Genomic DNA, 68,636 nt, shown 5'->3' on the forward strand with positions numbered 1-68,636 from the left:
GCACAGAGCTCCTGCCTAACGCCAGACCCCTCCTTTTTACTGGGGAAAGGAACCTTCCCTCCACGAGCCACAGCCCCCAGAGGGATCCAGCAGCTCTGGCTGATGAGCAGGAGGGGCAGGGGGAGCTCTCCATTAGCAAAGCCATCCAGGTGCCAACAGCAATTCATCACAAGCACTCAAAAACAAAGCAGGCAGGCGCTGCTGTCGCTGGCACCAGCGAGGGGGATAAAACAGCTCTTCCCTGGCAGGGTCAACCTGTGGAGAGGTCGAACCATGCCCAGACACGGCTCCCTCAGCTGGGCATCCCCCCCTTCCCTGCCATCGGGTCCTAGGTTTGGTTTTTGGGGTGGGCTGGGGCGCAAACAGGGAATTTCTCATCAGAGACCCTCTGTCCCCCTGTCCCCAGCAGTGGCGTCCCCTGGGACCCTGGAGGACAGCTCTGGCATCAAGTGTCACTTGAAAGCACTCCCTCTCCTTCAGAGCGGGCACAGCCACCCCGGCTGGACACAGCCACGGGGACGGCTGTCCCTGTCACCATCCCTGTCCTTGTCACCGTCCCTGTCCTTGTCACCGTCCCTGTCCCCATCCCTGTCCCCGTCCCCTCCCGACCCGCGGGCCGCTGACACCGCGCCTGTGTTCGCAGCAGTCCCAAACTCCTCCGGGCTGTTTCCAGTGCGGAAACGCCACCCCATCCTTTTCCATGGGCGAGGGGAACTCTTGACCCCTGGGTCTCTGCGGGGCTGCCCCGGGGCTGCAGACACAGCACTCCTGAGCCACCCTGGGACTCGGTCCAGCCCCGGCAGCCAGAGACGCCCCTGGCCACTCTCTTATGGCTTTTGGCCATTGTTTCTGTAGCACCTCCAAGGACAGGTCAAGGGGCAGGACCCCCGCGCTCCATCGTGTCACCACCTGCTCCTCCCGTGCACCCCGATGCAATCAGCCGCAGCAGCAGCAGCGAGGAGCAATCCCCCTGCAAACCTCCCCGCGCTCCCTGCAGGGATCTGGCAGCCCCAGCAGAACGCCAGGACCTTCTCTGCAGAGCTGCCCCCAAGCCCTGGCAGGTTTACACAGATCCCAGATCAAAGCCCGGGAGCTCCGTGAGCCCGGTGCCACGGGCTGCAGGCAGCAATCGCACACGTGTGGGATGGAGCTGCTCCCCGGCAGGGCGGGGACCGGGCCCTCCGCGGCTTCGGGAGACTCCCCGGCGGGGAAACCCTCTGCACCCCATCGGCCCCATCGGGGAACGTCACCTCCCTTTCCACGACCACAATTTAACAAACGCGTACACCCCGCAGCTTCCCTTGCAGGCTCCTGACGTTTTACCCATCCTACCAGCAAAGCAAAACTGCTTCCAGCTCCTACCCCAGCCGGCCCTGCTGCAGGACTGGTGGGGGGAGCAGCGTCCCGCACGGAGCCGGGGGGATGCGGCCGCTCGGCTGCGACGGGATGCGCGATTCCCTTCGCCTGGCACGGGCATCCGCGGTGCCCTCCGCGCTGTGCTGCGGGCAGGGGATGCGCGACCTGTCCCGTCCCATCCATCCCATCCCGTCCCATCCATCCCGTCCCGTCCCATCCATCCCGTCCCGTCCCCTTACCGCTGAGCCGGTCCATGGTGCGGAGCCGCGGCACCGCGGCCGCCCCGGGAGCTGCGGGCGGGCGAGTGCCGGGGCAGCGGCCGCCCGGCGGGGCCGGCTCTCGCTGGGGGCGGCCAATCCCTTCCCCCGCCCCTCCCTCCCTCCCTCGCTCGGAGCACTGCAGCGCCGAGCACCGGCCCGGCCCGGCACGGCACGGCACCGGGGACAGCCCGCGGGGACAGCCCTGGGCTGGGGCTGGGGTCCCCTGCCAGCCTGCGTCCCCATCGGCACGCAGAGACCCCCGTGGCAAGGGTGCGGGGCTTGAGTGAGCCCCTCCACCACGACACGAGGTTGGGCGACTTCGGTTTCGGGGGAAAATCCCGAATTCCCACAGCCCGCAGCAAGGACAGCTCCTCCCGAGCCCGCACTCCTCGTTCCCCCTCCCCAAAATCCCCTCTCTGTCCTCCCGAGCCCGCACTCCTCGTTTCCCCCTCCCCAAAATCCCCTCCCTGTCCTCCCGAGCCCGCACTCCTCGTTTCCCCCTCCCCAAAATCCCCTCCCTGTCCTCCCGAGCCCGCACTCCTCGTTCCCCCTCCCCAAAATCCCCTCTCTGTCCTCCCGAGCCCGCACTCCTCGTTTCCCCCTCCCCAAAATCCCCTCCCTGTCCTCCCGAGCCCGCACTCCTCGTTTCCCCCTCCCCAAAATCCCCTCCCTGTCCTCCCGAGCCCACACTCCTCGTTTCCCCCTCCCCAAAATCCCCTCTCTGTCCTCCCGAGCCCACACTCCTCGTTTCCCCCTCCCCAAAATCCCCTTCCCGTCTGCTCCCCCTGTGCCCAGCGTGTCCCTGACCAGCACAGACCTCCTGGCAGAGCTGTGGGACGTGTGGCAGTGCCCCAGGTGTGGCAGCAAGGACAGAGGCTGTGGCACTGCCAGGACAGTCTGGGCTGAATCTCAGCCCCGTGGGGACAGCAGTGTGATGAGCTTTCACACGTACCCACCCAATTATTATCACTTGGGAAAGCAATAATTAAAATATCAGCTGCAAATTAGCAGCTGGCACGGAGAAATTCCCCTTTTTGGGGCAATTTCAGCCCAGGGAACTCACCCCTCTCATCCCCCCACGCCCAGCTGGGAACCAGCTCCTGCAGGGGTGGTGTTTGATGGTCTCTCCATTCTGGATCGAGCCCCAATGTTCTTCCACAATTTGGGATCACCTTTGGGTCTGTGGTTGGGGCAGGAATCTCAATCCAGGGCTGCCAACACTACCAGGCTGCTTTGGGAATTGCAGAGCAGCCAGGGACAGCTTCCAGGGCAGCTGGTGACACCTGGGGTGTCCCTGCACCCCACCAGGGCAGTGGCACACCAGCAGGGGCCCTTGGAGTGTCTGCTGCCCCAGAGAGGTTGCCCCGGCTCTGAGAGAAAAAACCCCAAGCCCTGCCTCAGTTTCCCCACCTTTGCCATGCAGGTCCTTGTGTTACTGCCCATAAAATACTTTGGAAATGAAAAGATCCTGCTGTTGTGTTATCACTGTTATTCATAACATCCCCCAGGCTGCCTCTCTGGAGCTGCTGCTGGAGAGGGACGATTCCTACAGCCACAAACAGCTGAGTTTGATTTAGAGAGCCCTTTTCTGTATGAGTGAAATAATTACAAATAAACTCTGCTCGTTTAGTGCTGTGCTGGAGCAGATGAGCAGATCCCAGGGCGATGTTGTCACCTCCACCTCAATCCCCAGCCCTGTCCTGGCTGGCACAGAGCTCCAGGGCTGGGGCTGCTGCTGGGAAAACTCCTGCCCTGAACTCTGGCAAACCCCGCAGGGGGAACCTGCTGATGGATTTTTGGGCAACAAACTGGGCAGTTTTGGATGGCAGGGAGGGAACTGAATCTGCTCCATGGGGACACCAGGACAGGAGGGTTTCACAGTGGAGGTAAAACCTGTGCTGTCCCTTCACAGCTGACCCAGCTCCTGCAGGTACCCCACAGGTCCCTGGCCTGGTTTTGGGACAGTTCAACCCTGCTCTATGCCTGAAAATCCTGCAGGATGAGCAAACGGGAAAGCAGAGCACCACAGACAGCAGGGAAGATGTTTGTGTGGAAACAAACTTATTGGTTTTATGAAAAAAAAAAAAAAAGTTATCCCATAGAGTTTGGGACACAAACAGGTAGAGTTTGCCTTCATTCCCAGAGGGATTCATCAGGGAGTCAGGCAGCTGTGATGGGGAACTCAGGAAAACCCAGCAGAGGTTCAGCAGGTGGTGGCACCTGCATTTCCCACTCCTCTCCTCTGGCCTTCCCCCAGCTCCCAGCTGGAATCTCCTGGAATACTCAGCCCTGGACAAACCTGAAGAGCAGCAGGAAACTGCAGAAGGCAGGAGGTGGCTTTGGCTGTTCCACTTAAGAAGGGCTGGGCTATTCTTGGGAGGATAAACTGGCTCTGGAGCAACCCAAGCTTGCAGGGAAAGCCACCAGCCCAGGAGGGATTGGGACTGATGTCCCCACCACTTCCATCCCCTGCCCCAAGCTCTGCATTTCAGATCCTGAAGTGCCCCCAGTCCTGGCCATGTCAAGGCAGGGATGGATTTAAGGAGCCTGGAGTGAAATCCCATTTTCCTGCCATTGTGCCCAGGGCCTTTTCCACCCCAGCTGGAATGTTCCTCTAAACTGCAATTGTAAAGAAGATTAGTGAGGGGGTATCAGCCTCTTCTTCCAAATATCAAGTGGAACAAGCACAAGTGGAAATGGCTTCAAGTTGTGCCAAGGGAGGGTGAGATTGGAAATTAGGAAAACTTTCTTCTCTGAAGGATTGTCCAGCACTGTCACAGGCTGCCCAGGGCAGTGGTGGAGTCACCATCCCTGAAGGAATTTGAAAGACATGCAGATGTGGCACTTGGGGACGTGGTTTAGTGGTGGTCTGGGCAGTGCTGGGTTAACGGTTGGACTCAATGGCCACAAAGGTCTCTTCCAACTTAAACATGAGCCCATGATCCTGGAAAAATATTCATTTGTGCACGTTGAGGCCAGCTGTGACTTCTTCTTCAACTAATTTTTGAAATTAGCTATTCCTGCAAATAGAGGAACACCCCAGCTGAGCAGAAGGGGATGGGACACCCCAGTGCAGCCCCCATCCCAAATCCTGCTCTCTGCCAGCCCCAAGCACCGTGGCTGCAGCAGGAAAATCTCCCCTGGTGTCCCTGAGGGGCAGCAGTGACAGACACCAAGCGTGGGCTGAACTCAGGGATCGACACAGAAATCAGGCTGGAAATGAAACACAGAGCACCAAACGATCTGCAAGACTCCAATTCACTCTCAGGGGGGCAGGGAGGGCCCCTGTGGCCCGTACAGCCCCGAGAATCATACAGAGCTGCCATATAGAGATCTCTCTATGTATATATTTATAGGTATGTATATATTTATAGTGCACTGCGCTTAGAACAGCCGGGCCTGCTTCTTCAGCTCGTTCCTCTTCCACAGCGCCAGGCGGTCGAACTCGGCCATGGTCATGCCGAAGATCTGGTAGAATTCCTCCTGGGACAGGTGTCTCTGGGGAGAAACGGGAGGCTGGGCACCTTCCAGGGGGTCTGAGGGCACCCCCTGCCCGCAGGGACAACGGGGTGACACGAGCCCCAGCACTGCTCCCTCAGAAAGGGGAGCACCTGCCTCCCTCCTGCCCCTGCGCAGGGAGCAGCCGTGGCAGCGCCCTGCCACTCGTGTGCCCCACGGCCACCGCGTGCCAGGGCTGTGCCCTGATTGTCCCCAGTGAAAAAGGCTCTTCTCACCTCCAACCGAGTCCTGTCCACGTCTTTGGGCAGCTGGTTCCTCCCCCTGGTCTTCACCAGGAGCAGCTCGTAGGGGTAAATCTGCACGGGGACAGGGACAGGGACACTGGGGCGGCCACAAGGCACGCGGGGCACACTTGGCACTCCTGCTGTATTTAGCAGGGTTTGGGTGGCACAGCTGGGACAAGGAGAGGTGGGGACTGCTCTGGGGGTGACCCCGATCCTCCGTGGAGATTCAGCTGCTCACTCTGCAGAGCAGGGATGAGCCAGGCACGAGCGTGAGCAGGACAGCACCAGCACAACCCCCTGCTCTGCTCCTCACCCAGGGGACACATCTGCCCAGCAGCCCTGGCAGAGGGAGGGACACAGCCCTGGCGTGGGGCCGGCAGGTCCAGGATGGAGGAGAGGAGAGGCAGAGGGCAAAGCTTCCCCCAAAGAGCCCGGGGGCACACGGATGCTCCCTGGCACTGCCAGCTCCGGCGGGTGGCTCCTCGCAGCAGGAGGCTCTTACCTTGTACTCTGTGGGACAGCAGAAGGGACATGTCACCATCACTGTCACCTCAGGAGCTGCCACCACCCCCCCGAGGCCTGGGGACCCTGCCTGTATCCCCCATCCGCCTGCAGTTCCCTTCAGAGTGGCCTGTGGGGGCTGGCAGCCCCACAGCATGTCCCCACAGCGTGTCATCACAGCCCCACAGCATGTCCCCTCAGCATTGTCCCCATAGCATGTCCCCTACATCCCCACAGTGTGTCCCCACAACCCCACAGTGTGTCCCCACAGCGTGTCCCCACAGCGTGTCCCCACAGCGTGTCATCACAGCCCCACAGCATATCCCCTCAGCATTGTCCCCACAGTGTGTCCCCTACATCCCCACAGTGTGTCCCCACAACCCCACAGTGTGTCCCCACAGCCACACAGCGTGTCTCCACAGCCTCACAGCGTCTCCACAGCCCCACAACGAGTCCCCACAGCCCCACAGCATGTCCCCTCAGCGTGTCCCCACAGCGTGTCCCCACAGCATTGTCCCCACAGAATTTTCCCCACAGCATTGTCCCTACAGTGTGTCCCCACAGCCCCACAGCATGTCCCCACAGCATTGTCCCCACAGTGTGTCCCCTACAGCCCCACAGCATGTCCCCACAGCGTGTCCCCACAGCATGTCCCCACAGCATTGCCCCCAGAGTGTGTCCCCACAGCATGTCCCCTACATCCCCACAGCCCCACAGCATGTCCCCTCAGCATGTCCCCACAGTGTGTCCCCTCAGCATTGTCCCCACAGCCCCACAGCATTGTCCCCACAGCGTGTCCCCACAGCATTGTACCCACAGCGTGTCCCCACAGCATTGTCCCCACAGCATTGCCCCCAGAGTGTGTCCCCACAGCATGTCCCCTACATCCCCACAGCCCCACAGCATGTCCCCTCAGCATGTCCCCACAGTGTGTCCCCTCAGCATTGTCCCCACAGCCCCACAGCACTGTCCCCACAGCATTTCCCCAGCATGTCCCCACAGCCTGTCCCCAGCGTGTCCCCAGCCTGTCCCCGGGTGCCCGCAGGTGCCACCCTCACCTCGCATGCCCCAGTTGACGGCGTTGGTGCTGTCGTAGTGGAAGAGCTCGGCGCTGGGAGGCTGCGGAGGGACGGGGGCACTCAGAGAGGGCTGTCCCCTCCTCCAGACACCCAGGGTGGCACCTCTGTGTCCCCAGGGGGGGACACCGCCGTCCCCACCCGCCAGCAGGGAAAGCCAGGCACGAGGGGTGAAGTGACAAGAGCAGCTCACACGGAAGCAGGAGCAGAACTCCTGATCCCAAACAACCCCCAGGAGATAAAGCAAAACTCTTCTGCTGGAAAGCAGCACCAGCGTCCCTCTGGAAATTGCCAGGACAGGGCACTTTGGAACCCAATAAATAATGATTATTAATGCTAATAATCATTTTGGGATTGGCACAGGGCAGCAGTGACAGCAGGGATGCAGAGGAGGGGGAAACAGGACGTCCCATGATGGAAAGGGAGCACTGGGGGCTTGGAGGAATGCTTGGGAGATTGGGGAACACCTGGAAGAAGGAGGAATGCTTGGGAGATTGAGGAATTCCTGGGAGAAGAGAATTGGGAATGCCTGGGAGATTGGGGAGCTCCTGGGAAATTGGGGAACTCCCGGAAGATTGGGGAACACCTGGGAAATTGGGGAACGCTTGGGAGGTTGGGGAACTCCTGGAAGATTGGGGAACTCTGGGAGATTGGGGAATGCCTGGGAGGTTGGGGAACGCCTGGCAGCAGCAGGAGGCACTCACCCTGTGCAGCCCATTCCTCCTGTAGGCAGGAAGGGAGGCCGACTTAGAAATGAGGGGATCTGCAAAGAAGCCACCGAGGGCCGTCAGGGAAAAAGCAGGAATGAGCCTCACACCCCGGGACAGCCCCCACGGGGCCACCCTCTGCCTCTGTGCTCCCAGCTCTGTCTCCTCCCAGCTCCAGCCCATTTCCAGCCTGCTGACATTCCTCTCCCCAAAATCCCTTTCCCGTGGCCGCCCTCCCACCTCACCCTACAGAGCAGCACCTCCTCCTCTCCCGGTTCCCCAGCTCATCCTCTCTGCCCTGCTCCAGCTCTATCCTAACCCAGCCTTTCCAGGGCTCCTTCTTGGCTTTTCCCTGCTCCCCTCCCTGCTGCCAGCACCTCCTCCAGCTCTGCCCCCAGGCTGGGGCACTCAGCTCAGCACTCACCGCTGTCAGCCAGGTAATGGGTTCGGGGAGCTGCAAGGAGAGCAGAGGGAGCTGAGCACCCCATGCCACACACAACTGCCCCTCCCCATCCTCCTTGGGGCTTCCAGGACCCCAGGGGGCTCCCTGAGGATCCCCAGCCCCACAGATCCTCCTTGGGGCTTCCAGGACCCCACGGGGCTCCCTGAGCATCCCCAGCCCCACGGATCTTCCTTGGGACTTCCAGGACCCCAGGGGGCTCCCTGAGCATCCCCAGCCCCACGGATCTTCCTTGGGGCTTCCAGGACCCCACAGGGCTCCCTGAGCATCCCCAGGCAGCTCCGTCAGGGTGAGGAAGCAGAGCATGGAATGGGCGGTGCCATCTGTGCTGCCAGGCTCTGAAGTGCCCCCCCAAAGCCCCAGGGCAGGGCTGGGTGTCCCGGAGGCTCTGTGAGAAGAGCAGGGCAAGCAAGGCAGCCCTGGGGTGGCCAGGAGGTCCCAGAGGTGCCAGCCCAAAGCAGGTGACAGCAGCTGGGCATGGCTGTGCTGCCAGGTCCCCGGGGTGTCCTGCAGCCATTCCAGCTGCCCAGACACCAGTGGGCAATGCCCACAGCTGGCCCACAGGGCACGGATGGAGTCCTCCAGAGAGGAAAAGCCCCTCCCAAGCCCAGCTCCATGCCCAGCACCTCTCATCAGCCCTTTCCTCCTCCCATTCCTCCCTCTCCGCCCCGCAGACTTCCCGAGGGGCTGGGGCTGTGCCGGGTGGGACAGAAGGACAGAGGGACAGGGGGACAGCCTTACAGCCATTGAGGGAGCCCTCGTAGCCCGCTGTGTGCAGGGCCTCCCTGCTGCTGGCCGAGCTGCGAGGGGGTGTCCAGGGGTCTGCGTAGGAGTTGGAGCGAGCCTTCATCTCCTCCCTCAGGATCAGCCTCCCGATGCCACTCTGGATCTGGCAGGGGGGGAAAACCACCTGGCACTCTTCCTGGCCCTGCCCAGCCCTCTCTGGCACACCACAGAAGGGCACAGCATCCCCTGGCACGGGCTGGGCAGCTCCTGAGGCTGAGGTGCTGGGGTGGGGGTGCCTCGGCAGGGGGATGCTGTCCCCCTCCTTCAGAGCCCCTGCCGGGGCTGGCCGGGAGGGGACAGATGGCCGAGGGCAGCAGAGATGGTGGTGGCACCTTCTCGGGTGGCAGAGCTGGGCTGAGCCTTGTCCCCAGAGCCAAGTTTGGTGCTGGCTGTGCCCAGCAGGGCTGGCACTCACCTTGTGCATGCCCCGGTCGTACCCATCCTCCTCGCCACCTGACGAGAACCTCCGGGCCCGGGGAGCTGCAGGGACACACGTCAGGGGTCAGATGGGGACAAAAGTGGGGACAGGCAGGGGGGAGGCAGTCCCCAGCTGCGTGGGGACAGCTGGCTCCCAGACACTGCTTGGGTTTTGGGGTCACCTTGGCAGCTATCTCGGCCCAACCCCGCTTTTGTGTCCAGAGCCAAGTGAAAGCAGGGTTTCCTCCCAGAAAACCTGGAGCAGGAATGGCTTTCCCTTTCTCCCAGGCCAGGGGGAATTTGTTACCTTTGGGAGAGCCTTGGAAGGACCAGTATTCCGACTCGGAGTGGTAGTAGGGGTCTGGGGAGTAGGCAGGGCTGTACTTGGATGACTGCGCGATGTCCTCGCTGGTTTTGCTTTTCGTGGCTGCAGAGGGGTTGTCTGCAAAAGGAGCGGGCAGAGCCAAGGTGAGGCTCTGCAGAGATCCACCCCAAAGCAAGGCACAGCCTCTTCCCTCCCCAGGACTGCCAGGGATCTGTGGCTGGGCCAGCACGCAGCAGAGCTGGCAATAATCATTTTTGCACCTCCTCGAGGGTGCTGCGGCAGGCGGTGGGGACAGTGACGAGCAGGGATGTCACTGATGTGGCTGGGAAGGGACCCAAACGGCTGAGAGCCCACAGCACCACAAGTGCTGGCTCCTGCAGCGTGCCCATCCCAGTGCCACCAGTGCCACCTGTGCTGTGCTGTCCCCAGGAGGTGAGGCAGGGGATGGAGGAAGGCTCAGAGCCAGCAGGGACGGCGCTCTCTGGGTTCTGCCAGGGAAAGGTGGCAGCAGAGGGGTTCTGGCAGGGCTTGGTCCTCGTGGCGGGGACACACAGGGTGCTCAGGCTGGGGACAGAGCCTCGGCAGCACACGGGGGAGCCCAGGGGAGAGTTCTGCTGCACCAGAGGCCAGGAGAGTGACAGGGGAAGGAGCACCAGGGACAGGAGGTGGCAGAGCCATCCCACACCTCCGGCAGGCCCAGGGGACCCAGCAGGTACTTACAGCAGCAGGAGCAGCAGCGGGCGGTGGGAATTGGGCAGGAGGGAGGGGAGAGCCGGGAAAAAGAGAGAGGAGACACAGTTACTGCTCAGGGGGAGCTGCTGTTCCTCCGGGAGCGGGGCAAGTGGGGACAGAGCAAGCCAGCCCCACTGAGAGCCACCAAGCACTGAGGGCCACCAAGCACTGAGCCACCAGGCACTGAGGTCACCAAACACCCTCCCCAACCTGCAACACCCCCAGGCCTGTTTCATGCTGGATCGGCCACCCAGGATGGGCTGTGATTTTTCCTCCAGGGGGAGGAAAAATTCACATTTTTGCATGTGAAACTGCAAATTGCTTTTTTCATCCTATTTCTGAGGCTGCTCTGACTCCCTTATCCCACCAAATCCTTGCTTCCCCTCCCACGGCCACCCCTGGTGCCACTGCCAGTCTTTGCTCCATCCTTCACAACAGGGACGTGGCCCAAAGTCACAGCTGTCCCCCAGGTGTCCCCCTCCCTGCTGCCCCGAGCAGGAGCATCCCAGCCAAGCCCAGCAGCCACACCCTGATGCCTGCCCCACCTCCCACCCAGCCCCTGAGCACAGGGTGCCCTCCCTGGGTGCCAGGGACACCCAGAGCGTACCGTGCCGCTTGTAGATGGGCGGCTTCCTGTAGATGTTACTCTCGCCAGCAGCTGGTGGGAGGAGAGAGAAGAAAAGGGAGGAAGAAGAGGGAGAGGGAGGTGAGTGCGGGCGGGCTGAGAGCGCCCAGGACACGGGTCCTGCCGGAGCCACCACGCCCCGCTTCCATCACCGAGGCAGCTCCGCGCCCTGGGGTGCCCGGGGAGGGCAGCGCGGTGCCGGCGTGGCAGGACATGCAGCGGGCACCCAGCGACAGCATGCAGCACGGCTGGCAGCGGGCACAGCTGCAGCCACCGGGCACAGCTGCAGCACGGCTGGCAGCGGGCACAGCTGCAGCACGGCTGGCAGCGGACACAGCTGCAGCCACCGGGCACAGCTGCAGCACGGCTGGCACCGGGCACAGCTGCAGCACGGCTGGCAGCGGGCACAGCGACGCACCCGCGGCGCCTTCTCGGGGCGCCGGCACCGGCGAGAACCCCCGGCGAGCTCCCTGGGGCGAGCCAGCATCAGCCAAAGCCTCTTTGGGCAGCAGAGAGAGAAAAGAGCGAGTCGGGAGGGAAAGCGAGCTGGAGAGGGACGGGGCCATCCATAAACACCGAGCGGCAGCGGGAGGGATGGGATGGGCAGGGGTGGGATGGGAGCTGGGGGAGCCTCTGGGTGTCCTCAGGGCATCAGCGATGCCTTGGGGAGGGTGCCAGGCTTTTGGGGAGATGCCACCAGCCGAGTTGGGCTCTGCCAACAGCTGGTGCGGGGTTCTGCCCCCGCCGAGGGCTGATGGGCACCTCTGCCTGCTTCCCAACCCGCTGTCCCTTCCTGCCCGCTCCGTCCCCGTCCCCGTGGGCTCTGCGTGGCCGGGAGCGGGTGCTGGTGGCCCTTACCTGGTGGCCCCCTGCAATCCCTGCAGAAGGGGAGCAGGCATCTGGCAAGCCCGGGAGAGTCTGGGGGGAGGGAGCGGCGGGCCCTAGGGGGAGTATAAAATAATCATCTGTAGCGGAGGGGTGTGGAAACGCCTCTGGCAGACGCGCTCCGGCCGCTGCTCCGGGGGAAGGGGTGCCAGGCTCTCAGCAGGGCGCTCATCCTGGCGCGGGGAGTGCGGGGAGGGCAGGGAGGAGGAAGATGAGGGATGCTGCAGGGATCGAGCACGCTCCGGGCGGCTCTGGGAAGGACCTCCGGGTGGTGACGGGGAGGGGAAGAAGGAGGAGGGCTCAAGCCGTGGGTCCTGTTTATGGATGGCCTCTCCCAGGGGTAGGTCCCGCTGCCAGCTGGCTCTGGGCAGGCGGCGGAGCTATGCATGCGACACAGCGGGGACGGCACATGCGGGCATGCCACGGACACGGCGCTCCCCGGGCGGCAGCGGGGCGCCCCGGAGCCTACCTGGGATGTGGAAATGCTTGGGCGCTTGGTATGAGGTTGGAGTGGAGGACCTCACATCTAACTGGCTATAGTAGGGCGAGCTGCGCCCGCTCTCGGTGCCTACGCGGGGCCGAGCAGAAGCAGCCGTGAGTGACCCAGAGGGAAGAACAAGAGGCAGAAGAAAATGGGGGTTAAATGCAGCGGTGTTAGAGCAGCGGGGCCACCCGTGTGCCAGGGGGGTGACGGGGACGTGCTGCGGGGATGGAGCGGGGGACATTTCCCGCATCCCCCGGTGCGGGGTTAAATGCAGCGGTGATGGAGCGGGGGACATTTCCCGCATCCCCCGGTGCGGGGTTAAATGCAGCGGTGATGGAGCGGGGGACATTTCCCGCATCCCCCGGTGATGCCAGCAGAGCCGAGCGTGCTGCAGAGGCCGTGAGGAGCAGAGTGCAGCGGGGGCTCCGAGCATCCCAACCCTTCCTCCGCAGCGCCAGGGCTCGGCACACACAGCCCAGGCACGCTCTGCTCCCCGCCGTGCCCGGGGTGCGTGCACACGCGTGTGCAAGGAGCTCCCACTCCCCTGCATATCCCTCCTGTGAGAATTTGGTTTTCCTGTTCTTTTTTTTTTTTTTTTGGCTCTTTTAGAAGGTCTAAGACTTTGGTAGGGGGTTAGGAATTTTTTTTGGATGGAGAGACACTGCCTCTGATCTCTGTCCATAGAAAAGAGTTTTCAATCTTACAGGATGAATTACAAGCTCTGACTATTTGACATAAATAATAATTAAGTGTGGCACGGGTGCAAAAGGAAAATTTTAAAATTCTAAAGTAAAAGTCCAAAGAGAACAAAATAGAAAAAATTAAGTCTGTCTTATCCTTTTTCTCCTTCTTCATACCCTCCATATTTCACTGTAGTATTAACATTTCCCTATTACTTAGCTAAAGAGACACTGTTCAACATAAATAATAAATATTAACACATTATTATAAATATAGCACAGGGAGTTTCTGGTATTTAATGTTTGTAACATCCCACTGAAGGACAGAGCCCCACACGCTGCCCTGCAAGACAAACCTATAGCAGGGCAGCAGAACATGTTGTAAATAAGCAAAAATAAACAACCTTTCTACAAACAAACTTTCTACAATCTCAAAATCATCAATACCACAATTCCAACACCCTGCCAGAGGCACCAACCCAAATTCCCCTTGGCCTCTCTGCTGCTCACAGGAGTGTGCAGAGCCAGGGGATGCGCAGAGCTGGGCACTGCTCCCACCATGGGCCACCCCCACCACATCAATCCCAGAGCTATTTTTGGGATCCTCTCTCCACCCGGCAGCCGAGTTTGCAGCCCAAATGCTCACCTGAGCGGTAGAAATGGTGGGGGGACCTGGGGATGGTGGGGGACATGCCCTGGCGGCTGTAGGTGGGCGAGTCGATGTAGCCAGGGCTGGAGGCTCTCCTCTGCCGCGTGTCAAAGCTCTCGTAGATGTCCTGGGGTGGGGAAGGTGTGGAGAGCGGGGTTAGAGCTGCCAGGAGGTGCCCCACGGGCGGGGGTCCCTGTCTGGGGGTGCTCAGTGTGACCCTGGGCAGTGGCGGTGTCCTCTGAGGCTGGCGGGGTCCCAGCCTGCCCTGCCTCCCCCTGCCCAGCAGGGTTTGGGACCAGAGTCCTGCCAGAGCTTTTGTGCCTGGAGTTGTCCCCTTCCCTCCAACCTGCTGCCAGTTACTGGTGTCACAGTGAGCTCATGGGCACTCTGTGCCCCCTTCCCCATTCCCTGTGACTCTGATCAGATCACCCTGGACCCTCCTTCCTGCCCCAACGGGAGAGCCAGGGAAGCCCACCCTGTCCAAAGTCTGTACAGACCCCTGACAATTCCTGTTCATTCTCTTTTGTCCCGCTCTCCCCTTGGACACCACAGAATAAAGAGAGCTGAACCAACACATCTGGGGTAAGAGCCTCTTTTGGAGATCTTTGCCATCTCCTGATATTCCTCCCCTCACAGCCTCAGACCTCTGGGCCAGCCTGATATTCAGGGGCTGTGTGAGGGGGGGACATCAACTGGTGGCTCTCTTTGCGGGGCAGAAGCTGCGCCCTGGGGCCGTTCTGCCAGGGAGGCTGTCACCCTGCTCTGTGGAGCCTGAAGGACAGGACAGTCCCCCTCCCCATCTCCCACACCCTGGGACAGCCACCAGCCCAGGGGACATCCCGAGGCAGCAGCAGGTGACAGCCCCCAGTGCCCACAGGGACGTTACCTGTGAGTACGGGGAGAGGGTCCCCAGGGACTGGAGGCAGCAGGAGGCAAAGTGAGGAGGAAAAGAGAGACACAGAGAGAGACAGCACACGGTTAAGAGGAGCAGTGACAGGCTGGGGTCCCACAGAGCTCGTTTGTGCTGCACTGGGGCCACACCAGACTGAACTGGGGCAGGGCTGGGCAGGGAGCCCTGGCCAGGAGGAATCAGCAGCTCTCAGAGAGCTCCGTGCAGAGGAGGAGGCACAGGGGCCATGGCCACGCTGCCAGCACCACCCTGGGTGGGCTGCAGGACCCCAGGCTTGTGGCAGAACCTTGGACGATGGGGGGATGTGAGAGGTGCTGCTGGCAAACCCTCCTCCAGCAGCGCTCCAGGGGTCCCTCCCGTGGGAGCTGCTCACACCCTGTCCTCCCTGAGCTCCCTGAGCTCCCCCAGCAGGGCTGGCAGGACACTCCTGTGCCTGAGCATGGCCTCCTCCCAGCCTGCAGGAATGCAGGGCCAGCCCTTCCTGGGCTGCAGGGCCAGCACCGCTCCAGAGCTGCTCCAGAGCTCCTCCAGGGCTGCTCCAGAGCTGCTCCAGAGGTGCTGAGCAGGACCGTGTGCCCAGGCCAGGCTCAGGGCTGTCGGGGTGGGTTCCCTGCCCATCACTCCTCTCCCCCAGCCCTGTCTGTCCCTGCACGAGCCCTGGGCTCACTGGGATCTCTCTGCCTCTAGAGCAGCATCACCTTTGCCTCCATCACAGAAGCTCCCCACGCCTCTGGGCAGGCCCTGCCCCGCTGCTGCCCCCCTCACTGCTGCCACTGGCACGGAGCAGCCCCCCAGGCGTGCCCAGGTGGGGCAGGGCTCCTGCAGCCTCAGTACCTCCCCATAGCTATATCTCTCCAGCGTCTCATCCGACGTGTATCTGTGATAGGGCTCGTAGGAAATGAGGTCAGGGCGCTGCACTTCATAGATGGCTTTAATCTTGGGAAGAGCTGCCAGGTCTTTGTAATTAAGGATCTCATTATCCACTTTAGCCTGGGGAGAGGGAGAGACAGAGACAGAGAGATGGAAAGGAAAAGGAGGAGGAGAGAAGGGAAGGGAGGCTGGAGCACACAGAGTGGAGCAGCACGGGGCAGGCAGAGCCCACGGCCACCCCAGCAGCAGGGACAGGTAAGGGAGAGGAGCGAGAGGCAGCGTGGCAGGGCAGCGAGCTGGGAGGGCAGGGCTGTGCCCCCCGAGTGCTCCTGAGCTGTGCCACGGCACCGGTGGCACGGCGTGCTGCTGGGACAAGGGGATCTGTGTGTGCTGTCCCCAAATTCCGGGCTTGTCCCGCTGAGGAGCAGCTCTGGCGGGGCAGGCTGCACTTACGCAGATGACACGGTTTGGGGAGCCGATGCTGGAGCCAGGCGGGGAGATGGAGGTTTCTGACGTCCTTCTGTGCTGTGGAGGCACAAAGGGGGAGGGCAGGTGAGAGCAGGGCCAGGAGGGGCCCCTGGGCAGGCAGATTGCTGCTTTGGGGCTGGATTTGGCTGTCACAGTCTCGGCATCATCCTCTGGGCGGCCTCAGGAAGCCGCCCCAGGCGTGGGCACTGCCAGAGCAGTTCAGTTCTGTCACAGTGAGCTCATGGGCACACTGTGCCCCTTCCCCGGGACCCTGTGACACCGATGGACCCTCCTTCCTGCCCCAACGGGAGAGCCAGGGAAGCCCACCCTGCCCAAAGTCTGTGCAGACCCCTGACATTTCCTGTTCTGCTCTTTGGCCCCGCTCTCCCCATGGACACCACAGAATAAAGAGAGCTGCACCAACATATCTGGGGTAAGAGCCTCTTTTGGAGATCTTTGCCATCTCCTGATATTCCTCCCCTCACAGCCTCAGACCTCTGGGCCAGCCTGATATTTAGGGGGCTGTACAAGGGGGGACATCACAGTTCCACCAGGGGCTCAAAGACAGTGGCACCTGGGACGTGCCACCTCGCCCCGCTGCCTACCTTCAGCTTCTTTTCTGCTCTGGCTGCCTGCTTGCAGATGGGGTGCCACACTTCAGAGCCTGCAGGGCAGCAGAAAGGGACAGTGCTCAGCCCCACGCACGGCCAGCCCTGCCAGGGCTCAGCCAGGTCCCCCTGCCGTGCCCTGCCACCTCCAGCAGTGCCAGGGGAACGTGCGGCGCAGCGGGGACCGAGTGTCTGTGACAAGGAACGGAACGGGGCAGGGCCCAAACCTCAGCTGGGACAGCAAACTCGGGGGGATTTGGGGTGGCCCAAGCAGTTGCTGCTGGTTAAAGCGGGGTGACAGCAGCCTGGGGCACCACAGCACCTCCATCCTCTGGGCTGGAGGGGGCAGGGCTGGGGCTTTGCCCAGGTGTGGGGCAGAGGAAAAGGTCCCAGCCCAGGGCAGGGCTCATGGAGAGCAGCGAGAGGGGATCCCGGGCACTGCTGCACAAAGGGACCCTGCCAAGTGCCAGCCCCCAAGCCCCCACGGCCCTACCTGTCAGGTACATCTCCTCTCCCTCCGTGAACATCTGGTGGCAGCGCACACATCTGGCACAGGTGGGGTGGTAGTGCTTCCCTCCTGCCTGCACGGGCGAGCAGAGGAGCCCCTGAGCCAGGTGGGACACGGGGACCTGCCCCTGTGCCCTGTCCCCTGTCCCTGAGTGACCCTGCCCATGTCCCTGAGTGACCCTGTCCCTGTCCCCTGTCCCTGAGTGACCCTGCCCATGTCCCTGAGTGACCCTACCCCTGTCCCTATCCCTGTCCCTGTCCCTCAGTGACCCTGTCCCTGTCCCTGAGTGACCCTGCCCCTGTCCCTGTCCCTGTCCCCGAGTGACCCTGCCAGCCCTCGCTGCTCCTGCTGGCAGTGACGAGGTGACCAAGCTCTCTGGGGTGGCCTCGGAGCCCTCCACCTCCCCTGGAGATCACCGGGGGATGCTTCATCCCCGTTTGCACCCTGCGAGCCAGAGCAGGACCCTCCTGCTCTCCCCAAAACCTTCAACACAGCAGAGCCAGGGGGTCCCGGAGCAGCAGGGACAGTGGCCCTGCAAAGGTGGCACTCTGGGAGCGGCCAGGAGACTCTGCAGCCAGGCTTTGCACCAGCTCTTCCCCCACACATTTGGAGAAAAACAGCAAATTTGGCCGCCGGTGTCACAGCAGGGAAGCAGCAAAGGGAGAAGGACCCCAAAGACCTCCGTGGCCATCGCTGCCAGCTCCTGTCCCTAAAGGATCTTCCCTGCATCCCTGGGGAATCCCTGCATCCCTGGGAATTCCTGCATCCCTGGGAATTCCTGCATCCCTGGGGAATCCCTGCATCCCTGGGAATCCCTGCATCCCTGGGAATCCCTGCATCCCTGGGAACCCCTGTATACTGGGGAATCCCTGCATCCCTGGGAATCCCTGCATCCCTGGGAATTCCTGCATCCCTGGGGAATCCCTGCATCCCTGGGAATTCCTGCATCCCTGGGGAATTCCTGTATCCATGGGGAATTCCTGCATCCCTGGGGAATCCCTGTATCCATGGGATGTGCTCAGGGATGTGCCCAGGGGAGGGCTGGGGGCACCCAGAGCCCAGCATGGCAGCAGCTGCTTGGGGCTGGTCCCAGCACCCCCAGAAAGGTCCCAGCACCCCCAGAGAGGTCCCAGCACCCCCACACAGGTCCCAGCACCCCTAGACAGTCCCAGCACCCCCACACAGGTCCCAGCACCCCCAGACAGTCCCAGCACCCCCAGAAATGTCCCAGCACCTCCACACAGGTCCCAGCACCCCCACATAGGTCCCAGCACCCCCACATAGGTCCCAGCACCCCCACACAGGTCCCAGCATCCCCAGACAGGTCCCAGCACCCCCATACAGTCCCAGCACCCCCACACAGGTCCCAGCACCCCCACACAGGTCCCAGCACCCCCACACAGGTCCCCCACGGCCACCGTGCCTCGGTGGTGTCCCCAGCCCCAAGGGCTGCTGCAGCTTCCCCCTCTCCCAGCCCCTGGAGGTGCTCAGGCCGTGACGGAGCCGCTGCAGGACGGAGGCTGGCACCGTGGCACCCCCGCCCTGGCACGGCCCTGGCACGGAGCCCGGCACTCACCTCCAGCACACGGCCGCTGATGTAGCGGGCGCAGGTCTCGCACTTGATGCCGAACTGAGCGTGGTAGTCGGACTCGCAGTAGGGGATGCCATCCCTTGGGAGGGCACGGAGCGGGTGAGCGCCCGCCGAGCCCCCCGCACGCCCCAGCCCCGCGCTTGGCACTCACTTGCTGATGTACTCGCCCGTGAGGATGACCCCGCACGTCTGGCACTTGAAGCAGCTGACGTGCCACTGCTTCTCCAGCGCCAGCAGCGACTGGCCCTGCTTGATCTCCTCCTTGCAGCCGGCGCAGTCTGCGGGGGACGGGAGGGGATGTGGGCACGGCAGGGACACCCATGGGTGCTGCTGGGCCACCCCGGCTGGCTGCCAGCCCTGGCACTGCCCTCACAGCCAGAGGAAAGCCCTGCCCCGGAGGATGGGGCTGATACGAACCCCCTGCTCCTCAGGCAGCTTCGTGGGGATCATCTCGTTTTGGAAATCTGTCACCTCTGCTTGTCCCCAGCACGGGGAAGCTGCGACCGCTGAGGTTCTGCTGGCACCCAGCCACACCCTGAGCTGGGCTCCCCTCGGGGTGACAGCCAGGCCAGCTGGACAGCAGGGAGCCCTGCATCCCGGGGAATCCCTGAATTCCTGGGAATCCCTGCATCCCTGGGAGTCCCTGAATTCCTGGGGAATCCCTGCATCCCTGGGGAACTCCTGCATCCCGAGGAATCCCTGAATTCCTGGGGAATCCCTGCATCCCTGGGGAACTCCTGCATCCCTGGGGAATCCCTGCATCCCTGGGAATTCCTGCATCCCTGGGGAACTCCTGCATCCCTCCCTGTGCCACGGGGGCATCCCGAGAGAGCGGCTGGGCACTGGAATTTCTGCCCGGGGAGGGACTGGGGCCGCATCCCTGGCTGGGTTTGGAAAAGCCTGGACGTGGCACCAGCGCCAGGCTGTAGCTGACGAGGAGCTGCTGGCTCCCAGGTTGGACTCCATGAGCTCCAAGGTCCTTCCCAGCCCGGCTGGCTCCGGGATGGGCTGGGAGGGCCCCGCTGGGCTGGCAGGTGCCCAGGGCTGGGCAGTGCCCACAGAGGAAGGGCTGCGCTGGCCAGCCCCGCTCGCCCCTCTCGGCCTCCCTTCCTCCCCTGGCTCCAGGGCTGGGCAGGAAGCACACGGGGACCCCTGACCTTGGCTTGGGGACCCCTGACCTTGGCTTGGGGACCCCTGACCTTGGCTTCTCCTCGTCCTCTCCTCCCCCGGGGCTGCCTCAGGGGGTTTTCTTTAACCCCATCCCCACCACGGGGGAAGCAGGAGCAGCCAGCCCATCCCTGCCAAATCCCTGCCTGGAAGATTTCTGAGTCCTGGGAAAAAAAAGCAGTTGTGTTTTTTTTTTTCTGTTCTCTCATTCCGGTGCTGCTGGTTTGGGGTTTTGCAGGGCTGGGGTGGCAGGGAGAGGCTCGGCATCCTTCCCTAGGGAATGTGCCAGCAGCTGCCCTGCCACCCTGCTGGTGGCAGTGCCAGGGCCACCGGGGCAGGGCAGGGACAGGCTCCGTGTGCCCGCAGTGCCGTGAACAAGGCGTGGTGTCCTCAGGTAACCCCGCTGCAGCGCCGGGAAGGGGATGGGGAGGGAGAGAGGAAGGCAGGAGGGAGGCAGAGCCCGGCCCTGGGCAGCTCCGGGGGGAAATGGGGCAATTCCTGTCCTTTGGCTCAGTCCAACCCTGCCACGTCCCCTCTGTCAAGGGCTGGAGGCAGCTCGGGGGGCTCACAGGGGTCTGTCAGCACCAAGCCCACCACCAGCACGGTGACTGGGTGGCAAGGACCACGGTGACACCCAGTCCTGGCCCTGGCTGCGGGACTCTGTGTCTGGCACTGACTCCCACGGCAGGAAGGGAAGGTCCTCCCAACCTGGGGTCAAAAGTGAGGCCAAACCCGCCCTAAAGAGCTTGTCCATGCCTCCAGCTGACTTTTTGGGGTTCCCTGGGCTCACCAGGGCAAGGGGCTGAGCAGAACAAACCTTTCAAGGAACGCCAGTGCTGCGGAAGCCCCAGGAGCACTCCCAGGGCAGCCAGCTGGACACAAGGCAACCGACTGGGGGCAACCCCAGCTCCAGAACCTCCCCACGAGCCCAGACAGCGCCTGCCAGGGCGGTGGCACCTGCCCAGCTCACCCACAGAGTTTCCAAAACCAGCTGCAAGGCTGGGTGGAGCTGCAGGACAGCCCCGTCCTTCCTCCCACCCCTCGGTGACACCGGGGGCTCTGCAGGGCTGCACGGTGACCCCACAGCCTGTCCTGTGCCCCTCTCTGCGTGTCCACCACGGCTCAGCGGCCAACTTACGGCTGGGCCCGTGGATCTTGATGGGCTTGGCGCTGAGCAGGGCGTGCGAGCAGTTTTGGCAGACGCAGTCCTTCCCGCTGAACGTGACCTTGTCTCCGATGGGGAACGGCTTCCTGCGGCCAGGGACAGGCGGGGAGGGCTCAGCAGGGCCCCGGGAGCTCCACAAAGCCTTCTCCAAGGGGCCACCAGCCCGTGGTGACATCCAGCACTCACCTGCAGGTGCTGCAGACAAAGCACTTGGGGTGGTAGGTCCTGCCCAGGGCGGAGATGACCTCGCCGGTGATGAAGTCCCCACAGCTGTCACAGCGGGTCCCGTAGAGCTGCTGGTAGTCGTGGGTGCAGATGTACTCCTGGTTCTTGAAGAAAAAACCCGACTGGGCCAGGTCACAGCCGCACACTGCGGGGAGAGGAGACGCGGCCATGGCGGCAGCCCCGAGCCACCTCCTGTCCTGTGGGAGTCCAGAGCATCCTCTGGCTGCCCTGGGACCCTGGCTGGGGTCAGGAACCCCCTGGACAGAGCCCCCAGAGACACTGGATGTGATCTCTGCCCATGGAAAAGAGTTTTCAATCTTACAGGATCAATTACCAGCTCTGAGTGTTTGATATCAGTAATAATTAAGTGTGGCATGGGTGCAAAAGTAAAATTTTAGGATTCCAGATTAGGGGTCCAAAGGGGACAAGCTGGAGGAAATTGGGTGTGCCTTGTCCTTTTTCTCCTTCTTCATGCCCTCCATGTCTCACTGTGGTGTTGGCATTTTTCTGTTGGTTCAGGCTGGGGACACACTGTCCAACGTAGGTGACAGATATTGGCACGTTCTTGTAAATGCAGCCCAGGGAGTTTCTGGTATTTAATGTTTGTCACATCCCACTGAGGGCAGAGCCCCACACGCTGCCCTGCAGGACAGAGCTGGGCAGGGCAGCAGAACATGTGAGAGATAAACAGAATAAACAACCTGGAAACCAGCACAGATTAATTACAACTTCTTCTTTGGCAGCGGGGCTGACAGACAGAGACTTTCTACAATCTCAGAATCATCAATAGCTCAGATTCCGACACTCTCCAGCCTCCTGCAGGTGTCCCCGAGGGTTTCCCTTCCCTTCCCGGCCGAGATGTCGGTGCTCCCTCCCGCAAGGTGTCAGTGTTGGCTGCGGGACGGGGCCGCTCCCGCGGGGAGCCCCGGCCCCGCATCCCCGGCCCCGCACCGGAGCTCCTGTCCCGCAGCCCCGGCCCCGCACCGGAGCTCCTGTCCCGCATCCCCGGCCCCGCACCGCGCTGCCCGGGCATCCCCTCCCGGCGCCCGGCCGGGCTCAGCCCCTCCGCTGGGCACTCTCGGCTGGCAGTGCCCTGGGGACAGCGGGCAGGGGTGCTGTCCCTGCCATGTGCCCTCCCCGGACACGGACGAACAAACCCTGCTTGTTTTTCCCAAACCCTGCTTGTTTTTCCCAAACCCTGCTCGCTTTTCCCAAACCCTGCTTGCTTTTCCCAAACCCTGCTCGTTTTTCCCAAACCCTGCTCGTTTTTCCCAAACCCTGCTCGTTTTTCCCAAACCCTGCTCGTTTTTCCCAAACCCTGCTTGCTTTCCCGTAGATGTCCGGCCCTGCCCAGCCCTGCTGCGGGAAGGTGGGTGGTGCACAGCCCGTCACAGCGATCCAAGCAGACATGGCCAACCCTCAGCATCGTCTCCCTCCCACGGCCTCTCCAGCCAGAGGGGCCTGGAGAGCAGCAGAGCCTGGCAGAGGGGTGGCACAGGGTGCCCCCGGGGCTGGGCACGGTGCCCATCCGCTGTCCTGCAAGGGGACAGGGTGGGGAGGGGACACAGAGCGATGAGCACGCGCTGGCACTGCCACCTTGGTGTCTGTTTGTCCTTCTGTCCTGTCCCTGCAGCCCCGGGAGGCAGGGACAGCAGGGACAGCAGGATGCTGCTGCAGGGATGCAGCTCCTGTCCTGTGCAGCATCCCTGGGGCTGGGGTACCCAGCAGGGGAATTTGGGTCTCCCAAACAGCCCACCAGCAGCTCGGGGACAGCATCAGGAAGTGAATGCAAGATAAAATGAGGCTGCCCCGTGCCCTGCTTGCTGTGGGAGCAGCACATCCCACGGCTTCAGTCCTGTGCCAGCTCCTGGGCACACACACACCAGGGACAGGCAGCGGGGCTGGAGCCAGCCAGAGGTGACAGGAGGTGAGAGCTGCAGGGGAAGGTGAGACGGGAGGATTTCCTCTCATTATTTATTCCCCTTCACTTGGAAATCGGGCAGTGAGCCCTGCCAGGCTCTCCCTGCTGGCTCCTGCTCCCTCTGAAGCTGTCTGAGCTCTTTGTCTGGATGCTCAGCCCCTGCTGGATCCTCCGGGCCGAGCTGGGAGAGGGCAGCATGCTCAGCACGACCTGAGGGCATCCCGGGACAGATCCCCCTTCCCAAAAATCTGGGGCTGTCCCCACCACGGGGGACAGGGCTGCAGTAGGGTGGGGACAGCCCGGGGAGTGTCACCTGCAGCCAAGCCCTCTGCTCCCTGGCAGGGGATGGGGATTATGCTCAGCACAGGAAGCCTGGGAGAGCCTTTAAAAAGCCCTGGAATGGGAATTTTACAGCCTGCAGAAGCAGCTGCTGCTCCCATCAAGGAGCTGAGGAGCCCTTCAGCAGCAGCAGCAGCTCTGCACCAGGAGCTTTACAGCCCTGCAGCTCTCCCCTGCTGCTCCAGGAGGATCCAAAGAACCTCTCTGCTCCTCTCCTGCCAGCTCCAGGGCACCCAGGCTCAGCTGCATGCCATGGGCAGGTGACAGGGGTGTCACAGGGATGTCCCAGGGGTGTCACAGGGATGTCCCAGGGGTGTCACAGGGATGTGGCAGCCAGCCCCAGCTCTGTCAGGAGCTGCTTTGGGCATCTCCCCACCTCGCTGCCTCCCAGCCAGGCTGGCAGTGCCTCCTCCCCCTGCTCCTCCTCGTGCTTTAGGAGCAGCTGAAGGACACGGTGACCCCTCCCCAGACACAGACGGGCACGTTCGGGACCTGCAGGCTGCCCCAGGGCGGTGACACTGCCTCTGGCATCACCCTGGGGCTCTGCCTGCCCCGTGCCACCGGTGCCACACCACATCCCCCCTGCAGCTGCCACCCCAGCTGTGTGCCCGCCCCTCGGTGGGCCAGGCAGGTCCCCAGGGCCGCGCAGGAGCTTTTTGGGGAGCCCTGTCCTACCTTGGCAGGTGAAGCAGCGGATGTGGAAGTGGTTGCTCTGCACGCGCACGACCTCGCCCTTGCAGGTGTCCCCGCAGCGGTAGCACTGGATGGCAGAGGAGCTGCTCCCGGCCGTGTGGGGCTTCTGCTGGTAGGGAACTGCTGGCAGGAAGGAGGGACAGCAGAAGGACAGAGGGGAAGGGTCCATTAGGATCTGGGACACGGCCGGGTTGTCCCTGCACCGAGCTCAGCCGGCGGCTGTGGCATGGCCAGGGGCTGAGGGCAAGGGACAGCACCCGGGGACTCCGAGATGGGAGCCCAGCCCTCTGCATTTGGGATTTCCCTGCCCCACAAAAGAGGCTCGTGGGCCTGCAGTCCCAAACTGTGCAGGGCACCCTGTCCCTGCATGGACAACCAGGTGACAGCATCTGCTGCATCTGCTGTCCCCAGAGATCTCCCATCCCCAGAGCTGTCCTGTCCCAGAGCTCTCCCATCCCCAGAGCTGTCCCATCCCCAGAGCTCTCCTGCTGGCAGCAGCTCGGGAAGGAACTGCTGTCTTTTGGTTTTTTTTTTTGTTTTTTTTTGTTTTTTTTTTTTTTTTTTTTTTGCAGCTTCCACTTGTTTGCTTAGGAGCTGGAGGAAGGAGACATTTGTCAAGGAGCTTTCAAACATCCCAGCAATCGAGTGCCTGGCCCTGGCAGGGCTGTCACCTCCACAGCAAGGAGCAGCAGCCCAGCCCCACGGCTCCCTCCAGGGCAGGGCGGTTCTGGGGCTGCAGGGCAGGGCAGGGCAAAAACCGAATTTCTGCTGCTGGGCTTCACCTCCACTCCTCCCTCCCTCTGGGAGCAGCACGCCGGAGATGCCCAGCAGCCTCACCCCACTCTCAGAGTAAAACCCTCCCCTCCCTAGGGATCCCTCTGCTGCCTGAAGGCAATTCCCAAAGCCAGGGAGAACAGAGCAGCTCCTGCTTCCCCTGCCCCACCCCGAGTGCTGGGCAGGAGCTCCAGCCAGGCTGACACCACGCCAGGCACTGCAGGCTTTATTTGCTGTGAGATTTCCGACAGGGAGTCACAACCTGGGCAAGTCAAGCAGCAAAAAGGAGGATTTCAACAGGCCAGAGCTTTTCTGACCCCGTGCTGAGCTGCATTCCCAGGAACAAGAGAAGCAGCTGATTGAAAGGCAGCCTGTGAAGCCCCTGCAGAGCAGGGGAGAAGGGGCACAGGACAGAGGAGATCACTCACCAGAGGCTCCTCGCTCACCCAGGGGCAGATCAAGTGACAGGGAACAGAAACAGCCCATTATCGGCTTCAAAAGCCAAGCAAGGGAAGTCAAAATGACATTGAGATTGTTCCACAGTGAAATGCCATTTTCTGTGCCAAGTGCCCAGAGCCACAGGGGCTGAACCCCCTGGAGCACAGCTCCATCCCTGGAGCTGCTGGGAATGGGCTGTGAGGGAAGCTCCCAGTGCCCTCCTCAAAGCTCAGACCCCAGCCTTGACTTCCAAGAACTTCCAGGAGCTCTGGGCCTTCCCATCCCTGCAAGCCAAGAGCTCTCAGAGGCACCTGAGGCACTAAAGGACACCAAGTGCCAGCAGAGGAGTGACAAAATGGGAGCCAGGCCTGGAGCTAGCCCAGCAGAGACTAATTAGTCCAGACCTAAATCACTCCGAGGTCCCAAACAAAAGGAAGGGAGCAGGGAAGAGACGACAGCAGCTCTGGGAACAGGAATCCAGCACCCCCAGTGATGGTTACTGGTGGCAGTGGGTGCCCAGGAGCTCTGCAGCTGCCCGAGGGCACCAAGAGGATTTCCCAAGGCTGGAATAAATCAGGGATCTTCTGTGCAAGGGTCTCCAGCAGAGCAGGAGTTACAGAGCTGAACCTTCCTCCCACGCACCCACAGCTCACGCCCTGGCCCAGAACGAAGCCAAGCCCTGGGACACAGCCATGGAAATGCACAAAGCTGGGAGAGGAAAGCAGGACAGAGGCGGGGGGGAAAGCCAGGAATTCATCCACACTGAAACATTCACAATAAAGAAAGGCGGGGGGGGGGACAAAAAAAATAATAATCTGTGTCGGAACACGCAGGCATCACTTAGTGCGGGCTTCTGTCTCCAGGGAAAACTTCCTGGTGTCCATAGCAACACCTCACCAAGCCCTTGCTTGCTCTGATGGGAGGGAAGCTCAGGAAAAGGAGCTGAGGATGGGAAAGAAGCTTTCAGCCATGCTCCAGAGCTGGATCTGATCCATCACTGCTGGCTGTGCCCGTGGGGACGGGCCAGGACCCGGCTCAGGGCACCCTCAATCACCCTGGTGTCACAGTGAGCCCATGGGCACTCTGTGCCCCTTCCCCATTCCCTGTGACTCTGATCAGATCACCCTGGACCCTCCTTCCTGCCCCAACGGGGTTGGGGGAGAGCCAGGGAAGCCCACCCTGTCCAAAGTCTGTACAGACGCCTGACAATTCCTGTTCATTCTCTTTTGCCCTTGGACACCACAGAATAAAGAGAGCTGAACCAACATATCTGGGGTAAGAGCCCCTTTTGGAAATCTTTGCCATCTCCTGATACTCCTCCCCTCACAGCCTAGGACCTCTGAGCTAGCCTAGGATATTCAAGGGGCTGTGTGAGGAAGGGAACGCCACCCTCCCAAAGCTCCCTGACTTGTGCTTAACCTCCAGGCCAGGCTGGAATTTTGTCCGGGAACATTGGAGCATTGTGTGCCTGTGCTGCAGCAGCAGCTGCCCACCCCGTGGCCCCGTGCAGGAAGCATTACCCAGCCCACAGCCCCCAGCACAGGGCCAGCAAAGCTCATTACACCCAATAATCCACTAATCACCTAAGTAGCATTAGCAGCCTGGCAGGCTGGGATGCAGCAGCCGTGGAGAGGGGGTGGGAGCTGCCCGAGGAATGCCATCACCTGCCCCCAGTGTGCTCAGAGCTCTCCAGGCCCACAGTTCACGGGGTCAGGTTTTGTGGGGCTGTGCCCATGTCCTGGCTGGTTCCTGGTGGGCTCTGGCTGCAGGGAGATGCCACGGGGCTGCGTGGGCACTCGGCAGATTTCCCAGAGATCCAGATTGTTGGAGCTCCAAATGTCCCTCAGACATTTTTAGAGGTTCCAGGCCTTGGTCAGAAGCATTTGAGACCCTGGCAGGCAGCTGCAAACAGCTGTGATTTTGGGTTTGAGCATGGAATGAGTTACCAACTTTGGAGGTGGAACAAGCAGTCACAAAGGGTTAGATGGGATAGTAAAAGTAGTTGCAAAGTAGAGGGGAAAATTTTTTAGTATTGTACATGGGGGTTTTAGCACCTGTCCAGGGGGGTTTTGTACATGGGGGTCAGAAGTTCTAAGATGGAGGAAAGTGGGCTGATCCTGTTCTTCCTCCTTCTCCTTCCTCGCCTCCATGTTCTTGGTGATGTTGGCACTCACAGATTGGTTTAGAGTAGAAAAGCACTTGTTAATATAGGTAGTAGGTATTGGGGGAAAACTATAAACATGTTACACGTAATATATCATATAAAAGACAGCAGCAGCCCTGGGCGGGGGGAGAGAAGAAGAAGACACAGACAGAGAGGATGTCAGGGTGTGTATGTTCCTCTGCCCAGGCCACTGACCAAGCAGCTGCAGCCCCAGAAGAAAATCTTTTAGATAACTCACAATAAACTGCCTTGAGACCAAACAGCAAGAGGCTGCACAGTTTTTCTTTGGTAGCTCGGGTTGGAGGAGGAATTTCACCACCACACGGGACCCCAGAGCAAGGCTGGGGTTCCCACACGGGATGAAGGTGGCACCTCCGGTCAGGGATTGCTGCCCCAGGGTTGGGCAGAGGTGCCCCAGTGTGAGCCAGCAGGGGACAGCCCCAGAGCCCCCAGGAGGGCACAGGGACCTGCCCAGGGGCTGCTCCAAGCTCCCAGTCTGCAGCTGCCCCGGGCAATCCCCTCCTGGGCTTGGGCTGGGTCAAGGACCTCGCTTGGTTTCCTGTGCTCTTCCTGCAGGCAGCAGCAGGATGGGGAAATGTTGGAGCTCTGGAATGATCCGAGCACTTCAGGAGTGGAAGGATAACAGGGGTGATTCCCATCTGCCTCGGAGGGTTTGCTCACCACCAACACGAAGAGCAGGGCACAAGCTCAGAACGAGCCCCACCAGCAGCCCGGGTTCCCCCAAACCCCACAGCCCCACGTACCCGAGCAGCAGCAAAGCAGGGGCAGCTTCCCAGAGGCATTTCTGAAGATCCATCCCTCCTTCCTCACTGGGACCAGAGCAGGTGGTGCTCTTTCCCCACCCATTTCCCTCTTCCAGCCCATTTTCCTCCAGGAAAAGTCTATCAGGGAGAAGCTGCTCCAGGTGGGGTTTGGATCGTTATCCACAAGTAACTGGGAATTCCCAGCCAGCCCTGCTGCCAGCACACAGCATCTCCATGGGAAGATGGGCACGCCTGGCTTGATTAACAGTAATTAACATTTACACAATGCTGGCAGAGCCACAGGTGAGGGGCAAAGCAAAGGATTCACCCTGAGGTTAATGAGAGGCAGCGCCAGCATGGGAAACTGAGTCTGGGGGTGCCAGGGGGGGATGCAGGGACTGAGAGCTGGCACCTGCACCAAAGGGGTGCCAGCGTGGGGTGGATGCAGCCCCTGGAATGGGGAGGGAGGTGTGGCTGTCACCATGGGGTGGATCCAGCCCCTGGAATGGGGAGGGAGGTGTGGCTGTCACCATGGGGTGGATGCAGCCCCTGGAATTTGGGGGAAGGTGTGGCTGTCACCATGGGGTGGATGCAGCCCCTGCAGTGCTGGATGCTGACAGATGATGCTGGCAGGAATCTCCACACCTCCGTGGGGCTGAACTCCCTTCCCAGTGCCTCCCAGTGCTTCCCAGTGCTTCCCAGTGCCTCCCAGTGCCTCCCAGTGCTTCCCAGTAGCGAGCAGTGTCCCAGCCCATCCCCTGCAGGGTCCCTGAGGCTGGAAATCCTCTGAACCCCCTTGAGGGTGGTGGCACCAAGGAATTTCTCTGGGAGCTCTGGAGGCTCTGGAAGAGGGGAAGGAATTTCTCTGGGAGCTCTGGAGGCTCTGGAAGAGGGGAAGGAATTTCTCTGGGAGCTCTGGAGGCTCTGGAAGAGGGGAAGGAATTTCTCTGGGAGCTCTGGAGGCTCTGGAAGAGGGGAAGGAATTTCTCTGGGAGCTCTGGAGGCTCTGGAGAGGCCGGGTGAGGCGGTGGGGGTGGGACACGGCGTGCTGGGCTGGGGGCACAGAGCGAGTCCAAACTAAAAAACCTCTGCTGGGATGTGGGGACAAGGAGGGGACAGTCCAGGAGGCCGCACCCCAACTGGGGATTTGGGGTGGGATTTGGGATGCCTGGCTGGCTCCAAGGGGAGGATTTCCCCTGCAGCAGGAGCTGCACTGTGTCCCAGGGGTGCCGGGAGGAAGGGTGGCGACTCAGGGCCACGGGATGTGGGTTTCTCATCAGCAGCAGCTCCTGCCTGCTCTCCTGTTTGGCTGCAGCCATAAAAACGCCTTGGGAAGGAAGGGGAGGATGGGCTGGGAGCCAGGATGATGCCGGTCCTCGGGCAGGCACGGGAGGGCCTCAGGCTGTGACCTGTGGCAATGTGAATTAACCAGGCTGGAAAAGACCTTTGAGCCCGTGGTACCCACCCAGGGCCCTGCTGGGGAGGGGGCACTGGGGGTGCCAGCGGCACAGAGATGGGTGAGGGACCCGCTAAAGGCTCAGCCAAATCAGCCCTGAAATAAAGAAGGGAGCAGCAGTGGGTGCTCAGCCCTGGAGCTGGATCTGAGCCCTGCACGGCCGTCTCAGCACTCAGGCCACGGAGCTCCCACGGATAAAATCCATTTCCATCAAGGACCAAACACCAGATTTACCTCTGGACAAAAGATTTTTCTCTCCTGATCCTTCCCCTCAGCAAAACGCAGAAGCATCAGGTGGCTCCTCATTTAACATTGACATTTTTAAGCAGGGGAGGGCCGGGTGCTCCTGATGGGCTGGGGACAGGTCCCAGGAGCTGCTGTGGGAGCTCTGAGCCTGCAGCAGCTCCAGCTGCTCCTCCATCCTCTGCAAGCATCCCTGAGGCTGGGCCAGGGGCACTGGGGGCACTGGGGACCACCCAGAGCAGCCCCCAGGTGTGGGAACTCCAAATGTCCCTCAGACATTTTTGGAGGTTCCAGGCCTTGGTCAGAAGCATTTGAGACCCTGGCAGGCAGCTGCAAACAGCTGGGATTTTGGGTTTGAGCCATGGAATGAGTTACCAACTTTGAAGGTGGAACAAGCAGTCACAAAGGGTTAGATGGGATAGTAAAAGTAGTTGCAAAGTAGAGGGGAAATTTTTTTAGTATTGTACAGGGGGGTTTTAGCACCTGTACAGAGGGGTTTTTACTTTGTACATGGGGGTCAGAAGTTCTAAGATGGAGGAAAGTGGGCTGATCCTGTTCTTCCTCCTTCTTCTTCCTTGCCTCCATGTTCTTGGTGATGTTGGCACTCACAGATTGGTTTAGAGTAGAAAAGCACTTTGTAATATAGGTAGTAGGTATTGGGGAATAATTGTAAACGTGTTATACGTAATGTATCTTATAAAAGATAGAAAAGCACCATTTAATATAGGTAATAGGCATTGGGGAAAAACTGTAAACATGTAACATGTAATGTACCATATAAAATATAGAAAATCACCATTTAATATAGGTAATAGGCATTGGGAAAAACTGCAAACATGTCACACGTAATGTCCCATATAAAAGAGAGCAGCAGCCCTGGGTGGGAGAGAAGAAGCAGTCGGGGTCAGAGAGGATGTCAGGGTGTGTGTGTGCCTCTGCCTGAGCTCTGAGCAAACCACAGCAGCCCAAGGAGAAAATCTTTTAGATAACTTGCAATAAACTGCCTTGAGACCCAACAACAGAGACTGCTGAGCCTTTCTTTGGAGCCACGGGCTGGAGGAGAGACTTTTCCAGCACACGAGACCCCAGACCAAGCCCGGGGTTCTCTCACCTGGGCTGTTCCCAAAGCTGTCAGCCAGCTCAGGGTACCCCAGGCAGGCTCAGAGCCCCCTCCAGTCCGTGCCAGCCTCTCCTGGCTGCCAGGCAAAGCCATCTGTGCCTTACAGCCCTCCCCTGCCACGGCTCCTAATCCGCCCCTAATTAGATCAGGAGCAATTATTGCCCCCAGCTGGCTCAGGCTGGCCCCTCGCCCCGCTCTGCTGCCCCTCCCCGGGTGGCACACGGGGCACGGACGAGCCCCGGGTGCCGTGAGGATGGCACCGGGAGCTGGGGTGGCACGTGCCACCACGGCAGAGGGCACGGAGCGTGCCAGCCCCGGCACTGCAGCGGGGAGGGAGGGAGCACCAGGGCTGCAGTGAGCGTGGATGGATGCCGCAGGTGCCCAAATAGGTGCCAAGGCATCGCCAGGGCAGGGCAGGGTGGGAGCTGGGTCACACGGGGACACGCTGCGAAAAGAGACAGGAGGGAGGTCAGAAACAGCCAGAGAGAAGGGAGGGAAGGAGACAAGGAGAGAAATCAAGGGGGTAGAAGGAAAACAAAAAAAAAAAACAAGGAGAAAAATCAAGGGGGTAGAAGGAAAACAAAAAAAAAAAAACAAGGGGAAAAATCAAGGGGATAGAAGGAAAATAAAAAAAAAACAAGGAGAGAAATCAAGGGGATGGAAGGAAAACAAAAAAAATATAAGGAGAGAAATCAAGGGGATGGAAGGAAAACAAAAAAAATATAAGGAGAGAAATCAAGGGGATGGAAGGAAAACAAAAAAAAAACAAGGAGAGAAATCAAGGGGATAGAAGGAAAACAGAAAAAACAAGGAGAGAAATCAAGGGGATAGAAGGAAAACAAAGAAAAAACAAAAAAAAAAAAAAACAAGGGGAAAAATCAAGGGTTAGAAGGAAAACAGAAAAAACCAAGGAGAAGAATCAAGGGGTTAGAAGGAAAACAGAAAAAAAACAACAATAAAAAAAGCCAAGCCAGGGCCCTGCCGGCCCTGCAGAATTTGCTCCTGGCTGCGCTTGTGGAAATGATTCTCCGAGTGTGGAGGAAGCCGTGAGTGTCTCCCCGTGCTGGATGTTTGCTTCCCACGCAGGCTGGAGTGTGCCAGGGAAACCCAAAATCCCCGCCGGGCTCAGAGCCTCCCCTGCTCCCTGCAGGAACCCCCAGCCCCGCTCCAGCAGCACCCGGGGCTCTGCTGAGGGATCTGGGGTCAGCCCGGGCTGCTGGAGGCACTGACTGCTGCTGGGATTTTCCCAGGTTCCCAAGGAAAAGAGGAAAAATTGCTTTTCCAGCTCTGGGAGCTGCGGGGAGATGCTGTGAGCTGTGAGCTGTGAGCTCCCCTGGCCTGACAGGGGCTGGGCTGTGCAGGGCCAGGGAACTCCTGCACCCCAGGAGATCCAAATTCCTGTACCCCAGGAGCTCCACGGCATCCCGGGAATTCCACTGTACACCAGGAGCTCCACTGCATCCCGGGAATTCCACTGTACACCAGGAGATCCACTGCATCCCGGGAATTCCACTGTACACCAGGAATTCCACTGCACCCCAGGAATTCACCAGGAGATCCACTGCATCCCGGGAATTCCACTGCACCCCAGGAATTCCACTGCATCCCAGGAATTCCACTGCATCCCAGGAATTCTACTGCATCCCGGGAATTCCACTGCATCCCAGGAATTCCACTGCATCCCGGGAATTCCACTGTACACCAGGAATTCCACTGCATCCCAGGAATTCTACTGCATCCCGGGAATTCCACTGTACACCAGGAATTCCACTGCATCCCGGGAATTCCCCTGTACCCCAGGAATTCCCCTGTATCCCAGGAGCTCCCCTTTATCCCAAGAATTCCCCTGGCACAGCTCCTCATGGCAGCAGCATCCCTGGCCCGGCAGTGGGACACGGCTCCCACGGCTCAGCTGGGCTGCAGCAGCACCACAGAACCTCCCAGCACAGCGCTGTGCCCCCGCCCCAAACTGGGACTGACCGGGGCTCCAAACTGGGAGTGACTGGGGCTATAAACTGGGAGTGACCGGGGCTACAAACTGGGAGTGACCGGGATCCCAAACTGGGAGTGACTGGGGCTATAAACTGGGAGTGACCGGGGCTACAAACTGGGAGTGACCGGGATCACAAACTGGGAGTGATCAGGATCCCAAACTGGGACTGACCGGGATCCCAAACTGGGACTGACCGGGATCCCAAACTGGGAGTGACCACAGCTCCAAACTGGGACTGACCAGGATCACAAACTGGGATTGACCGGGGTCCCAAACTGGGAGTGACTGGGATCCCAGACTGGGACTGACCGGGGCTCCAAACTGGGACTGACCGGGATCCCAAACTGGGAGTGATCACAGCTCCAAACTGGGACTGACCGAGGCTACAAACTGGGACTGACTGGGGCCCCAGACTGGGACTGACCAGGACCCCAAACTAGGAGTGACCACAGCCCCAGACTGGGATTGACCAGGGCTCCAAACTGGGAGTGACCGGGGCTCAAGACTGGGAGTGACTGAGACCCCAAACTGGGAGTGACTGGGATCCCAGACTAGGAGTGACTGGGGCTCCAAACTGGGACTGACTGGGGCTCCAGACTGGGAGTGACCACAGCCCCAAACTGGGACTGACCAGGACCCCAAACTGGGAGTGATGGGACCCCCAGACTGAAACTGGGAGTGCCAGCACAGCTGTCCCCAGGTGCCACAGGGCTGGTGGCAGGTCCTGTGCTGGGTGGGTCCCCAGAAGGGCTGTGAGCAGCCCCCTGGGCCACTTTCCCGGGCAGGAACGTGGACGCTGCACCTCTGCAATCCCCTCCTCTGGAAATCCCTGGCAGGGCTCAGCTGGGCCAGCCCCGAGCTGAAACCCTGCTCTGACACCAGGCCAGGCTCAAGCAGGAGCCCAGCGATGGGGGAGCTGCCCCAGTGGGGACAGGTGGCACCAGGGTGGCACAAAGCCAGCACCAGGGTGGCCAGGGGCACGGCAGGAGCGCCGACACCTTCCTCCCCTCACCTCCCACCCACGCTGCAGCAGCTCCTGCAGCCCTGCAGATGTGCAGCTCACCCCGGCAGCAGCGTCTGGGGCTGCAGGAAGGGTCACTGCAGGCGGCTGAAGATGGGATTTCCTCCTCACATCTGGGACAGCTTAAAAACCCTGGCCTGAGCTGCTGTGGATGCAAACAAACGGGGCAGGAGCGAGGGGCGTGAGGAGGGGCTGGGCTGGAACGGGGACACAGCACCCCGGGACAGGGATCTGGGGGAGCACAAACCCCTCTGAGCAGCCAGGCTGACCCGTGGCCGGCTTGGTGGCCCTCTGTGGACCCCAGGGGCAGCAGGACCGGCTGTGGCCACTCTGGAGGACACCACACCACGGCCAGTGTCCGGCCAAGCCCTCGGGAGCAGCTTCCCTGTGCCCAGGGGACAGTGCCAGCCCCAAATCCCCCGTGCTGCAGAGCAGGAACACCTGGAAGGTTTCTCCACATCCCCTCCTGCACTCTGCTCACCCTGTGGCCAGGGGGGTGGGATTTGGGGCAGCCTGGGCTAGGGGAAGGTGTCCCTGTCCACGGCAGGGGGTGGAACAAGGTGGTTTTTTAGCATCCCTTCCAACCCAAAGCACTCAGGGCTGCTGTGACATCCCCCACTGCGTCCCACCCTCCGAGCGTGGGGCCAAAGCTGAGCTGGCACTGCCTGCAGGAGCTGTGGGCCACCCCAGCCTCCCTCCTGCTCCCCTGGCAGGGTGGTCCCGAGGGACACGGCCCCTCGCAGCCAGGCGCTGGCCAAGGTCCCTCTCCTCCCCTGCATTTGGCTGCTGAGCTGTGGCAAGGGGGGAGCCCCAGCCAGCTCAGGCAGCCAGAGCAGGAGGGGTGGGCTTGCCTGAGGCTTGGACCCAGCCCCAGCCCACGGGATGCTATTTCCAGCTCCAGCTGGGCTGGACAGGTTTTGGGGGGTCCACGCAAGGGGCTACACTTGGCTCCTAAAGCTGAGGGATGTGTGGAGTAGAAGAATCTAAACTGGAGGTCCTGGCCAAAAGCTGCAAAGCCTGAGCTCATCACTTTATTTCCTGCTGAGCAGGGGCCATGCTCGGTGCTGGGACACAGCCCTGGCTGTGTGGGAGTGCAGGGAGCCCGGGGGATTGTCCCCTGCCAAAGCCACCCACGCCAGTCTGGAGCACCGGGCACCCATCGCGGCTGAAAACCCCTAAAAACCCCACAGAGAAAGCAGCAAAGGGCCTTTCTGAGGAAGAAAAAGGCCCAGGAGCTGTCAGACAGTGGCATCTTCTGCTGGGCACCGTGGAGGCAGTGCCAGGGTGGCCCGGACAGGAGGTGACACAATGGAAACATTCATTGCTGCTCACATGAACGCCCGGAGACAGGCAGGACAGAAAGGAGATTATTCCTGGCTGCTGCAGCAGGGATTTGCCGTGTGCTGCCGCTGTGTTTTGTGTTTGCAGCTTCCCGTGTGGAAATGCTCTTTCCCTTTCACCTCCACCCACCAGCCCCGTGGATTTCGGGGCCGTTTCCCAAACATATGGCGCGTCCATCAGAGACATAAAGGCTGCTATATTTAAAACCTCACAAAAGAAAAGCCAGGAGCTGACATTTTTAAACTAGGGCAGCGTCTGAGAGAGGGAGAAGTGTGGGGATTTGGGAGTTTCTCTGCCAGATCAGAGCAGCAGCCCCGTGGGATGAAGGCAGAGCCAGGCTGGCACCTCGCCACCTTGCAGCAGACTGTTGCTTCCAGAGTCTGGGAGCACTTTTGGGAGAGGATCCCAAAAAGTCTGTCCCTGCCTGCACCCCGCAGCTTCCGAGGAGCCTGAGCCAGCACATCCCTGCCCTGCTGGCCGGGCTGGGTGTCCAGCTGAGCCTTGGCGAGGTGGAGCTGCACAGCAGAGTGCACTGAGCTCCTTCCTCTGCTTTCCCCTCATTAGAAATGGAAATTCGTCTAGCTAAATGAAAATGAAAAAATAAAATATTTATTTTGCAATCCAATTCTATCTAGCCAGCCACAAGGAAAGGACAGAGCCGAGCCTGGGGTCGGCCCTGGGTGTGCCACAAGGAGTCAGCCTCAGCAGAGGTTTCCTCTGTGCCCACCCCTCCATCCTGGCACGAATGGTTTTTATAGGGAAAATTCCGCCTGAAGCCAAGATTTCAGCAATCAGTCTTTTATTCCATTCAGAGTCTATAGGTTAATAAGATTTTCTTTTTTGGTGAGGAAGAACAGTTCAGTGTCAGGAGTTGGTGAATCCCTTGATGAAGTTTACGGGAACGCTGCATTCACATGGATCTGCCCGAGGATTTCTGTAATATTAATCTGGGGTCGTTTATGTGATGATCAGCGCCTGGGGTCCCCCATCTCTCCAGCCATGGCCCATCCCCATCTCCTGGCCAGCCACATCCTTTTACGTATAAATCAGGTTTCAACACACACCAGGTTTCTCTGCGAGGCTGGGGGGGGAGTCCTAATACAAACGTGTACTCTCCAACAAATATTCAATATCACATATATTATATTAGAAATTGCATGAATTATATCTACTACACACAACACCCTGGGGGGATGAGACCTTCCCGAATTCCCCTGCTAATCTCCCTCTGTGTGCCCAGCATGGTTTATCTGCCAGGGAGACAAACCCTCGCCTGGTGTGTAAAACCAGAGGCTCCTCCAGGTCTCGTCTCCAGGCTGGAGCTGCTTTCTCCCGTTCTGCAGAGCGCAGAGCAATCCCTCGTTTTATTTTAAACCCTATTCCTGTCGGCATTGTAACTCCAACCTGGGAGGCTGCGTCATAGCCAGGGAATGAGGGGTGGTGGATTTGCTATTTTTAACTCTTTCTACTCCTGGGAGCCAGCTGAAATCAAATCCCCAGCCAGAGGCACTGTGTGGATATGAATGCAACAAAAAGGGAATTTGGGCTGGGGGCGGGTGACAGCTGGCAAAGCAAGCCCTGGCGTCACCGAGGGGACAATGTCCCCAGAAATAGGCTGCAGGGCAGGGATATTTGTTACCGAGCCCTCTCAATGCCACCAGCACCAGAGCAGCAGCCCCCAGCCAGTCCCATTCCAGGGGATGAGTTACAGCTCAGGGCTGGGGGCAAAACTCCGGCAGGAGCTTCCCTGGCTGGCTCCAAATTCCTCCAAGTGCTCTTAGAGCCCGGGAGGGGCTCGTGGAACAGCTGGGACCTCTGTCAGGGCACGGCCACGTCCCCTGGGAGCCCTCCTGGGCCAAACTCCCTGCAAATTATGGGGTGGGAAGAGGCAAAATCCATTCCCCTAACACAGAGCGACCCCAAAACCGGAGCAGAGCCCTCAGAGGGGAAGAGAAAATCCATTTCTGTACTCCCCTAACACAGAGCGACCCCAAAACCGGAGCAGAGCCCTCAGAGGGGTAGAGATGAAATCCACTCTTGCAGTCCCCAAACAAAGAGCAACCCCAAAAACAATGCAAGCCATCCGGGGAGAATCTGCTGATAATGAGCTGTTAATTGTCACTGCAGGGCTGATAAGAGCTGGAACATCCCCCTGGGAGATGCTCCGCCCAGAGGGAGGAGCCAAGCATTCCTACCTGGATATAATCTGGGTTTTGGGGACATCAGATTCAGCTTTTCTGCTGATTCCCAAGAGGAACAGCTGGAGTTTTCCACGGGACATTCAGAGGAAAGCTACACCCGAGATCACTGCTCCGACAGAACCCCAGCTGCCACTCCAGGAGCACTGCAGCCACAATTCCCATTTGTTTTTTTCCCCTTTTCCTAATAAATTGTATTTCTGACTTGGAGTCTCTCACTGGTTTTCCTTTTCAAACCAAACCACTGGAGCTTGCACATCCCCAGACATCTGCCCCAGGCAAGCAGCAGGGCACACACGCACCAGCAAATTTGGCAACTTGATGCGAGTTAAATGTGCATTTAATTGAGATTTATAGGGGAACTTGCAGTAGCAATTGATTATCAAAATCAGATTATTTATGAAGGTTTAGCAGCTATACAGGAGATTAATGCTGGTTGCAGAATAAATCCTCAGTAAATGTATGTTTCCCCAGTAATCAGCTAATAACACATCAACCTAATTATCTCCTGAAAGGGGTATCCAGCAATCCTGACACCCACTGCAAGGAGATATTGTCATCTGCAAATCGCCACCAGAAAGCCACAAGCAGCTCTGCCTCCACACCCACAGGGATCCCTGTGCTGCAGCAGCTCCTCTGTTTTCCTCAACTAGTGTTTGCTCATAAAAAAAATATTTATTGAAGGTTTTATTGGCATGTTTCTGGCAGCCATGAAACTGTGCCCTGCACCCCAGCTCTATCCTGAGCTGCTCGGGGCCGCCCCACGCTGTCCCCTCCTCTCCCCAGGTGCCAGGATGTGCCACAGGGATGTCCCCAGGGAATGCCATCCCTGGCAGGGGCAGGAGGGTGCCCTGCCTGTGCCACGGCCAGGGCGGGCACAGGACCACTGCTGAGGGATGCAGAGATGCTCTGGCAGTCACCATGGCAACCGCAGTACACAGCCAGGAGAACAAAGCTGCCAGGAGAGAAACAGGAGAAGGGAAGAGAAAAGCAAGGTGGGGAAGGAAAAAAAGGTGGGAAAAGGGTGGAAGGAAAAGAAAAAAGCAGGAAAGGCAAATGGTCACGGAGCAAAGGCTGGGGCAGGAGGGAAATCAGCTCTGCTGGAGGATGGAGGCTGCTCCCCTGGGGATGCCCTTCAGCACAGCCACCTCTGAGAGCACCACTGGACATTTTCTGTCTCCTTCCTCCCTCCCAGCAGAGGATCCCTCCAGGACATGGCCTGGCCCCCTGCCAGCGTGAATTTGTCCCCCTGTGGTGCAGGAGGTGACACCTGCCAGACCCCGAGGAGCCCTGAGGCAGCTCAGGGAGCCTCAGGGACGGAGGGACGGGCGAGGGGTGGCCCAGGTGGTTCAGCACCTTCCCCAGCACAGATGGGCTGGCTCAGGTTTTGGGGCACATCACAGCAGCTCAGGGCTCTCCCACTCTGCCCCAATTTTGGGCCAGGCACATTTCTCAGCCCAGCTGTGCCAGCTCTTTGTCCTGCTGCTTCCCAAGTGCAGCAGGGCTGCCTGAGCCCCCTAAAAGCTATTTAGGGGTCAGACCACGAACAATAACCAGTCCCAAATCCACAGGAGTGGCTGGCTGTGAATGGAGCCTGGAAAACAAAGTACAGAATAATTCACACACGGCTTAGGGCCCCCCTGAACCCCGGAGCAGGAGGCAGAGGTGCAGCCACCAACCCCTTGTGCAGCAGGAACACATCCACACTCCCCACTCTGCCTTCTCCTCCCCACTTCAAAGACAGAGAATCCAAAACCAGATGTCAGGCTTTGGGTCAGAAAGCAGCAGCTCCAACCTCTCCCAGCAGGAACGGAAAATAACATCCCACACTTGGCTGTTTATCCTAATGAAATAACAAATCCAGAGGGAAGAGCCCCTCTGCAGGGCAGCCCTGGCTGTAGCTGAGCAGGAATCGGACACAGCCTCGTGCTGTGAGGACAAGAATGGGGACCCAGAGAGCTGGAGGAGGTCACAGGTACATGGAAGCCTGGCAGGAATGGCAGAAAAACAGAGAAAACACCCAGGGAAGGGACTGGTGAAGCAGCTCAGCCATTTTAGCACAGAGGAGAGGAAAGGAACCACTGAGGTGAGTGGCACAGGTGCCAAGGAGCTGCTGGAGCAGGGGATGGGCACCCAGGCAGCTGCTGCAGTGGGAGAGGAATCTCCACAAGTAAAGCCACACCTCTGCACCAGTGTGACACTCCCAAGGGGGCTTCACACCCCCAGCCCCATCCTGAGCCTTGGCTGGGGGACGTGGCCCTGCCTGTAGAAAACTTTCTCCTCATATCCAACCTAAATTTCCCTTGGTGCAGCTTGAGGCTGTGTCCTCTGGTTCTGTCAGTTCCTGGAGAAAGAGCCCAACCCCAGCCGAGCACAGCCACCTTTCAGGAGCTGTGGAGAGTGATGGGGTCACCCCTGAGTCTCCTTTTCTCCAGGCTGAGCACCCCCAGCTCCCTCCCCTCCTCCTTCCCACACTCCCCTTGGCTCCCCCGTTCAGAATTCCAAGGGAGGGGAGCCCGGGCAGGCAGGGCTGGTCCTGCTGAAAGCCTTTGGTGCCTTGCATGGGGCTGGGGAAACAACAGCGGGCTGGAGGCGAGGGGCCAGGCCCTGGCACGGCTCCTGCTGCTCATGGGCCACAGACTGAGTCCTCCTGATGCCTTCAGAGGCCACTAGAATGGAGGCTGGATTGTTACAGGAATAAAGCAGGGATTTATGGAAAGGCCTTCACAGGATACACCTTGGGCAGTGCAAGATGGACTCCTGCTCACGAGTTTTGACACTTTTATGAGTTTGGGTCCATTTCCATGTTGGGCTTCATTGTCCAATTCCAGCTCTGGGTGATGCAGTCCCACCCTCCCAGGTTGCTCTCCTCCATTCCCTGTTTGCACTTTTTGGGCTGAAGCTGCAGCGTGTCCTTGGTTCTGGGCTGGAGAAGGATTGTTCAGTGTGCCTGAGCTGGTTCTGGGCTGGTTCAGGATTGTTCAGTGTGCTGAGCTGGTTCTGGGCTGGAAAAGGATTGTTCTGTGTGCTGAGCTGGTTCTGGGCTGGTTCAGGATTGTTCAGTGTGCTGAGCTGGTTCTGGGCTGGAGAAGGATTGTTCAGTGTGCCTGAGCTGGTTCTGGGCTGGTTCAGGATTGTTCAGTGTGCCTGAGCTGGTTCTGGGCTGGTTCAGGATTGTTCTGTGTGCTGAGCTGGTTCTGGGCTGGAAAAGGATTGTTCAGTGTGCCTGAGCTGGTTCTGGGCTGGAAAAGGATTGTTCAGTGTGCCTGAGCTGGTTCTGGGCTGGTTTAGGATTGTTCTGCTGTGAGGAGGACTTGCTGACACTTGACATGAAGTTCAGAGTTATAAATGCAGTACAGAGCCTGGAAAACAGGAAAGCTCAGTCTGAAGGCATCACTCCCTCCTGGCAGGGTGGCCTTAGCCCTCTCCATCCCACCCCTCCACGTGGAACCAAACCCATCTGTGCACAGGGAAGCACCGGAGATGCTCCTAACCCGAGGCAGGGCAGCTCGGAGCTGCGGGCACAGACCCGGAGCGTCCATCCCTCGTTAACTTTAAAGCTATTCATGCAGCTCGCTCACCCACGCTGCCTTCCCCCCGAGATGTCCCTCCCGAGCCGAAGCGACAGCCTGTCCCCAAGAGCCTCGGGATGCCACTTCGCCCAGCTCCTCATTAGCGACAATTAACCGGCAATCAATGGGCAGAGCTGGCGCTTTCCGGGAACAATTCCCCTTTCAGCGGGGAAAACTTCGCGTGGGCTTTGTTGTGCTTTTGGTTAAGCGAGCCAAAAACCTGCCTGGGGGGGGGGGACAGAATTGTGTCCCAAAGTGGAGCCTTGCTGCCACCTGAGCAGCCAAGCGGCAGAGAGGGATGGGGATGCTGGAGTGTCCCCTCGGGGCCAGCCACAGGTGTCCCCTCCCTCTGGACACCCCCGGGATGCTCCCAGCCAAGGTGGGAGCAGGGAATGGTTTGGGTTGGGTGGGACCTTAAAACTCATCTCATTCCACCCCCTGCCATGGCAGAGACACTTTCCACCATCCCAGGCTACTCCCAGCCCTGTCCAGCCTGGCCTTGGGCACTGCCAGGGATCCAGGGGCAGCCACAGCTGCTCTGGGCACCTGTGCCAGGGCCTCAGCACCCTCCCACGGAAGGAATTTCATCCCAATATCCCATCCAACCTCACTCCCTGGCAGTGTGAAGCCATGCCCTGCATTCTGCCACTCCATCCCCTGTAAATTGTCTCTCCAGGCTCCCTTCAGGCAGCTGGGTGATCCCAAAGCTTCTCTTCCCCAGGCTGGACAATGGCAGGTGTCCCAGGCTTTGCTGTGCTGGCAGCCCAGAGCAGGATGCAGCACTCAGGGGAGGGGGATGGACACTCTGCAGCCAGGATGGTGCTGCTGGCACCGGGCAGGATTTCTCCAGCTTCACTATTCCCTGGGGTTGGGCACTGCCACCCTGCACAGCCTCTGCTTCCCTGCCTTCCTGTCTAGCTGAGGGAGAGGAAAAAAATATTAAATAAAAAGATAAAAAAGCCAAGAAAGCAAGAGGGAGATGGGCTGGCTGTGACAGGCTGGCGGGTGTGACAGAGGAGCCTTGTTAGCAGCATTTTTCCCTGCAGCTGGAGCAGGGCAAAGCCAAGGAGTGTTCCCAGCTGCCTGCACCAAAGGCAGGGCCTGTCCTGCCAGGGGCAGAGCTGGGCTGGGCCGTGGCACCCCAGGGGCTCAGCTGATGGCTCCTGCCACATTCCAGGATGGGAAACTCCTCATCCCTCCAGCCCCTGCCTACAGCACAAGGGGAGCATCTGAGCACGCCGTGCCTGCCAGGGGCTGAGTTTGGGGGTTTCACATCCCAGGGAGAGCTCACTGTGCCTTGTGCCACTGGATTTGGGCCCACGGGTCCGGCCAGCCTGGGGACAAGAGGGGATGTGGGCACCAGCAGCAGGCACAGGGACCCCAGCAGCTCTCCAGGGCATCCAGGGCAAGGAGCTGGCAGATCTCTCAGCTGACTGAGAGCCCTTTGTGCCCAGCGGCTGTGCCAAAGCACATTAGCATTTCTTGGAGACACCCTGGAAAATCCTCCCTTGTGGGAATCCAGAGCTTCCCTCTGGCTGCCCTGGGACCCTGGCTGGGGTCAGGAACCCCCTGGACAGAGCCCCCAGAGACACTGGCTGTGATCTCTGGCCATGGAAAAGAGTTTTCAATCTTACAGCATGAATTACCAGCTCTGAGGGTTTGATATCAGTAATAATTAAGTGTGGCATGGGTGCAAAAGTAAAATTTTAGGATTCTAGATGAGGGGTCCAAAGGGGACAAGATGGAGGAAATTGGGTGTGCCTTGTCCTTTTTCTCCTTCTTCATGCCCTCCATGTCTCACTGTGGTGTTGGCATTTTTCTGTTGGTTCAGGCTGGGGACACACTGTCCAACGTAGGTGACAGATATTGGCACGTTCTTGTAAATGCAGCCCAGGGAGTTTCTGGTATTTAATGTTTGTCACATCCCACTGAGGGCAGAGCCCCACACGCTGCCCTGCAGGACAGAGCTGGGCAGGGCAGCAGAACATGTGAGAGATCAACAGAATAAACAACCTGGAACCAGCACACATTAATTACAACTTCTGCTTTGGCAGTGGGGCTGACAGACAGAGACTTTCTCCAATCTCAGAATCATCAATACCTCAGGTTCTGACACTCCCTGAGTGCTGGGGAGAGCTGCCACAAGCTCAGCAAAGGGCCTGGAGCCACCTCCCCTCCAGGGAGATGCTGAGCTGGCAGTGCCACACTGCAGAGCAGGACTGTCCCCTCCTCACTGAGCCCCCTCGGTGCCACCACCCCCAGGTCTCCCCCTGGGCATCGTGTGGTAGACAGGGACAGGCAAACGGGAGATTTTGGGATGTGACGGAATGCAAGACCCTTCCCCCTCACCCTGTGATATGTAATCCATTACCCCCAAAACATATAACCCCACCTAACCCAGTAGTTTTCCACTCCTTACTAACCCTAGAGACCCTACCCTCTTCCTTTAACATAGCAAAGTCCCCCTTGACTATTTAACCTCACGAGATAAGATAATAACGCCATTTGACCATCACCACGTTGGTGTCTGTGTGTCGGTGGCCCGGGCGAGGCCGGGCTGCCGTGCTGCTCCTCAAAACCAGGTCACCTTGCCTTCTCATCTGAAGGCAACAGCATCACAAAGCCAGCTCCCAGCACCTTTCCTGGAGCACAGCCCGGCTGGGAAGGGGCACCTCAGGGAGACCCCCAGGAGCAGCCTCAGCCCCAGCCCCGGGCAGGGCAGGAGCAGGGCTCGGCCCTTCGGGGATCACAGGAGCAGCAGCTGCCCAAGCCACGGAATATTTTTAACAGCTACTGGAGAATGCTGTGAGAGCCTGCAGGAGACACAGCCCGAGCTGCTGCTCAGCCCAGCCCTGTCCCCAGCACGTGCAGGGCACAGAGCTCCCTCCCAGGCTGGCTTTTGTAGGGTTTCTGCAGGGCACAGATCTCCCAGGCTGGCTTTTTAGGGTTTCTGCAGGGCACAGATCTCCCAGGCTGGCTTTTATAGGGTTTCTGCAGGGCACAGATCTCCCAGGCTGGTTTTTTAGGGTTTCTGCAGGGCACAGATCTCCCAGGCTGGCTTTTTAGGGTTTCCTGCCCGCCCTGGGCACGCAGCTCAGCATGGCCACAGATCCCCTCCCTCAGCAGCCGCTCACATGCCGGGCACCAGAGTCTTTCCATTCCCTCTCGAGCTGTTTCCTCTTCTCTCCTTATTAGGGATCCACCTACCTATCCATCTTCTCATTCTCTCCCCCTCCATGGCTATTTTTAAGATGCCATAAAAGCTTTCAAGGGGGAGCATCCTCAGGGAGGCGAGGGATTTTATATGCAGCCCATCAGCAGGAGTCATCACCACATACCTCACCACACAGGCAGTGAATTTTCCCTTTTTTTTCGAAAGCAGGGGAGGGGAGAACATCCACACTCAGCCCCTCAGCTCTCCCTGGCCAGCTCATGCAGGCACCTGCTCCTCCAGAGGGGAAGGATCAGATCCAGCCCACTCCCCTGCTGCTGGGACACCCATGCAAGTTGTCTCCCTGGCACCCGGGGGTGGATGCAAGCATGGTTTTGCTCCCTGATCCAAGGCTCCAAGCTGGCATCACCCAGCTTTGTGCCTCAGCAGCTGCCTTGCTGAGGAGGGCTGAGTCCTCCCCGTGTGCCCACACACCTGGAAGCCTCTCAGCTTCTTGGTTCGTGGGCAAAAAGTGGGGGAAAGTCCAGCCAAGCTGCCTCCAAGGCACAGCCTGGACAGCCAGAGGGACCAAGGTCTCCCTGATGCCCACAGGCACTGCACCCACCCCTCTGTGCCCACCTCAATCTGCTTATTCCCTGTGGGATATCCATCCCCTTCTGCCCCAAAGTCTGCCCAAAAACCCCAAAGACACCACCCCATCCCTGCAGAAACAGCCTGGCACAGCCTGGCAAGAGCCAAAAGCAGGCTGGCACTTCTGTGCCATGGGGCAAGGATGCCTGCACCTCTGGCTGGCCACGGTGCCAGCCAGATGTGGGCACAATAACCTCAATGCCAAGCAGATGTGTCACAATAACCCCAGTGCAGCCAGATGTGGGCACACGGACCCCAGTGCCAGCCAGATGTGGGCACAAACCCAGTGCCAGCCAGATGTGGGCACACTGACCCCAGTGCCAGCCAGATGTGGGCACACCGGGCAGAGAGAACCCCTCCCTGCCCCAGCCCATTTCATTCCTTCTTTTAGGAAGAAAAGAGGATTCAGTGGAGACAAGGGGGGCAGAGCAGCTGCCAGGCCAGCCCTGGGTGCGGAGCCCCCTTCTCCTGGCAGCTCTGGGCCCTGCAGGGGAAGGGGAGGGGGCACAGCTGAGTGGGAAATCAAAGTTTCACACTCAGCTAGAACCCCCTAAAGCTGTGAGGATTTTGGGCAGGGGGTGAAGCAAAGCCCCTTTGAGCCATCCAACCCTGCTGGGACCCTCTGTGCTGCCCTGGAATCCAGGCTGGGAGCAGCTGGCACTGGGAGGTCCCCACGTGTCCCAGCAAGAGCCTCGGAGCCAGGCAAAACCCAGCAGGATGCAAAAATAGCTCCCATTCTGCAGCAAGAGCAATCCCTGGAAGTGCCCAAGGCCGGGCTGGGCAGGGCTGGCAGCGCCCTGCTCTGTGCAAGGTGTCCCTGCCATGCCAGGCGGTGGCACAAGAATGTGGAGGTCCCTTCCAGCCCTGGAATTGCATGAAAATACCATGAAAAATCCCACAAAAATCCCACAAAAAAATCCCACGAAACATTCCCCTGAAAAATCCCCACGAAAAAAATCCCACCAAAAATTCCCACCAAAAAAAATCCCGCTAAAAAATCCTACAAAAAAGTCCCCGCGAAAAAGTCACCATGAAAGATTCCCGCCAAAAAATTCCCGCCAAAAAAATTCCCGCCAAAAAAATTCCCGCCAAAAAAATCCATGATCCCCAGGGCTGGCAGCACAGCTGGGATGTTGGGAAGGACAGGAAGGTGCAAGGTGCTGTCCCAAGCGAGGTGTTTCTGAGGGGGGCTGTTCCACAGGGATTTGGATGCTGGATTTGGGTTTGCACGTGGATTTGGGGGCTTTTTTTTTTTTTTTTTTTTCCTTTTGTCTGATCCCGCAGCCTGGCTGCACCTCTGGGAAGCAACCACGTAACTCCCTGCTCTGAGGCCAGCTCAAACCTTGGAGTTCAAACTCAGGCTGGGTTGGGGGAAGGTTTTTGAGGCTCTCATTGGCACCAGCAAAGCTCCTCCTGCCCCCCCAGCTCCCCAAACGTGCCACTTGTTGCCAAAAAAACCCAGAAGCCAATGGGATGGCTTCAAACCTCAATCACCTGCTCCCCTCTCGCACTGCTGGGCTGCTCAGAGAAACCTTCCCACAAGGACTTCCCTGCTCGGAGCCCGTGCCGGGCTCAGAAAGAAACTGCTTCAAAATGGAAGTGTGCCAGAACCCGGCCTGGTTCAGGGGTTCCTGTGCTGGAAAAGTCTCTCCTCCAGCCCGAGCCTCCAAAGAAAGGCTCAGCAGTCTCTGTTGTTGGGTCTCAAGGCAGTTTATTGCAAGTTATCTAAAAGATTTTCTCCTTGGGCTGCTGTGGTTTGCTCAGAGCTCAGGCAGAGGCACACACACACCCTGACATCCTCTCTGACCCCGACTGCTTCTTCTCTCCCACCCAGGGCTGCTGCTGTCTTTTATATGGGACATTACATGTTACATGGTTACAGTTTTTCCTCAATGCCTGTTACCTATATTAAATGGTGATTTTCTATCTTTTATATGGTACATTACGTGTTACATGGGTACAGTTTTCCACAATGTCTATTACCTATATTAAATTGTGATTTTCTACTCTAAACCAATCTGTGAGTGCCAACATCACCAAGAACATGGAGGCGAGGAAAGAGAAAGAGGGAGGACAGGGCAGGCCCAAATCCCTCCATCTTAAACCCTCTGACCCCCATGTACAAAGTAAAAACCCCCCTGGACAGGTGCTAAAACCCCCTTGTACAACACTAAAAAATTCTTCCCTCTACTTTGTGACTACTTCTACTCTAATATCTAAACTTTTGTGATTCCTTGTTCCACCTGCAAGGTTGGTAAATCATTCTATGGTACAAACTCAAAATCACAGCTGTTTGCAGCTGCCTGCCAGGGTCTCAAATGCTTCTGACCTGGGCCTGGAACCTCCAAAAATGTCTGAGGGACATTTGGAGTTCTGACAGAAGTGGAGTAAAATGTCCATGGACAGAAAAACCAACGATCCTCGGGGCTCTGCAGCCCTTGCCAGGCCAGCGAGGGGAAGAAGAAAGGAAGGTCAGGCAGGCTGGCTGAGGGAAGCACAGCAGCAGCTCCTTTTTCTTCCTGCTCTGTGCCCCAGGCAGTGCAGAGAGCTCATCAATTCCCAGGCCAGGCCTTATGGCTGATGCTGATAAAGCATCCAGAAAACTCCACCTGAGCTGAGAAATGCACCCAGAAACTGAGGCCTATCAAAAACCTGAGCCACCAGCAAACAAATGGGAGCTGTGCAGCCAGGCTTGCTCCTGGCAGAGATCACTTTGGGCCTGGCAAACCTCAGCCAGAGAGCCAGGAGTGCCACGGGGGCTGTGGGGCCGTGCATGCCAGGGATGTGCTGAAACCCCTGATTCCAGAGGTGCTGGGCACAGGAGGACTTGGCGCAACCAAATCCCTGCTCCAGGCTTCCAGTCCCTCTGCCAGCCTTACCCAAATCCCTATTCCAGTCCTCCTGCCAGCCTTGTCCATAACCAAAATCCTGCTCCAGGCTTCCAGTCCCTCTGCCAGCCTTGCCCAAACCCAAATCCCTATTCCAGTCCTCCTGCCAGCCTTGCCCACAACAAAATCCCTGCTCCATGCTTCCAGCCCTTTTGCCAGCCTTGCCCACAACCAAAATCCCTGCTCCAGGCTTCCAGTCCCTCTGCCAGCCTTGCCCAAACCCAAATCCCTGCTCCAGTCCCTCTGCCAGCCTTGTCCATAACCAAAATCCCTTCTCCAATCTTCCAGTCCCCCTGCCAGCCTTGCCCACAACAAAATCCCTGCTCCAGGCTTCCAGTCCCTCTGCCAGTCTTGCCCACACTCCAACCCCTGAGCCTGGGGCACCTGGTCCTTCCCTCCCCATTCCCTTCCCTCCTGCAGAACTCTCCATCATCCCCCAGCCCGGTTCCTGCCATGACCACTCCACCCCCAGCTGCTCTCTGGAGGTTCTGCAGCGCTCCCAGCTCAGGCTCTGATGCACTGAAGAGCCAAGAATACCAAAAATACCAAATGAGGTGTTCCAGGCACTTCGTGCTGGCCCCATCACGACAGACTGCGGGGTCTGGCAGCAACTGGGTGGGTTTTTCTCCTTCCTCCCCAGCAAAGGCAGCACACGCAAACTCCTGTCATCAGCCCAGCCTGCTGGCATCCCAAACTCTGTTATCCTGCTCAGGCAGCCTCAGCTGGTGATTAGAAAATGTGCTATTTGTTTTAGGAGAGCACGCCAGGCCCTTGGAAGGATTCAGTCACTGCGATTGACCTTACAGCACAGGCCTGCAGGGCCACTTTCTGTGCCTCCTGCTCTTCCAAGGGCCAGCTGCCAGCAAAGAGGGCTGGGAAGAGCCTGGATGAGAGGACAGAGCCCATCCACCAGCCCAGGGCCAGAGCTGCTGCCCGGGGTTGGAATTCTCTGGCAGCGAAGCGAATGCAATGGGCGATTGTCCCTCTGCTAGGCTGCCCAGGAAAACAGGGAGTGATTTGTGTCCGCTTGTTTGTCAGACTATTGAGAGGACTAAAATGCAGGCAGGGAGTCTGGGAGTTCCCCTTGGTGGCCAAATTCTGGAAAACACGCAGCTCATGACATCAGCAGGCTGATCTCTCCGGGTTCCCTGCATTTCTGAGGGCAGGAAGAACCTCCCTGCAGGACCTGTCCCAGGGGTGGGGACACCTGGGGAGTCACCCGCCCCAGGAGCAGAGCTGGAGCTCCCAGGGATGTGCAGCACCACGGGATTCCTCTTTAATTACACAGGGCCTTAATGGAGTTTGCTGGTAAACACCTTGGAAGCACATGTGCCTGGAGATTACGGGGTAATTACGCTTAGAGGATCACGCTCTCAGAGCAAGCATGATTTAGGGAAGACAAAAATAACCAGGCAAACATGCTGCATTCACCAGGATCCGCCAGGCAGCCTCCCTTCCCAAAGGCTTCTCTGTCCAGCCTTTCCTCCCAGCTCCTCCTCAGAGCAGGGGCAGGAATTTGAGGGGTGGCAGGGATGAAACTTTGCACTTGTCATACCAGACCAACTTTGGGACTCTCCGTGCTCCAGCGGGCTCCCAGCTGCTCTGAGATGGGGCTGAAGGTCTCAGCCCACCCTGAGCTGCCTTGCCATCAGATTCTGGCCTCGTTTTTCCCAGGTGCAGGCTGGAGACAGGAGGGAACCGGGAAGGTGCCAGGGCTGTGAGCCAGCCCCGTGCCACACACCCAGACCCTGCCACCCAGGAGCTGGCCGGGTTCCACCTCCCCACGGGCTGGGATGTCCCTGGTGACACCCAGAACAAGCAGGGGCACCTCGCTGGTGCCACAGGCAGTGCCCAGACTGGCAGCAGCCCCTCTCCCACCCCGAGGAGCCGGGCCAGGAGGGACGATGTGCAAATCCCACGGTGTGACTCACAGCCAGCACTCCCTGGACCTGCAGCACCCAGACCTGCTGGCTCCCTCCAGCACCCAGACCTGCTGGCTCCCTCCAGAGCGGCAGGAGGGATTCTTCCCACTCCCTTCAGAGGCTGAAATCCTCGGGGCAGTGACAGCTTTAACCCTTTCAGCACAAACACAGCATCAGGCATGCCAAGCCCCCTGCCCAGACCCCCAGGGAGATGCTGGCTGCAGGCACAGGGGATTCCAGGGGCTGATTTTAAGGGATGTTCTCCTGGCCAAGGGTTTGTCCTACAAGCTCCAGCTCCTGTGGAAATGCCAAGCAGCAGCACAGAGCTGTTTGCTGAGCTAGGGATCCATTTGTAACCAATTAGTGAGAGGCACTGATAGCCTAACGAACGTAAACACCACCACTGTGCCCTCCAGACCCTCACTGCACAGCCCCAGGAGCAGAGACCACCGCCCCACCCCTCCACCCTGCAGCCTCAGGACAAGAATTTGTAACTGAGATCAAATGGTTTTATCTCTTCACCCCAAACACACAATTTTCATCCGGCTTTACCCTCATCACAGGACAGATGACGACGTGGGGGTCTTCAAATGCAGGGCAAAAACAACCCCCTGTCCCCCCAGCAAGGCTCCTGAGCGCTGTGCACGGAGCATCTCCAGAGATAAACCCAGCAAATGCTGCCCGGAGCTGCTGGAGGCCTGGCAGATCTGCTCAGCAGCGTGGCTGGGGGCCAGGCGTGGCCCAGAGCCACAGGTTCCTGCTCCCAGCAGCTCCAGGCAGGGGATTTGATGAATTTTTGGAGGATATTTTGGGGGAGAAGCGTTCACAAAACGCACCCGGTGAAATGGGAAGCAGCGCTGGGAACTCGCAGCTCAGATGGAGCCCTTCTGTCCTCAGCTGTGCAGCTCCTCGCTTTGCCAGCCCCAAAATTTTTGCCCTGCGGGCACAGGCACACCTGGGCAGCATAAATTTGTGCACAATCTGGCTTTGCCAGCCCTTACCCTGGGGGGGAAAAACAGCCCAAAAAAATCAAAGCAGCAGAGCTGCTCGTGCTGGCAGGGCTGGGAAACCTCTGGCAAGTGGCACCAAACTCCAGTGAGCCACTGGCCACCAGCAGAGGGGTAAAAAACCCATGGTAGGCAGTGCCAGGGGCATCAGGGAGGGTGAAACAGAGATGCCATTGGCACAAGGCTGCCAGCATTTGGATTTTTGTGCCTCGTGGAGTGATTGGATGGCTACAGGCTGGGGAGGGGTGCCCAGGGCTGGGCCAGGCAGATTTTGGCAGCGCTCACAGCAGCCCCAGCACTGCTGCTGGCAGAGGTGGCCCCACAGAGCCATGCTGGAACAGAAGTGAGGCAGCATTTGGGCATCCGAGCCCTGCTGGGAGAACAGCTGGGAGCCTGGCAGGGCAGAGGCAGCCCCCAGCAGGGTTGGCACAGCCCCAAAGGGACCTGCAGGGACCCATAAACCACCAACCCCCAGCACCCTGGGCAACCAGGAGGTGCCAGTGCTGCCAAGCTGTGACCAAAACACCTGCCTACTTAAAACGGGGTAATGGCAATTTAGGCAAAGACTGCAAAGCCCCCCAAAGGGCTTGGCCAGAGCCCTGGCAGCTGCTGGCACTGCTGAGTGATGTGCCCAGGGCAGCGTGGTGGCAGAAGGAGGAGCAGCTCCCAGGGAGTCCTGGCTGTGCCCAGTGGCCTCCCCCATGAGGCAGGGCAGAGCAGGGAGCTTGATTCCCTGGCACCTTTCTGGGCAGAGCAGGGAGCAGGATTTGATTCCCTGGCACCTCTCTGGGCAGAGCAGGGAGGAGGCTTTGGCTCCCTGGCACCTCACAGGGCAGACCAAGGGATAGGGTTTGGTTCCCTGGCACTTTGCTGGGCAGAGCAGGGGACAGGATTTGATTCCCTGGCACTTCACTGGGCAGAGCAGGGTACAGGGGTACAGGTAGTAGGGTTTGACTCCCTGGCAGCTCACTGGGCAGAGCAGGGAGCAGGGTTTGGCTCCCTGGCACCTCGCTGGGCAGAGGTTTGGCTCCCTGGCACTCCCTGGGCACCGGAGGAGTCGTGCAGCACACTCAGCTGGAGCTCAGCAGTGCCACGAACAGCGCAGATCTCCAGCAGCAGCCCGGGCAGCTACCGAGAGCTGGGAAAAGGAATCCCAAAAGGAACCAACAGTTGTTTGCCAAAAGCGGCTCAGAGGAAGGCCAGCAGTGCCCACCGAGCCCAGCAGGGCTCTGCAGCAGCGCCGAGGGGGCAGGGGGAGGCTCCTTTGCCTCCTGGCATCCTCGGGTGGGAAAGAATCAGTCCCTATTGTTCCTCCCCACCCAGGCAGCCCAGCCCCGCTCCCCAGAGGGGCTCTGCTCCTGTGCCAGGTGTGGCTCGGGCAGAGGGCACCTGGGAACTTTCCTGGCCTCTGCCACAGCCCGACAGAGCTGGAATCACCTGTTCTGTTGCCTCGCAGCGTGCCAAGGCATTTTTCACGGTGTTTTGCTCGGGAACCACCCCGAGCCCTCGGATTGAGAAAGCCCAGCACGCCGGTGCAATGGAGAAGTTGCTGCTCTGCTGTTTTCTGCCTGCTCCTCACGCAGCTCCGGCACCCACGGGAGAACAGGGGGTTCCCTGCAGAGCCCAGCCCAGCAGGAACCCCTCAGGTGGCATTCCACTCCTTTACCACGGACTTGCTGCTTTTAAAGACAGGGATCAAAGCCGTGCCAGCTCTGAGGTGGGCACAGCTGTCACACAGCACGTCAGGTAGGAAAAAGAAATCGATTGTGACTTGCTCGACCCCGATCAATCCTCGCAGACTTTCCGGCAAGGGCACAGAATCCAAAGTGAGCAGCCTGGTGCCAGTTCTCGTCTTATGCAGCACATTTCTGAGCTCTGCTTCTTTAGAAATTCATCCACGGCGCATGAGTGCTTCCGTCCCCGGCTCACACGCACAATAGCAACACCCACACCCCCAGCTGCAGAAGGTTTGGGGTTTTTCTCTTTTTTTTCAGGATTGCACCTGTGCTTCGCTCAGGTTTCTGGGTCTCTGCTCGCCCTTCTCCTCCTCCCCTCACATCCATTTCTCCCCAGGCAGAGGCAGCAGCAAGTGAGGCTGTGCCTGTCAGAGCGCTCCCGGCTGCCTCTCCCCATGTTGCGTATCGACATTTCAGTCGATGCTCTGCCCTCCAAAAACCCCAGAAATCCGAGCCAAGAAAAGTACTCCGCGGAGATAAGCACCGCGGCTCAGCCCACATCAAACACAGCCGAGCCAGAGCCTGTCAGTGAGCAGGCAACCAAAAAAGCAGGCAGGAAAATAACCCAAAATTCATCCCACCAGCCTTGTCAGCGCTGTTATGACATTTTCTTTCCAGTTCCTCCCAGCCAGCTCGGTGTGGTATCAGCCCCATTCCCCCAGCCAAGGCGAGAGGACGCCGTACTCACTGCTGGTGCTCATCCTGCCGCTCCTTCCCCGTCCTTCTCAGCCAACAAAGGGGCAAAGATGCTCTGTAAATCCGCTTCCCCGGCCGCTCCCGGGCCGCGGGAGGAGGCTGCCGCTCCCCTTCTCCCGGGAGAATATTCCCGTGCGACCCGCCGCCTAACGCAGCCCGCGGCCGCTGTCCCCAGCGCCGGTGGATGCCAAGGTCACGGCTGGCGGGGAGGGGCGGCCGGGACCGGCCCGGGGGATGGGGAGGGTCCCGGCGGAGCGGCGGGGGCCGGCCGGAGCTCGGCCATGCACTGCGGAGCGCGGCCGCGGCCGCCCGCTTATAGCGGCTGGGAGCGGCGGCGGGGCCGCGCAGCACCGGCACCGCCCCGGCACCGGCACCGCCCCGGTACCGCCCCGGCACCGGCACCGCCCCGGCACCGGCACCGCCCCGGTACCGCCCCGGCACCGGCACCGCCCCGGCACCGCCCCGGCATCGCCCCGGCACCGCCCCGGTACTGCCCCGGCCCCGGCACTGCCCCGGCACCGGCACCGCCCCGGTACCGCCCCGGCATCGCCCCGGCACCGCCCCGGTACTGCCCCGGCCCCGGCACTGCCCCGGCACCGGCACCACCCCGGTACCGCCCCGGCGCCGGCACCGCCCCGGCATCGCCCCGGTACCGCCCCGGCCCCGGCACCGTCCCGGTACTGCCCCGGTACCGCACCGGCACCGGCACCGCCCCGGTACTGCCCCGGCCCCGGCACCGCCCCGGTACCGCCCGGGCATCACCCGGTACCGCCCCGGCACCGCCCCGGCACCGCCCCGGCCCCGGCACCGCCCCGGCACCGGCACTGCCCCGGCACCGCCCCGGCACCGGCATTGCCCCGGTACTGCCCCGGTACCGACCGGCCCGGGAGCCACGGGCGGGGCCGGGCGGACACGGATCCCGGAGGCGGCTGAAGGATGCTCAGCCTTGGCAGTGCCCTGCCCTGCCCTGCCCTGCCCTGCCCTGCCCTGCTTTGCTTTGCTCTGCCCTCTTCTGCCCACTGCCCTGCCCTGCCCTGGCCGCAGTTCTGCCCACAGCCCAGTCCTGCCCCATGCCAGCCTGCCCTTAAAGCTGCCCTGTTTTCAGCCCCTGCCCTGCCCTGTTTTCAGCCCCCTGCCCTCTTTTCAGACCCCTGCCCTGTTTCCAGCCCCCTGCCCTGTTTTCAGCCCCCTGCCCTGTTTTCAGCCCTGTCCTGCCCTGTTTTCAGCCCCCTGCCCTGTTTCCAGCCCTGTCCTGCCCTGTTTTCAGCCCTGTCCTGCTCGCTGCCCTCCCTCACCCCTGCCCGCAGCTCTGACCCCCCTGGCTGGTGCCTCTGTGCCCCAGGGCTCCTGGCCGGCCCTGCCTGCCCCCGCTGCCTGCCCTGCACTCTTTGCTCCCCAGCTGAGCCCCCGAGAAACGCTGTCCCGGGACAGAGGGCTGCAGTTTATGCACTACACTGCATTTCCTCCGGTGCCAGGATTCCCTCCCGCAGCTGCCCGGGCTGGCACCCCCGGCTCCCCTGGCAGCCTGGCCGTCTGTCCCACGCCAGGATCGGGAAGGGAGCTGAGCGTGTTTGCAGGGCTGTGGGACAGAGAGGGGCTCTCCCCTCGGGATCAGAGCAGCCATCCCTGCTGGCAGCACCTCAGCATCCCTGCGAGGGCTTCAAAGTCCCGGGCTCCTTGTTTTGTGGCTGAAACGCTCTCTGTCAGAACAAAGCCATGCCCAGGCTGCTGCCGGGTGCCCGGAGAGCCGGGGCCGTGCCCGCTCAGCCCCCGTGCCAACATCACCCCGTGCGCTGCCACCCCGAGCTGCGGTTCTCGCTGCCATGCCCGGATCCGAGCTAATGCCAGAGCTTTTCCCGCAGCGTGGCAGGCGCCGCGTCCCCGGCGCTGCTGGGGCTGCAGAGCTGCTCCGAGCGGCCCTTCGGCTTCTCCTGCCTCTCGCTGCTTTATCTGCGGCAGATGTCGGTGCTGACGTGACAAGACAGGTAGCAGGTCCGTGAGCTGGTGCTGCCAGCTCGCTGCGAGCCCTGCCGCCTGTCCCCTCCGGCTGTCCCCTCCCCTGAGGTGCCAGGGAAGAGCGGGATGAGCAGCGGGAGCCTGGAGGTTCCTGCAGGGCTGGGGGAGCAGAGCTGCTGACACGAGGACTGGGAGATGCTGTTTACAGGAGCGTGTAGTGACAGGACAACAGGGAGTGGCTTCAGAGGAGGTTTAGATTAGATATTGGGATGGAATTCCTCCCTGCGAGGGTGGGGAGGCCCTGGAACAGGTTGCCCAGAGAAGCTGTGGCTGCCCCGTCCCTGGAAGTGTCCAAGGCCAGGCTGGATGGAGCTCTGAGCCACCTGGGCTAATGGAAGGTGTCCCTGCCCACGGATGATCTTTAAGATCCCTTCCAAGCCAGGCCACTCTATAATTCTGTGCTGATTCTATGACACAGCACGGTGGGATGGCTCAGGCTGCACTGAGTCTGGCTTCTGTGAAGTTTCCTGTGCCTGATGAGTGTCCAGGCGTCCCCTCCTCGGGAAAGGTCCCTGTCCCAGCCACACTGACGTGTGTGGTGTCAGTGACACCCATCTGAGGAGTCAATGAAGCAGCCAGGACGTGAGCTGGTCCCCATGGTTCAGCAGCTAATTGAGCTTCTTCCGCTGACCTGGTTTCCAAATCTTGTTAACTTGCTGCTTTTAGAACAACTTGAAATCTCCAGCACAGACAGGCTGGGGTTGCAGAGGGCTGCCCAGGAGGATGGGCAGCTCTGGTGGAGCTCAGGGGGCACCAGTGCAGAACCTGTGCCCTCCCATCCCCTCCCCAGCCAGAGGCGCTCAGTGGGGAAGGGGAGTGGGCACTGCCAGGTGGGCAGGGTGCCAGGGGCTCCCTGCAGTGGGATCTGTCAGTTTTGGTGCTGGAGAGGTGGCAGCAAGGAGCTCTGGCCCTCCTCACCTCCCCAGCTCAGCCAGCAGCTCCTGGGTGCTGCTCCGAGCCCCCTCAGCCCCTCCAAACCCCATCCCAGGGCGTTTTGGAAATCCCATTTCCTTTCCTTTGTCTGAGGGAACTGCCTGCCGTCAGAGGATGTTCGGCATGCCTGAGACAGAAGTCAGAAAGGAGGAAATGTCAGGATGTTAAGGCAGCCTCCTTTCATCCCTTTGTGTCTGCGCGCTGCAACATGAATTTTCACAGCGATTATTGGATGTGCTTTTCCCACAAGGCTCCTGCTCCGTTCAGCACCTGCGGGTCCCACAGAGCTCAGGCTGTGCAGAGGAAGGGGAGCCCTGCGTCCCCCAGTGAGGAGGGACACAGGAGTGATGGACATAAGAGGACAGAGGAGAAAAAAGGTGCTAAATTCATTTAATTTTCCTTCCCTGGACACCGGGATTTTTATCCCTCCTCCATGCCCTTGTAAAATGCTGAGAATCACCTGAACCCAACTTCCCCCACCTGCTCAATGACTGTGTTCCTTCTTTCCCTGGTGCCTGATCCCAGCTGGAGAGCTGGAAGTTGCTGGTTGTGCGTGGAACCACCGGGAGCTGGGCTCCAACACATTTGTGCCACACCTGCACCAGGAATTGTGAGAAATCAGCTCAGAAGCTCTCCCTGTGTCTGGGCTGAGTTTCCATGTGAGGCTGTGCTCTGCTGCTGTCCCTGGGAAGGGATTTTGGTCCCCGGGGCTGGCGGGGCATCCCCAGGGAAGGGGATCCCTCCTCACTGCCGTGGGACAGATGAGGAACGGGGGGCTGCGAGGGGAATTTCGGACAGCAGGTCCCGGAGCTGGGAGCAACAGAGCCAGGAGAGAAAAAGGGGCACAGAAACACCCGGGGCACAGAAACACCCAGGGCACAGCAAGGATGCTCCATCAGTGCCGGAGCTCACCCTAGGCCGGGGGTGTCTCCCTGTGGTGGAAAAGTCTCTCCTCCAACCCGAGCTTCCAAAGAAAGGCTCAGCAGTCTCTGTTGTTGGGTCTCAAGGCAGTTTATTGCAAGTTATCTAAAAGATTTTCTCCTTGGGCTGCTGTGGTTTGCTCAGAGCTCAGGCAGAGGCACACACACACCCTGACATCCTCTCTGACCCCGACTGCTTCTTCTCTCCCACCCAGGGCTGCTGCTCTCTTTTATATGGGACATTACATGTTACATGTTTACAGTTTTTCCCAATGCCTATTACCTATATTAAATGGTGCTTTTCTACTCTAAACCAATCTGTGAGTGCCAACATCACCAAGAACATGGAGGTAAGGAAGGAGAAAGAGGAAGGATAGGGCAGGCCCAAATCCCAAATCCATCTTAAAACCTCTGACCCCCATGTACAAAACCAAAACCCTCCTGTACAGCACTCAGAAATTCTTCCCTTTACTTTGTGACTACTTCTACTCTAATATCTAAACTTTTGTGACTTCTGGTTTCACCTGCAAGGTTGGTAAATCATTCCATGGTTCAAACCCAAAATCCCAGCTGTTTCCAGCTGCCTGCCAGGGTCTCAAATGCTTCTGACCTGAACTCAGAACATCCAAAAATGTCTGAGGGACATTTGGAATTCCGACACATCAGCAGCCTGGGCCTTGGCATTTCTGCTTTGTTTGGAGCATCCCTTCAGCAGAGCTGGGCGCTGCCCGCACAGCCGCGCTGGCAGGAGCCGCTCCCGGTGCTCTGCCCGAGCTCCCCCAGCCAGTCCCGGTCACCGGGAGCCAGCGGGAGCGCAGCCTTTGCTGCCGGGCCCGGGGAGCCCCCGGCGGGCTGGGAATGGCCCTGCCGGGGATGGCAGCGGCAGCACCAACGTGTCCGTCTGTCCCCACGGCTTTGGCTGGCCAGTGTGTCCATCTGTCCCCACGGCTTTGGCTGGTCAGTGTGTCCATCTGTCCCCGGGCTCTGTCTGGCCAGTGTGTCCGTCTGTCCCCGTGCTCCGGCTGGCCCACGTGTCCGTCTGTCCCCGGGCTCTCTCTGGCCAGTGTGTCCGTCTGTCCCTGCAGCTCGAGCTGGCCAGTGTGTCCATCTGTCCCCATGCTCGGGCTGGCCCATGTGTCCGTCTGTCCCCGGGCTCTCTCTGGCCCATGTGTCCATCTGTCCCCGTGCTCGGGCTGGCCCATGTTTCTGTCTGTCCCCGGGCTCTCTCTGGCCAGTGTGTCCGTCTGTCCCTGCAGCTCGGGCTGGCCAGTGTGTCCATCTGTCCCTGTGCTCGGGCTGGCCCATGTGTCCGTCTGTCCCCGGGCTCTGGCTGGCCCATGTGTCTGTCTATCCCCGGGCTCTCTCTGGCCCATGTGTCCGTCTGTCCCCGGGCTCTGGCTGGCCCATGTGTCTGTCTGTCCCCGGGCTCTCTCTGGCCCATGTGTCCGTCTGTCCCCGGGCTCTCTCTGGCCCATGTGTCTGTCTATCCCCGGGCTCTCTCTGGCCCATGTGTCCGTCTGTCCCCGGGCTCTGGCTGGCCCATGTGTCTGTCTGTCCCCGGGCTCTCTCTGGCCCATGTGTCCATCTGTCCCCGGGCTCTGGCTGGCCAGTGTGTCTGTCTGTCCCCGGGCTCTCTCTGGCCCATGTGTCCATCTGTCCCCGTGCTCGGGCTGGCCAGTGTGTCCATCTGTCCCCGGGCTCCGGCTGGCCAGTGTGTCCGTCTATCCCTGGGCTCTGTCTGGCCAGTGTGTCCGTCTGTCCCCAGGCTCTGGCTGGCCCGTGTGTCCGTCTGTCCCCTGCCAGCCCCAGCCCCAGCTCAGCTCCTGCCCGAGGCTGCCAGCGCCGCTCCTGCCCCGGGGGAGGTGCCAGCGCAGAGAGCAGAGCAGGGAGATGCCCGTGGGCACAGCCCCACGCCCGCACGGAGCAGTGGGCAGGCTGCAGAGGCTGACTCATCACCAGCTGGTGACATTTGCCAAAAAAAGCCTCTAAGTCCGGGGCTGTGATGTTCCCAAAAGGCAGCAGAGGAGCCTAAGGGGGCTGCAGACCCCGTTCTACCAGGGCGCACGGGCTGTGTCATGGGATGGAGGAAATTCTGCCTCGCTGGGCAGTTCCCATCCATTTTTCTCTCGTCCCTGGTTCCCCTGGGAGGTGGGATCTGGTCAGGGGTGCTCAGATGCTGCTGCCCGCTGCCCCTGTGCAAGGCCAGGCACTCCCAGTGATGGCAGAGTTGTTTTCCATGTGATGGAGATGAACATTTGAATTTGTGAGTCCCTGGACCACAGAGCAGCTGGGAGCAGAGGCAGTGAGCTGGGCAATGGGGCCCTGGTGCCTCATCCAGCAAAGGTCTCCTCTCCTCCTCCTCCTCCTCCTCCTCCTCCTCCTCCTCCTCCTCTTCCTCACAGCCACCACCAAGGCCTTTGCCAGTGGTTTGGCTTTCTCCCAGTTTCCCCAGCAGCCCTTCCCAGCAATTCCCCACACCAGCAGGAGGAGACACAGCCTGGCGGAGGCAGATGTTCCCCGGGCTGCCTGCATTAAAGTGATCATCAAATGATAGATTATTTGCAAGCAAACTCTCGTTTTCAGGCATTAATTTCAGTGCAGAGAGAGGCAGTGAAAAGAGCACCCAGGCAGTGGAGGGTGGGTGGGATCTGGATGTGCTCCAGGGAAAGCTGATGCACCACAGCCCATCTGTACCTGCAGGAATCCTGCAAAGCCACGCAGGGATGGCTCCATTCTTTGGCTCCATCCTCCTGCATCCTCCTTCCTTCTTATCCTCACCAAAGCTGCCTCTGGGTTAAAATGCACCAAACATTTCCAAACCAACAGCAGGTGAGTCACAGCAAGTCCTGCAGAAGCTCTGCACCTCAGGAATGTCCACATTCCCTCCTGAAAGACCAGGAGAGGAGAGGTGCTGCCTGACCTGACGGATGGAGGAGTGATGGCACAAGGTTTAAGGGCATTGAAAGTCAGTGTTTTCCCAAAAACCTGTAAATCCTTCACCTCTGGAAAAGTCGAGGAGCAGTGGTTGTGTGACGCAGCAGGGCTGGGGCTCCCAGGCTCTGTCAGGGCTTGACGCCTGAGCTGAGGCTGCTCCATTTCTGTGACACAGAGGGACCCATTTTGGGCACAGCCACCCTGCTGAGCCCAGCTGGCAGCTCCTGCCTGTCAGAATCTGAGGTATTGATGATTCTGAGATTGTAGAAAGTCTCTGTCTGTCAGCCCCACTGCCAAAGCAGAAGTTGTAATTTGTCTGTGCTGGTTCCGAGGTTGTTTATTCTGTTTATCTCTCACATGTTCTGCTGCCCTGCCCAGCTCTGTCCTGCAGGGCAGCGTGTGGGGCTCTGCCCTCAGTGGGATGTGACAAACATTAAATACCAGAAACTCCCTGGGCTGCATTTACAAGAACGTGCCAATATCTGTCACCTCCGTTGGACAGTGTGTCCCCAGCCTGAACCAACAGAAAAATGCCAACACCACAGTGAGACATGGAGGGCATGAAGAAGGAGAAAAAGGACAAGGCACACCCAATTTCCTCCAGCTTGTCCCCTTTGGACCCCTCATCTAGAATCCTAAAATTTTACTTTTGCACCCGTGCCACACTTAATTATTACTGATATCAAACACTCAGAGCTGGTAATTCATCCTGTGAGATTGAAATCTCTTTTCCATGGCCAGAGATCACAGCCAGTGTCTCTGGGGGCTCTGTCCAGGGGGTTCCTGACCCCTGCCAGGGCAGCCAGAGGATTCCCTGGGTTCCCACACCTGCCTGGCACAGGGAGCTCAATTCCAGCTGCAGCTGAGGTCCATGCCCTGCTTTGCCACTTCTTTCACCCCACTGGAGGGCAGGGAAGTCGGGGTTCATTTTAATTTTCTCTTTGAATTTGCCCTGAAGCAGCGAGGGCTGCTGGAAGAAGGAATTCCTCCCCTTGGGGTGGCATCACGAGATGCTCCTGGCCAGCCTTGCCCAGCATGAAGCAGCCGTGGGAATCCCGGCTCTGGGATCTCTGCATTTTGGAATTTGCCTGGAATTCTTCAGGGAGCAGCCCCTGCTCACAAAGACCTCGGGAAGTGCTGCTGCTTTCTTATTGCTGTCACAATTATTCGATTTTCCTCTTCTTCCTCAGATTATCCCATGGGAAAACCAGGAAGCAGGGTGATTCTGGGGGAATTTAGGGCACCTCCAGGGACTGGAGCTCAGGCCAGGCCTCCAGATGCTCAGGAGGAGGCCAAATGCTGTAATTAAGGAAAGCTAATTTCTTTCTCCACTTCTGAGCTGCAGAATGGCTCGCCCCAGGTAAGCAGCAGGTTATCTCTTTTCTAGGAAATCTCACTCTTCTTTTTTTTTTATTTTATTCCTCAATCTAAAAATGGAATGCAGACCCTGAAAATAAATTCCCAGAGAACACCACTGTGCAAACATCCCAGGCTTTGATTCAAAGTGTTTGGATTAATTAGCTTAAACTGAAAGCTTTCATTCTGATTTCAGCCTCGGCTTTATGGAGCAAAAAAAATTAAAGCAGCAAAGCTTTGGAAGTTGAAAAATCAAAATGTTCCAGCCTGGAAATATCAAAACAAGATGCTGAGCCTTGCTGAGCTGCTTTGTTGCTTTCTAAAAGGAAATGGCATCAAGACCAACACCTTTACAAGAAGCTTGGATCATTAAGCACTTCAAAAAAAAAAAAAAAAAAAAAAAAAAAAACTAGTTCAGCATAAGCAATTAATTTCTTAATTAGATTTTCTCTTTTTCTTCCAGAGGGAAGTCTAAAAATATTGATTTTTTTCCATTTTATCCAAAGATTTCTTTAGATATGATCGCCTCACTGGATGGTTAAGCTGGAGCTTGAGCTGAGGGAATTATGTGGGGTGGTTCATTGAAATTTGCTTTATCATCTTTCCTTCTCCTCGTCCTGTTTATTTCTATTCCAGTGGCAAAATAACACCAGTGTAAAAGCAGAGGATAATACAGAAAATGAGAGACTGGCAGGGAAATTGAACATTAAATATTTTGGAAGTCTCATTTTCTAGAGGTGAAACACATTTCACTCTCGTGTTCGCACGGAGGAGAACAGCTTTGATATTTGGAGCAGATTTTTCCTCCTGATTTTCAGGCAGCTCCATCCAAAGCAGCACCTGGATAAATCTCAGCTGGACATTCCCATCAGGATTTGCCAGAGCATGACCTGGCCTGGGCTGACTTTGACTCAGGAACCCAAAAATCCCTGTGGGGCTGCGTGTGGCCTGACCACTGCATCACACCCAGCTGTGAGCTCCCAAAATCCCAAGAAAAGGCATCCAGAGGGTTTTGTGGTTTTTTTCATGGAGATATCCTCCAAACCCAGCTCTTGTGTCCTTCCTGCTGCTGGCGTTCTGCTCGCCTGTTTTTAAGCTTGGCCTCGTTTTTTCCTGGCGATCCAGGAAAAAACTGGATCCAGGAAATTCCGCAGCCCCCACAAGGTTTGGGGGTTTTTGGGTTTGGGGGCAGCCCGTGGGGCTCTGCTGCTTGGGGCTGGGGACAGCAGGGAGGGGACAGCAGGGATGGGACAGCAGTGTTGGGGACAGCAGGGAGGGGACAGCAGGGATGGGACAGCAGGGATGGGACAGCAGGGAGGGGACAGCAAGGAGGGGACAGCAGGGATGGGACAGCAGGACAGGGACAGCAGGGAGGGGACAGCAGGGAGGGGACAGCAGGGATGGGACAGCAGGGAGGGGACAGCAGGGAGGGGACAGCAGGGAGGGGACAGCAGGGTTGGGGACAGCAGGGATGGGACAGCAGGGATGGGACAGCAGGACAGGGACAGCAGGGAGGGGACAGCAGGGTTGGGGACAGCAAGGAGGGGACAGCAGGACAGGGACAGCAGGGATGGGACAGCAGGACAGGGACAGCAAGGAGGGGACAGCAGGACAGGGACAGCAGGGTTGGGGACAGCAGGGATGGGACAGCAGGGATGGGACAGCAGGACAGGGACAGCAAGGAGGGACAGCAGGACAGGGACAGCAAGGAGGGGACAGCAGGACAGGGACAGCAAGGAGGGACAGCAGGGAGGGGACAGCAGGACAGGGACAGCAGGGTTGGGGACAGCAGGGATGGGACAGCAGGGATGGGACAGCAGGACAGGGACAGCAAGGAGGGACAGCAGGACAGGGACAGCAAGGAGGGGACAGCAGGACAGGGACAGCAAGGAGGGACAGCAGGGAGGGGACAGCAGGACAGGGACAGCAGGGTTGGGGACAGCAGGGATGGGACAGCAGGGATGGGACAGCAGGACAGGGACAGCAAGGAGGGACAGCAGGACAGGGACAGCAGGGCTGCAGTCCCGTTTGGCCGGGGCTGGGAGGAGCGCAGCGGTTCTGCTGCCATCTAAAGGCTCTGACAATTCATTCCCAGCCGGCGGGGAGAGCCCGGCTGCAGCGAGCGCTGCTGGGCTGCTGAGGCCAGCAGCTCTCCCCACACCGAGCCCCAAACACGGCACGATGTCCCTGAGGGGCCACCGGGCGCGGGGACAGATATTCCCCTTGCAAAGTTCAGGACAGGCTCCTCGGGGATGATGGCAGCAGCTCTGCCCTCCCTGGGCAGGGTGAACGCACCCCACAGCCTGAAATGCACGGATATGGGAACATCCTGAGCTGGCAGGAGCTGTGGGATCGTCAGTGCAACTCCTTGGCAAGTGAGCCCATGGGCACTCTGTGCCCCTTCCCCGGGACCCTGTGACTCTGATCAGATCACCCTGGACCCTCCTTCCTGCCCCAACGGGGTTGGGGGAGAGCCAGGGAAGCCCACCCTGCCCAAAGTCTGTACAGACCCCCGACAATTCCTGTTCTGCTCTTTTGCCCTTGGACACCACAGAATAAAGAGAGCTGCACCAACATATCTGGGGTAAGAGCCCCTTTTGGAGATCTTTGCCATCTCCTGATATTCCTCCCCTCACAGCCTCAGACCTCTGGGCCAGCCTGATATTCAGGGGCTGTGCAAGGGGGGAACATCAACTCCTCACCCTGCCCAGCCCCAAAATCCCACCCTGGCATCCCTGGAGTGGTCCAAAACCCTCCTGGAGCTCTGGCATCCTCAGGGTTGTGCCCATCCCTGGGGAGCCTGGGCAGTGCCAGCACCCTGCCTCTGGTCCTCCCTCCTTCCCTTGCCTCATCCATGGCCTCACTTCCCTGGCCCTGCCTGGGCACAGCTGGAGCTGCCCTGCTTGGGGGCACAGCTGGATCTGCCCTGCCTGGGCACAGCTGGAGCTGCCCTGCTTGGGGGGCACAGCTGGAGCTGCCCTGCCTGGGCACAGCTGGATCTGCCCTGCCTGGGCACGGCTGCATCCCTGCAGTGACGGTGCCAGGCAGAGCAGGGAGGATTCCTGGGATTCACACCCTGGTGCCAGGGAGGAGACCTCAAACCTCAGCTCCTGGTGTGGCAAAGCCTCCAGAACTGCACGGATCCATCCAACACACACAGAGACAGTTTGCCAGTTTTCTGGTTTTGCAGTTTGCCAGTTTTCTAGTTTTCCAATTTTCCAATTTTCCAGTTTTCCAATTTTCCAATTTTCCAGGTTTCTAATTTTGCAGTTTTCCAGATTTTCAGATTTCCAGTTTTCCAATTTTCAAGTTTTCAAGTTTTCTAGCTTTGTAGTTTTGAAGTTTTGTAGTTTTCCAATTTTCCAGTTTTCCAGTTTTCTAGTTTTGCAGTTTTTCTGGATTTTCAGATTTCCAGTTTTCCATTTTCCAGTTTTCCAGTTTTCTAGTTTTCTAGTTTTGCAGTTTTGTAGTTTTCCAATTTTCCGGTTTTCCAGTTTTCTAGTTTTGCAGTTTTCTGGATTTTCATATTTCCAGTTTTCCAGTTTTCTATTTTTCTGGTTTTGCAGTTTTCTGGTTTTGCAGTTTTGCAGTTTTGCAGATTTCCAGTTTTCCAGTTTTTGATATTTACAGATTCCAAATTTTTGCAGTTTTCCAGTTTTCCAGGAGGGTTCATTTCCTCCCCTGGCTGAAAACAATGCAAGAGAAGCAGGACTCAGCATTTCTGAACACGAAGCGCTGAGTTCAGCTCAGTTCAGCCCCAGGGCCCTCTTAACCCTTTCGCTGTGGGATGGAGCAGAATTCCCAGTGCAGCAGCAGCAGCTTTGGGTTAGGAAAAGTCAGAAGGGCTTGGAGGTGGAAGAAAACTCCTGAGGGAGAGCCATCAACAAGGAGAAAGAACTTAAATCCAGCCCAGCCTGGCTGCATTCAGAGACTGGCTGTCGCTGTTGAGGCAGGAGGGGAATGAAGAGAACTCTGATTCCGAAGGCTGTGAGAGTAAAACTCCGATTTATTCAAAATACATCACTCTTTTATACAGAGCTCCACAAGGACCGAATCCATTGGTTCTGAAGTGAAAACTACTCACACCATTGGTGCAGAGTGCTTGATGCACAGTGATAGAACTTAACTATAAACAGTGTGAAAAACAAGAGAGATAAAGAATTATTTACATTCTTTCCCAGGCCTCTGCCTGGATAGAAACTCTCCGTTTCTTCCTTTGACTGAATCTGAGACCCACAACTGGCCATGCCAGTTTGGCTGGGAAAGCCTTGAGATTTTCATGTGTCCTGAGCCACGCAAGAACTCCCCTTCCCCAGTGCCCCAGCTGCCAAAAAATTGGGAAAATGAGGCAGGTTCTCCAGGTGAGCAGCCCGAGGTGTCCTGGATTCCTGGAAAACCTGGAGGGGGCAGGTGCTTATCGCTGCTCTGTGCCCGTCTGCGCAGGGTGACGGCAAAAGCAGAGCTCTGGAATGAGGAAATGTCCCCGAGGAATTGAGGAAATGTCCCTCGGGAATGAGGAAATGTCCCTGTGCTCCAGCTCTCCCCCACTGGGATTTCAGAGGGAGGGAAGGAAAGCTCTGCTCCCTCTCACACCAAAGTGGGTGCCCCCACCCGTACCAGAGGATCAAACCACGAACCGAGAGTTTCTTTGGCCTCAAACGAAACCTTTCATCTTTTTTTGTTTGCTTTTTTCCTCCAGCGAAGCTGGGTCTGGGCTGACTTCCTTTGCTTTCAGCTCCAGCGTGAAATAACAAGCTGAAAAGCCACGAGGCTTCGTTTTTGAACCTGCCAAGGAACGACCGACTTCAGAAGGAAACAGGAATATGGGGAAAGGTTGATGGTAACTGGTTCGTCGTTTCCAAGAGGAAAAACCTCCCCGCGATTCCCCCTGCCGTGGACTTTAGTCAGGATGCACAAATACTGCTGGGTCCACAGATCTCTTGTTCTCTGCGCCTGTAGTTGCATTTTGCCAGGGAAGGAGGGGGGTCGGAGCTGGAATTCCCGGGGGGAATGCCTCTCCCGGGATTGGCGAGGGCACGGAAGGTCCAGCAGCCCCGAGAAGGACGCGGGTGAGGCCGGGAGAGGCGGCTCCTGGCGCTGGGACGGGCGCGGGGTGCCCATGGCAAACCCCCCTGGAATTGTTCCCTGCGGAGCCGGGCGCAGGAGGCGCCCGGGAATTCCGGGAGCCGGCGAGCTGCCGTTTATCGCCCGGCCCCGGGTAACTCATTGACCTCTGCTGGGAAGCGGAGGTTCCCAGGATGATAAGGAGCTCTCGGAAGGAATTCCTCCCCTCGTGCGAGGGAGCGGCAGCTCGCAAACACGGCCGCAGCCCGGGCAGCTCCATCCCGGCAGCGCAGCATCCCCCGGGCTCGGAGAGGCTGGAATTGCCGGCAGGAGCTCTCCGGGAGGGAAGCGGAGCCGGAGCAGGTCAGTGTGTGTGTCCCCAGGGCTGTCCCTGTGTCCCAGCCCGGCCCCGCCAGCTGGAGCAGGCGGCGGCAGCGATCCAGCGCCTCTGGAATTCCAGCCTGGAATTCGGGGATGCGCAGGGACGGGAGGATTTGGGGCTTTGGGAGAAATCGGAGCTGGGTTTGGGAAAGGGTTTGGTGGCAGCCCTGCAGAGCTGCGGGTTGTGGCAGCTCTGTCCCCCAAGCCACTCTCATCCCGTTCCGTGCCCAGGGCAGAGGGAGCGGGGATGGCACCGGGATGGCAGAGGGAGCAGAGCCCCTGGAGAGCGGGCACAGGCTCAGAGAACCCGCTCTGGGACAGGCTGACATCCCAGGAAATATTCCAGATTTATCCCTGGCTTTTCCAGGGAGACCAGGCTGCAGCAGCAGCAGCAATGGGGGAGATCCAGGGGAGATACAGGGGAGATCCAGGGGAGATCCAGGGGAGATCCAGGGGAGGTTCAGGGGAGATCCAGGGGAGATCCAGGGGAGATCCAGGGGAGATTCAGGGGGGATCCAGGGGGGATCCAGGGGAGATCCAGGGGAGATCCAGGGGAGGTTCAGGGGAGATTCAGGGGAGACCCAGGGGAGATCCAGGGGAGATTCAGGGGAGATTCAGGGGAGATCCAGGGGAGATCCAGGGGAGATCCAGGGGAGATCCAGGGGGGATCCAGGGGAGATCCAGGGGAGATCCAGGGGAGATCCAGGGGAGGTTCAGGGGAGATTCAGGGGAGATCCAGGGGAGATCCAGGGGAGATTCAGGGGGGATCCAGGGGAGATCCAGGGGAGGTTCAGGGGAGATCCAGGGGAGATCCAGGGGAGATTCAGGGGAGATCCAGGGGAGATCCAGGGGAGATCCAGGGGAGATTCAGCAGAGATCCAGGGTAGATCCAGGATTTGTTGGGAAGCAGAGGGGTAGGAAGTGGAGTGAGAGGTTTTCAGCTTGCTGACCAAAAGGCAAATTCCAGCTCAGGTCAAACAGGATTTGACATCTTTGCTTGCACAGGGATTGGTTTGGTTGCTAAGTTATCAAGGAAGACTAAAAAACAAAAAGACATTTCACAACCACAAAGGAAGACATTTGTGTTTAAAATATTAAAAAGGAAAATAATTTAAGTGCCAGTTCTTAATTGGGAAACTTAGTTTTTGATTACACTTAAAAAGCTGTATAAGAAGAGATTGTTGGCCATTTTTGTGCTGTTTTCCCTGCACACAAAGTCTGGCGCAGACAGCGTGCTAAAGTTTTGATAAGATAACAATAAACAAAAGCTAAAACCCAAAAAAAGCCCAACGAGTCTCTTGTTCCTGACACAGAACTGCTCCAAGAGATCTCCCCTCCCAGGGGAGCCCCCAGGGAACACCCAGCTCAGAGCCCTCAAACTCACAGGCAGTGTGCCCTGGGTGCAGCCCTCCCTGCAGAGGCTTTCTTTGGCTTCCCTTTCGTGGGGAAGCTGCCACCAGCTCCCCGCAGGTGGGTTCCATCCTGCCCTTCCCACAGCTGGCTGTTGCTCTGCAGTTGTGCCAGGCGTGGCAATAGTCTGGTGAGAAATTCCCTCTCTGGGTCATGGAGTCGTAGACACCCTCAGGTTTGGGTCAAAAAGGACTTGAAAATTTACCTCTGCTCGTGGGCAGGAACACCTTCCGCTGCACCAGTGTGCTCAGAGCCTCATCCAGCCTGGCCTCAATCATTCCCTGGATTAATTATTCCCTACTCTGGAGAAGCTCAAGGCACTGCCAGGGCTGGGGA

At 59.0% G+C, this 68,636-nt stretch overlaps 2 protein-coding genes across 2 annotated transcripts in view; both read right to left on the reverse strand.

Annotated features, from left to right (window-relative positions):
* The window catches only part of AFAP1L1 (actin filament associated protein 1 like 1), a 20,549-nt gene extending 18,904 nt beyond the window's left edge, over positions 1 to 1,645 (reverse strand). The window contains exon 1 of the mRNA XM_021532138.3: positions 1,596 to 1,645. Within this exon, the coding sequence (XP_021387813.2) occupies positions 1,596 to 1,611 (16 nt within the window). The 5' untranslated portion in view covers positions 1,612 to 1,645. The remainder of the gene's footprint in view (positions 1 to 1,595) is intronic.
* Positions 1,646 to 4,860: 3,215 nt separating this feature from the next.
* Positions 4,861 to 53,536, reverse strand: ABLIM3 (actin binding LIM protein family member 3). Its single transcript, XM_077786644.1, has 23 exons — positions 53,279 to 53,536; positions 24,134 to 24,271; positions 21,160 to 21,343; positions 20,947 to 21,059; positions 18,793 to 18,919; positions 18,627 to 18,720; positions 17,036 to 17,123; positions 16,540 to 16,598; positions 15,920 to 15,991; positions 15,431 to 15,586; positions 14,573 to 14,602; positions 13,684 to 13,813; positions 12,343 to 12,441; positions 10,971 to 11,021; positions 9,614 to 9,733; positions 9,305 to 9,369; positions 8,845 to 8,992; positions 8,068 to 8,097; positions 7,641 to 7,699; positions 6,919 to 6,979; positions 5,862 to 5,869; positions 5,351 to 5,431; positions 4,861 to 5,114 (listed from the first exon to the last, which is right to left on the reverse strand). Exons 1-23 carry the CDS (start codon positions 53,289 to 53,291, stop codon positions 5,001 to 5,003), a joined length of 2,040 nt encoding a protein of 679 aa, XP_077642770.1. The 5' UTR covers positions 53,292 to 53,536; the 3' UTR covers positions 4,861 to 5,000.
* Between the last annotated feature and the right edge of the window lie 15,100 nt (positions 53,537 to 68,636).

This window comes from Lonchura striata, chromosome 15 (assembly GCF_046129695.1).
Source record: "Lonchura striata isolate bLonStr1 chromosome 15, bLonStr1.mat, whole genome shotgun sequence".
NCBI lineage: Eukaryota > Metazoa > Chordata > Aves > Passeriformes > Estrildidae > Lonchura > Lonchura striata.

Excerpts from the sequence above, each read along its gene's own strand:
- ABLIM3 (XM_077786644.1), bottom strand. Across the intron at positions 21,344-24,133 it reads CCGCTGCTTCACCTGCCAAG|TGTGCGGCTGTGACCTGGCC; the intron begins GTAGGACAGGGC and ends CTCTCCCCGCAG. Across the intron at positions 7,700-8,067 it reads CCATTACCTGGCTGACAGCG|ATCCCCTCATTTCTAAGTCG; the intron begins GTGAGTGCTGAG and ends GCTTCTTTGCAG.